Source organism: Dipodomys merriami, unplaced genomic scaffold (assembly GCF_024711535.1).
Source record: "Dipodomys merriami isolate MVZ:Mamm:240054 unplaced genomic scaffold, mDipMer1.0.p SCAF_505, whole genome shotgun sequence".
Lineage (NCBI taxonomy): Eukaryota > Metazoa > Chordata > Mammalia > Rodentia > Heteromyidae > Dipodomys > Dipodomys merriami.
In genome coordinates this window covers 151,090-220,708 of record NW_027206075.1, presented here as the reverse complement: position 1 = coordinate 220,708, position 69,619 = coordinate 151,090, and the positions used below count along the sequence as shown (strand labels likewise).

Here is a 69,619-nt window from a genome sequence, read left to right as displayed (position 1 = left end):
AAGAAACCCAAGTGCCCTCCTTGGCTCTAGGATCTCACTGGGATCTCCAATGTTATACCAAAATTCAGGGACCCCCAGAAGACCACCAGAGACCACGATCAATGTAAGCAACAAAGAGCCGGTTTATTGCAAGCTCGAGCTTGGTCCTCCGCGCACATGGTAACTGGTGACGCTAAGAGGCCCTGAGCATAGAATCAGGGCCGTTTTTATAGTATTGAACCAACAACTTTAAGGAACTTTTACATAAGAAATTACATGATTGGTTAAATTTACATTTAAAGCAAGCTAAACTGGGCAAATAATGATTGGTTGACCTTTACAGAAAAAATGTCCTTGGTCCATAGCTTGACCGAAAAAGGTTATGTCACACCCGGACCAACAGAATGCATGGCATGTCTCGCCCCTGGCTCTGAAGAATGGGTTGGTTAACAACTCTTAGTCCTAGGTGGGTGGGGGGCAACACCACTTGGGGGCTAACACCTGCCTTAAGCAAACGCCATCTATGGCTCCAAGAATTGTGCATGGCTTTTTGTCATAAATTCCTAGCATTGGGGCTAAAATGGATCACGAGTCAAGTCGCAGAACTGAGATAGAGTGTTAAACAAAAATGGAGTTGCTTAGGTTTCTTAAAACATTATATTTCTTCCCTAGGGCCTTACTGCCTCGGCCTCCAGGAGGGGCGTTGCAGCTGTGGGGATAATTCTGAGGACTTTGCCCCCTTGGTCAGGGCTGTAAACCCTTTGAAGTCTTTTACTAAGCAACTCTAGGCTCCCAGGCTGACATTCCACTACTAAGTAACTAAAACCAGTCACAGTTAAAATCATACAAAAACCATACAATCATCCAATACAAAGCAATTCATACAGAAGCAAAAATGGCTGTTAGATGCTGTCATTATGTATATATATATATATATATATATATATATATATATATATATATGATTTTTTGCATTCTTCACCAAATGTCATATGGGATTTGTGTGTGTGTGTGTGTGTGTGTGTGTGTGAGAGAGAGAGAGAGAGAGAGAGAGAGAGAGATACAGAAAAGCCACATTTTTAGAGGCCGAATAGGTAGAGAGTCTTTATTAGAAAGTTGTGACTATAGGTGGACTCCTGTCCCAAAGGCCTGCAGCCCTGAATGCAACCAGCACAAAACTTATAAGGGCAAAAACCACATGATTGGGGTGTTATACATAAGCAAGGCAAACTATCTAGGGGAACAATCAAGGAGCAGAACTTTCCTGGGCTAAACAACATGACACATCTGTATATTCTCTTAAGCAGGACTTTCCTGGGGCTAAACAACATGGCACATCTGCAATTCAAAGAATGATCTATTTCACATCTCTAGGCTTTTGGAAGTGGGTGAACCGTTCCCACCACCCATTAAGGTACCAGGATGGTGGTGAGGACAAGGCGATATTACTTAGGTCCAGTATCCATATTTCAGATCCTATGTCCAATACTGGATTCAATATTGGGAGGGGAGTAGGAGAAGCCACAGTCTAGAAGCAATGGGACTTTTAAGCTAGACAGGGAGAGAGGATGATCTTAGGAAAGGAATCAGGCACACCAGAGCTCATAGATTTCCTAAGAATAGAGAAATAAAAAGGCAAAGACACATAGAGGCAAGTTCAGAGCAATTTGGGCCAGTGGAAGGGGGTAGGCCTGGCTCTGGAGGACAGTCTGGTTTGGAATCTATTTAGCATGTCAGTGAAGTGGACTCTGAGCTGGGGCCCAAGCTGGTATGATTCCATTTTGAGCTTTGCCTTTGTTTTAGGGATTTTAGACTCCATTTTTGAAGGGTGGTTACTAAAAACCTTTAAACAATGTTCAAACTAGAAAGACAACCTTAATCACAGGGCCACATCTTAGCTCCAACGGGCTCAGTTCCCAGAATGAAAAAAATGCATCTGGTCCCCTTCCCCTTAACAACCTAACCCACCCTTGATTGTTCAGTTAAATCTTGCTCAATTGGCAACACCACCTGCTTGCAGTAAACCCCGTCTTTTGCCCCACTAAATTTGCATGCCATTTTAAATCAAAGTGATAGGCTGGTTTAAACAGCCATTACAAACAAACTGTAACCTCATTGGCCACCTGCGTGTGGTCTGGTATGACTGTACAATCCTTTGTGTGTGTTACAATCCCATTGGTCACCTACACATGACCAGGCTCGACCTCATGGATTTTTGCCTTTAAAAACCAAAGTATTGGGCCGCTCGGGGTTGCAGTGTCAGCTCCTGAGCCTGTGCTGCAACCTTGGCGGGTCAGTGTAGGAACTCTCTAAAGTTGCTTTTTTGTTAAACAACTTCGTTGCGGTGGGCTCTGTCACTCCGGATGACTAGGTGGGCTTGCCTGCCTGAGTAGGGGTTCTTCCTACTGCAGTCAGGGCATTAGTTTAAGTTAAACTAGAGCCTAGTGGGAGAGTAGGAGCCTGTCTACCTATCTATAGATTGGGTGGAGATGGACTAGATGGTTCCAGGACTCTCCTGGCTTTGATGTTCTTTGGACAGGATACTTGGTTGGATTGCATTCTGGCAGATCTGTCTTGGCAGATCCCTGCCCTTCTCTGAGACTCAGGATGTCAGCAGTAGAGTGGGAATTCAGCATTTATGCGAAATCTCCTTTGTGAATCTGAGTAGGTATTCATTATGGGAGGAAAAGCTTCTGTGATAAAACAGGAAACGAATTAGTATTGTTTTATGCAGGAATCTACCAGAACCTTTCAATGGCAAATGTGCATTGAGAGTCCTGAGAGGCAGAGAGAGCATTCAGTGTTTCCCAAACTTACTTTACTTCAGCCCCCTTTTACCCAGGGCCTCTCAGAGGCCTGATAGCTGAGGATCACGTTGAGGTCACTCTCGATTAGCTTATAGAGAAAACTTTCTGCTTTGATAATGGTACAGTTTTAGGCACCTCCTTTCACCTCTACCAGGCCTGAATTCCTGCCCCATTTATGCTCTTTTCCCTAGCCTTAATCTTTCCTGGACATAGTTTACTTCTGGTCTTCTTACTCTATTCTCTGTAGGGTGCTTTTCCTTGTTCCTGGCTTCCTGTTGCCTCTTGGATCAGACCACTGGAGAACTCAGACTACAGCCCAAATTCTCTTTCTCTGTTCCTTACTGGTTTCTAGAGGATGGGAGGGCCCTGCCTAGGATCTTGGGGCGGGGGTTGGTGTGCTGGACCATTAACTCCAAGATATTTTTTGGTACCCTATCCCAGGTCCTACCCCCACTAGGGAATAGTCAACAGACTTTGCCTCTCAGCTGCATATGTAAGAGTCTCTTGGCTCTCAGCTGTGTGTGTGTGTGTGTGTGTGTGTGTGTGTGTTCATGCAGGTATGTGTGTGTGCTGGTAATAGGATTTGAACTCAGAGTCTTGTGTTCTTACTTGTCTTTTTGCCCAAAGTTGGTACTCTACTGCTCAAGCTACTCTTCCACTCTCAACTTTTTTTGCTGGTTAATTGGAGACAAAGTGTTTCATGGACTTTGAACTATTATCCTCAGACCTCAACCTCCTTAGTAGCTAAGTCTTGTGTCTTAACAACCTGCAGCCCTGGCCCTACTTTCCCTCCCATAGCTTCCATGCTTCCTCTCCAAAGCAGTTTTTGAAATTCTAGGTTCTCAAGGGTTAAGAGGCAGCCCCTTTCTTCTCTCCAGCTGCAGCTGCAACCTACTTGAGTTTTGGGCCTGAGCCAGGGGTTTGGACCAGAGGAGAGCAATGGAGCTGTTGGCAGGATGAAAGGTGAACCCCAGGAGATGAGGACAAGTATTTACAGTACTATTGCCCCACTCCCCATGCTGGTTCCAGGTGAGGGATCCCCTTAGAGATAAAAGTACAGATTATAAGCAGGAATGTTCTAGGGAGGTAAGTGGTAGTATAGTAGTAGGAGGCCTTTTAGTCTATTTTCTGGTGTCAGTAATATGATACCACAGACTGGATGAATTATAAAGGAAAGCGGTTTATTTTGGCTCATGTTTCTAGAGATTCAAGATGTAGGGGCCACATCTGGTATTGACCTTTCTTCCTTTGCCCCTTCCTTTCTGTTAGGTTTTTAAAAAGAGGTGACCGAGTAAGAACTGAAACTGCACCACGCACGTGGTATTCAGGTAAGGGGTTTATTCAGTAGGCCTGCTGGGACCAGGCAAGGTTGGCACTCCACGCGGCTGGCAAAGGAAAAAAAGAGAGCGGTCTGGCGGCGGTTTAGGCCTTATATAGGGTAGGGGGCGGGGAAGGGTGTGTCCAGGTAAAGGGAAGTGGGATCAGGTGGGAGAAAGGTGTGGCCACATCAAATTCAGATGTGACCTCTTCCAGGTGTCCCAGTTGCCTAGGTAACGCAGGTACTGGGTGGAGACTTTGCTGCGAGGAGGGTGGAGTCTGCTCGCCATCCAGGAGTGGACCTTACATTCCAGCCTTTTAATAATCATGAAATAGGGCGAGGATTCTCTCTGGCTACTTCCTGCTGACAAGGGGCGTCGACAATAGGGGTAAAAGGCTGGAATTTGGTCTCCTCCCAGAGAAGGCAGTGAGCAGCAGCTGTCCCTTGGTGGCGTGAGTCCTTAGATGAAATCTGGAGAAGTCTCATGAGCATTGAGGGGCTGGAAAAAAATACTAGAGAGCAAATAAATGGCAAGAGGAAGGACTTGGGGCTGAAAATGTTGGTAGAAATGTCCCTAGTTACTTCTGACATCTGGCGACTAGGTAGAGAAGTCAGGTGACAAAGGCAAGAATATAAATTCCTGTTCAGTTAATAGGTAGACAGGTATAGACATTGGATGGGCAGGCTTCTTACTTCTACTGACCTCCCGGCTCAGGTTAATTTTGAAAGGGCAGGCACAAAGTAGCTGATGTGACATCATCTCCTCTTACTCCTTTCCACGTTCCCTTGTTCCCTAGACTGGCTGAGTCTAGGTGCTCGTTGCTGGGATGGCTTGTCCCAGTTGGTATTCAAGATTTGAACTCAAGGCCTGGGCACTGTTCCTGAGCGCTTCCGCTCAAGGCTAGCACTGAACCACTTTGAGTTATAGTACCACTAGTATTCAAGGAGGTTTGAACTCAAGGCCTGGGCACTGTCCCTGAGCACTTCTGCTCAAGGCTAGCACTCTGCCACACTGAGTTATAGTACCACTTGCAGAGTTTAGCTGGGAGACGGAGTCTTAGGGATTTTTTAGCCCGAGATGGCTTTGAACTGAAATCTTTGCCACAAAAGCCCTTTATTATTTTCAATTAAAGCAACAAGGAGATCAAGTAGAATAAGTAGAGCTTACCTGGTTCTTATCAAGAATTGCCAACAAATATTCTGAAATGACAAAACTCATTAGATGTGATGAAAATTTTAGCATAGATATGCCCAGTATTTTAGAACCATGTAGTCAGTAGTAGAATACACAACACAAAACAAAAAAGGCAAAACTCAAAACCTAAAATTTTGACAACATTTAGACATCTTTGCTAACAAAGCACATCAGATGGTTGGGCCTCAGTTACTAGGGCCTGTGAAAACAGCAACTTGTTAGCAAGGCACCTTAGAATAGATGTAGTAAACTTAGTGGAAGGTTAAGGGTCAGATGGGGCCAAACCCTTAACGCACCACGTGGCCAAAATGGCGGATTCAAGATGGAGAATTTCTGAAAGAATGCAAAGAAAGCCTGAATAGATTTAAGCCAACATTGGCTAGCCTTTGAGAGGGAACCTAGAGGGGGGTCCCTGGGACCCAGCCTGCGTCGCACTCTTCAAGGCACAAGCCAAAAAGTTGTAGAAAAGAGAAAGGGAGAGATAGGGAAAGTTGGACATGAATGGCAGAGAGAGAAGCAAAGAGAGCCCGAAAGTAAACAGACTTCTGATCATTTACCATTGCAGTAGCAAAAACTGTGTACTTCTGAGAATGGCATAAAAATGAGGCTCTCTGGCTTTCCAGGGAGCGCGGGAGGCATTTCAAAGGGGTTTCACGGCTCAGGCGTGATTCACAGCACCCCATTAAATGAGTAGAGTCAGTCTGGTGAGTGAAGGAGAGCTGACCAGGCAGAAGCGGCGTCCCGAATTCCCCCAGAGCCCTCTAGAGAGAAATGGCCAAGCCCCCAAAGCCAAGCGTCCTCGGCTTCAGAGGTGACCGCCTTTCAGCTAAAGGCCGTAGGAGCTCTCTGGCGTAGCGCCACGTCTGGACAGAGACTGAGTAACAGAGAGCCGTAGAGTAGTTTCACTCACCAGAGTAGAGAAGTGTGGACGTGGATGTGAAGGCAGCAATGGTATCGATGCGTTGATTCCACCGCAGACAGATGGGTTCGCAAAAGGCCGTCAGAACTGCGGGTATTCCTCAGAGCAAAAGGGAAGAACAAAAAAAAAAAGAAAAACGAGGGAAAAAAAAAACAGAGAAATCCCAGCTATCCTGACTTTAAGCCTTTATCCGAGTCACGGCACCATTTATGTTAGGTTTTTAAAAAGAGGAAGCCGAGTAAGAACAGCACCAGCACGCACGTGGTATTCAGATAAGTGGTAGGTTTATTCAGTAGACCTGCTTGGACCAGGCAAGGGTGGCACTCCACGTGGCTGGGAAAGGCCTGGGAATGAGAGAGAGCTGGGAAGAGAGGAAAGAGAGAGAAAAGAGCAGAGAGAGGGGTAAGAACAGTAGCACTCACGTGGTATTCAGGTAAGGGGTAGACCTGCTGGGACCAGGCAAGGTTGGCACTCCACGTGGCTGGGAAAGAGAGAGCAAGAGAGCAAGAAAAGAGCAGCAAGAGCTAGAAACGAACAGAGAGAGAAAAAAGGGGGCAGCAAGCGAGCAAGAGAAGAGCAGCAAGAGCTAGAAACGAACAGAGAGAGAAAAAAGGGGGCAGCAAGAGAGCAAGAGAAGAGCAGCAAGAGCTAGAAACGAACAGAGAGAGAAAAAAGGGGGCAGCAAGAGAGCAAGAGAAGAGCAGCAAGAGCTAGAAACGAACAGAGAGAGAAAAAAGGGGGCAGCAAGAGAGCAAGAGAAGAGCAGCAAGAGCTAGAAACGAACAGAGAGAGAAAAAAGGGGGCAGCAAGAGAGCAAGAGAGCGTCTGGGCCTGGGCTAGGCCTTATGTAGGGTATGGGCGGGGAAAGGTGTGGCCACATCAAATTCAGATGTGACCTCTTCCAGGTGTCCCAGTTGCCTAGGTAACGCAGGTACTGGGTGGAGACTTTGCTGCGAGGAGGGTGGAGTCTGCTCGCCATCCAGGAGTGGACCTTACACTTTCTCCTCTCCTCTCCTCTTTTCTCTTCTCCCCCTCCTCTCCTCTCCTCTCCTCTCCTCTCCTCTCCTCTCCTCTCCTCTCCTCTCCTCTCCCCCTCCCTCCCTCCCTCCCTCCCTCCCTCCCTCCCTCCCTCCCTCCCTCCCTTCCTCCCTTCCTTCCTTCCTTCCTCCCTTCCTTCCTTCCTTCCTTCCTTCCTTCCTTCCTTCCTTCCTTCCTTCCTTCCTTTCTTCCTTCTTTCCTTCATTTGGGCTAGATTTCATTCCTGGTATAAATTGAAACTGTTTTTTTTGTTTGTTTTGCCAGTTGTGGGGCTTGAACTCTGGGCCTAGGTGCTGTCCCTCAGCTCTTTAGCTCAAAGCTCTACCACTGGAGCCACAGTACCACTTCTGGTTTTCTGATGGTTCATTGGAGATAAAAGTCTCCCAGACTTTCCTTCCTGGGCTGGCTTTGAACCGTGATCCTCAGCCTCCTGAATAGCTAGGATTACAGGGGTGAGCCACCAGCGTCTGCCTAAACTGTTTCTTAATAATCAAAAATAGCTTTAATTTAGGAATGAAGCCAAGTTCCTTGTGAGTCCTTTCCTTATTTTTGTAGTACAGAGCATAGATTACATGATGGAGTAGGGAAGACAGACTAGACAAGGAGTTTTGGGGTCAAGGAAGGATGCTGTGGAAATCAAGATGCCCCGAGTGACTAGACTCCACTTTGAGTATAAACATTACAACTAAATGACTCCATCTTATTTGTGCAAATAAACCCATCTGTCCATCACAAGGCTATGAGGCACATACTCTTTATGCAAATAAAAAATAATATCATGCATTTATCAAATTAAGTCATGGCCCCATAGGAGGGCTGAAGCTGAAGGAGATACAACTCCTGCCTAGCAAACAAGAAAACAGCTTAATAATAATAATAGGGCTGGGAAGTGGCTCAGTGGTAGAGCGCTTGCCTTGCATGCATGAGGCCCTGGGTTCGATCCCTCAGCACCACATAAGCAGAAAAAATAAAAAAGCCGGAAGTGGCGCTGTGGCTCAAGTGGTAGAGCACTAGCCTTGAGCTGAAGAGCTGAGGGACAGCGCCCAGGCCCAGAGTTCAGGCCCCATGACTGGACCCCCTCCCAAAAATAATAAAACTAATCATCATAATAAATAAGCTATATAAGAAAAAAACTAGGCAAATGAGCTTACCCATAATATAACAGACCAACTACCAAAAAGCTGGAAGTAGAGCTGTGGCTCAAGTGGTAGAGCACTAGCCTTGAGCACAAAAACTCAAGTGGGAGCAAGTAGCACCCAGCTCATCAACAGCTTCTTTACAGCATCGAGTGTCTCCTCATTGTCTCCAGGCATTCCTCACTGTCACCCCACTGGAGTACAAGCTCCTTGAGGACAGCCCTGTGCCTTAACTTGTTCCAACAGCACTTCAGGAGCCCAGAGTTCAAGGTCCTATCAGAGACTCAAGGCAAGCATTTTTCAGTTCTTGAGACTGTAAATCAAACCATGGAGGGAGGCAGATAAGGGAGAGGGATGGGAGAGGACTGGAAGGCATTGTATACATGTGTGGAATGTCATCATGAAATATCACCCACTGTAGCTAATTATGTTAATACAAATAATCAAAGTTATTGGAAGTGGCGCTGTAGCTCAAGTGGTAGAGTGCTCGCCTAGAGCTGAAGAGCTGAGGGACAACGCCCAGGCCCAGAGTTCAAGCCCCACGACCAACAACAACAACAAAAAAAACTATAGAGAACACTCAAAGTTATCTACCTCCAGTAGTTAATGGTAGAACAGGCCCAAGGCATATATTCCCATCCCAAAAGAGAAGAATAAAAAGATAAGTAGAAGAGAGTAATTAATCATCCCAGAGTCAGACTGACATCTAGCTGGGCAGATGTTCCAAGTGTGGTTTCTTGTCTACTCTGTGGTAAAGAGTAGATCCCTAAATTGCTGGACTGCCCCAGCCCTGTAGCTTTGTTGGTTGTTGCCCACATGGCTGCTTATCATCTGGGGCTGCATGCTGATGTCAGGTGTGCCATGTTGTAAGCCCTACTTTTCTGGGATTCCCCATTGGGGCTCCATTCTTACTGTATCAGTAGTCACCCCCCATTGACAGCTCTCTACACCAACATTGTGGCAAACTTTTTGTTTTTTGTCAGTTATGGTGCTTGAACTCAGGGCCTGGGCACTATTGCTGACTTCTTTTTGCTTAAGACTAGTGCGCTACCACTTTGAGCCACAGCTCCACTTCCCGGTGGCAAACTTTGGTTGGCCTTCCTGTGAGATCTAGGTGGAAGCTGCCACAACCCCATGGCTCTTGTACTCTGTGAGCCGGCAAGATCATCTCCACCTAGAAACCAAGGTCTGTGGCCTGCACGCACTCACCTGGGACTGCTTGAATCATGGCTGCAGAAGCAACAGGGCACTGTGCTGGAAAACTGTGATCAGGAGGCAGGCCTTGCTAGTGAGGCCACCGGAAACACCAGCGCTCAGCCAATCCTCCATAGGAAAGTGTATTTCTATGTCTCTGGGGTCTGTGATGGGCGGGGCAGAAAGCTTTGAAAATTTCTGAGACAACTTTGAGGTCTTTACTTAATTGTCTTTTCATTTAGCATGTGGGCATTCTCCCATTCAGAATATGCTTTCTAAAATTTTTTATTTGTGTATGTGTATGTGTGTGCGCATGCATGCTGGTACTGGAACTTGAATTCAAGGCCTGGCCACTGTGCTTTAGTTTTTGTTTTTGTTTTTCCTCAAGGCTATTCTTCTACCACTTGAGCCACAGCTCTACTTCTGGCTTTTTGGTTTTAATTAAAGATAGACATTTCAGGGACTTTCCTGCCCAGGCTGGCTTTGAATCATGATTCTTAGATCTCAGCCTTTTGAAGATGCTTCCTTGCACTCCCCCCACCCCCTGCCCCCCACAGCTTCTTTTCCTTTGGCCAAGGTGTGAGTTTTCTAAAGATTTTTTCCCTGCTTTTCATCTCATTGTTAACTCCAACTACAAGCAGCCAGCAATACCCCTGCTATAGCCTGACTGTTGGTTGGAAATTCTTGCTAAATAAATTAATGTATTGTTAAGTACGGCCTTCCATGAATTCTTAGGGCATAGATGCGATGCATCCAAGGAATCTGCTATGTGTAACAAGAATATTCCCTCTAGTGCAACTTCCAGTGGAATCCTCATTTGCATAGAGACTAGGTCTCCAGTGTTCAGTCTTCTGAGCTCTCATTGAAATCACCCATAATGCTCTACTCACAGCATTCTAGGTTTTTTAATTTTTTTTTTTTTTATTTCTAGGCTTCTGCTCCAAACCTTCTCTTCCAACCTCTGCTTGTAACACAGTTCAAAGATACTTCTAATGTTCAAGCATTTATTATTAGCAACAGCCTTATTTCTGGTACTGATTTTCTATATTTGGTCTGGTTTTTCTTATTATCATGGAATACCAGAGGCAGGCTAATATAAAGAAAAAGAGTCTTTTTCAGGCATTGGTGGCTCACGCTTGTAAGCCTAGCTACTCAGGAAGCTGAGCTCTAAGGACTGTGGTTCAAGCTAGCCCTGGCAGAAAACTCTGAGACTCTTCTCTCCAATTAACCATCAGAAACCTGGAAGTGGTGCTGTGATTCAAAGTGGTAGAACATTGGCCTTGAACAAAGGAGCTCAGGACAGTGCCCAGACCTTGAGTTCAAGCCCCACAACTATCCAACCACAAAAAAGAGATTTTTTTTGGAGGGGGTACTGTGATTTGAACTTAGGGCCTTATATTTACTAATCACACTCTCCCCGCCCCCATCCCAGAAAGAGGCTTTAGTTCTTAAAACTAAACAGTTTTAGATGCTGAAGGTCCAAGCAAGGTAACAGAGGCTCTGGCATAGCTCCTCTCCCCCACCCAGCATCTTTTCTTAGTGAGTGGCAACAACAGGAGGGTTGGGGGGAGAGAGGTTACATTGTCAGATGAGAAGCCAGGGAGAGACTGGTTGAGACTGAGCTGAAGCTTAGTCAGCAGCCATCTTACCCGGGTCCATCTCTTTTGTGGGCAGTTTCTTCAGTACCCTAAGAACTTCCCACTAAACTCCATCTCTCAAAGGTTGCAACATCTCCATGTTCCCAGTGTGGGGACTCGACCTCCAATACACAAGTCTTTTTTTTTTTTTTGTGCTGGTCCTGGGGCTTGAATTCATGTCCTAGCCACTGTTCTTGAACTTTTTTTTTTTTTTGCTTATGTGGTGCTAGGGAATCGAACCCAGGGCCTCACGCATGCAAGGCAAGCGCTCTACCACTGAGCCACCTTCTCAGCCCATCTTGAACTTTTTTTTGCTCAAGACTAGTGCTGTATCACTTGAGCCACATACAACTGCTTCCATCTGTGTGTGTGTGTGTGTGTGTGTGTGTGTGTGTGTGTGTGTGTGTGTGTGTGTGTGTGTGTGTGTGTGTGAATTGGAGATGAGTCTCATGGACTTTTCTGCTGAGGCTGCCTTTGAACGGCCATCCTCAGGTCTCAGCCTCCTGAGTAGCTAGGATTACAGGTGAGAGCCACTGGCACTGGGGTTAATGCTTTCTTTTTCCTTTTTCTCTTTGTTCCTTTTCTTCCTTTCCCTCCCTCCCTCCCTTCTTCCCTCCCTTCCTCCCTCCCTCCCTTCCTTCCTTCCTTCCTTCCTTCCTTCCTTCCTTCCTTCCTTCCTTCCTTCCTTCCTTCCTTCCTTCCCCTCTCTCTTTCTTATCATTTTCTCCTTCTACAAACTCCTCGTTCCTTGGCTGCACACAGCTCATCTTCTCTCTCTTTAAACTCCCCAGTGTCCGACTTTAGCCTTTAACCATCACACCAACTTCCAGATGAGCTAGATGAACTTATGCCATCTACAGGCTCTCATATTTATATCTCTAGCCTGGGCTTTCCCTGAAAACCAGACTTCTAGACTGCTTTATCTGTTAAATGGGGATAATAATAGATCTATGACATAAGACTGTTATAAAGATCAATGAAGTCAGCCATGTCAAGTGTTGGAAAAGTGCTTGGTTCACAGTGAACATTCTTTCTTTTTTCTTTTTGGATGTTTGCAGTGCTGGGGATGAAACCCCAGGCTTCACGCATGCTCTGCAAGTGTTCGACTCTGAGCTACGCAGTCTTCCTCCACTCCCTCAGCCCGAGGGAGCCAGTCTGTGGCTCAGCTGTGATCACCGTTGTCATTTTCAGCTCACCAGCATCACTTGGATGTGTAGAGTCATCTCAGCCATGACTCATCCCCAACCCTTTTGCTTACTTGTTCTATCTGCAGTTAGCATTGTCTGTCTCACTAGAGGGAAATTCTGTCTTTCCAGCAGCTCAGGCCTAGTATGTTGGAGTCATCCTGAATCCATGCCTTCTCTCCCATCCCAAAGCTACTTCATTAAGAAATCCTGTTGCCTCTTCCTTAATACATGCAGAGTGTGGTCTCTAATCTTTGTCCCATTGTCTGTCTGTCTGTCTGTCTGTCTCTCTTTGGGATTACTGAATCCACTTCTTGTCTCCCTACAGCTGCCCACACCCATCAACACATCTGTTCTCAAGGCAGCATCCAGAAGGTTCTTTGCTGAGAAATAAGTCATGGCCCTCCTCTGCTCCAAAAGCTCTGATTTCCAATCTTTCTCAGGGGAATCTAAGTCCTTAGGACATCGCCGATTCTAGGAGCAGCCTCTGCTTCCTCCTCACCTTATTTCAGCCACTGCATCTCACTCTGTACCAGCCACGCTGGCCTTGCTCTTTCTAGAACATGCCAAGCACTTTCTGGCTTCTAGGATGATGCACTACTGATACTCTTGTCCAGATAAGAGGAAGTAAACCACTAGGTTTCCACAGACAAAGTGATTGAGATTTGTGGCTCAGCTGGGAGAGCACCAGCCAATGAGCAGAGCATCAGATACAGAGTCTGAGTCCCAGTTTTGCAACAAAAAAACAAAAAAAAAGGAAGAAAGAAAGAAAAAGAAAAATAGAAATAAAATGATTGAGATTGTGCAAAGGGCTGAAAGTTGAGGCAATGGCATTTATAGAGTCCAGAGACCCTGGTGAAGGCCGATTACGTAATTACCCGAATGTCTTGAGTAGGAGGATCTGAAGGAAGTTATGTGTGTGCAGGAGTGCTGAGACTCAGTACGATTAGGAGCAGAATTTAAAGGAGTACAAAAAGCCAGGTGCCAGTGGCTCACGCCTGTAATCCTAACTACTCAGGGGGCTGAGATCTGAAGATCATAGTTTGAAGCCAGCCTGCTCAAGGCTAGCACTCTACCACTTGAGCCACAGTGCTACTTCTGGCCCTTTTTGTTTATGTGGTACCGAGAAATCGAACTCAGGCTTCATGCATGCAAGGTAAGCACTCTACCACTAAACCATAATCCCAGCCTGAGGTGTTTAATGTTCTAAAGTTTCCTGTTTGATGTTTGCTTGATGTTTAGTTAGCAAAGATTTTCTCCTATTCTGTAGGATGTCTTCTCAGCCTAATGACATATTGCTGTGCAGAAGCTTTATAGCTTGATGACAATCCTAATGGGTGCTAAGTTGGTTGTTTTTTTTTTGCCAGGCCTGAACTCTGAGCCTGGGCACTGTCCCTGAGCTCTTCAGCTCAAGGCTAGCGCTCTACCAATTGAGCCACAGTGCTACTTTCGGCTTTTTCTGCTTATGTGGTACTGAGGAATCGAACCCAGGGCCTCATGCATGCAAGGCAAGCACTCTACCACTGAGTCACCTTCCCAGTCCAGGTTTTTTTGTTTTTGTTTTTTGTTTTGGTCATGGGTCTTGAATTCAGGGCCTGGGTGCTGTCTCTGAGGCTTTTCATTCAAGGCTAGTGCTCGACCACAGAGTCACTTCTGGTTTTCTGGTGATTAATTGGAGATAAAAGTCTCATGGACTTTCCTGCCCAAGTTGGCTTTGTACCATGATCCTCAGATCTCAGTCTCCTAGTAGCTAGGATTATAGGCATGAGCCACTGGTGCCCCACTTGGGTGCTAATTTTTGTTAAATATTTTTCTGCTTCTATTGGGATGATAATCTATTACTATATTCTCTCTTTCTTTCCTCTCCCCCTTTCCCTGTTCCTCTTATGCTGGTACTGGGGCTTGAACTCAGGGCTATGGCCGTCCCCTTAGGTTTTTTGCTCAAGATTAGCACTCTCCTACTTGAGCCACACAGCTCCACTTCTGGAATTTTTCTGGTTAATTGGAGATAGGAGTCTCACGGACTTTTCTGCTTTGACTGCCTTTGAATTGTGGTTATCAGATCTCAGACTCTTGAATAGGTAGGATGATAGATGTGAGCCACCAGCATGTAGATAGTATTTTTACTTTCTTGAACATTCTTCCTCCTCAAGCCCTAGCGACCACTAGTCATTGTACTGTCTTCATTGTTTTGTCTTACCAGAGTGTCATGTAGTTGGAATCCTATAGTATGTGGCCTTTTCTGATTGGTTTCTTGGGCTGGGCTGTAGCTCAGTGGCAAAGTGCATGCCTAGCAAATCCAAAGTACTGGGTTTGATTTCCAGTACCAAAAAACAAAAGACACACACATACACAAATGAAGATAAACCAAACCTTTTGGGTGTTGTAGCTCATGTCTAGCAATTCAGGGACTTGAGATGAAGAGGCTCACAGTTTGAAGCCAGCCCTGGCAAAATGTTCATGAGACCAATAAAACTGTTCATCTTAACAAATAACTAAAAAAAATCCAAATGAGATTGGTTTTTTCCCTTTGGCAATAAGCATTTAAGTTTCCTTTATGACTTTTTATGGCTTCATAGCTCTTTTCTTTTTATCTCTGGATAATTCTGTTGTTCTTTTAAATTAAGATAAGAAAAGAATTCTCATCTTCAAAGCATTTCCTATCAAGGTAGAATAAAGCAATTCTATAGTCTACAGAAAATTATACTACCTAGGGTGTTCCATTAAATTAAATTGAAATGATTAAGAATGTGGCATTTCCTTTATAATTAAGAACTCATTTAAAAATGCTTTTGAGTGGGTTGCAAAACTGTCATTACTTTTGTTAACAGAAAAAGGAAAAGGGGCTACAATGACCAGAGTGATTGGGAATTCCCTGAGATGTGTTAATATATATGTATGTGTGTGTGTACCAATTAAATTTCTCCTTCAAGTATAGTTACATGATAACCTTAATTTGGTTGGAAAGAAATCCTTGTTTGTAAATTTCATTTTTACTGTGGATTTTTAGTATCCTATGGTTACAATCACTACATGATATGAAATTTGGAATATTGCTGGGTGCCAGTGCGTCATGCCTGTAATCCTAGTTACTCAGGATCAAGGTTAAAAGCCAGTTCAGGCAGGAAAGTCCATGAGACTATAGTCTCCAATTAACACCCAGAAAACTGGAAGTGGTGCTGTGGCTCAAAGCAGTAGAGTACTAGTCTTGAGCGAAAAGCTCAGGGACAGGACAATAAGGAAAAACAGAACAAAAAAACAGAAGGAAAAAGAAAATAAATGGGCCTGGGAAGGTGGCTCCATGGTAGTGCTTGTCACACATGCATGAGGCCCTGGGTTCAATTCCTCAGCACCACATAAACAGAAAAAGCCAGAAGTGGTGCTGTGGTTCTAGTGGTAGGTGCTAGCCTTGAACTGAAGAGCTGAAGGACAGCACCCAGGCCCAGAATTTGGGCCCTGTGACTGACAAAAAAAAAAGAAAAGAAATGGAAGAAAAGAATCTCATTCTTTGAATAAAGTCTTCAAAAAACAATATTTGAAAAGTTTCTTTTTTCTTGTTTTGATTGTGGGGCTTGAACTCAGGGCCAGAGTTCACTCAAGGCTAGTGCTCTACTACTTTGAGACACAGCTTCACTTCCGGTTTTCTGGTGTTTAATTGAAGATAAGAGCCTCATGGTCTTTCCTGCCCAGGCTGGCTTTGAACTGTGATCCTCAGATCTCAGCTTCCTGAGAGTAGCTAGGATTACAGGCATAAGCCACCAGTGCCCAGCTTTCCTTCTTTCTTTCAAGACAGAGTTTTACTATCTAGTCCAAGCTGACTTCAAATTTATGATCCTCCTGCCTTAGCCTCCCAAGTACTAGGATCACAGACATGCAGCATCCTACCAAGCTCAGTGGAATTTTTTTTTTCTGTTTTATTAACTGTGGTGGTACTTGTAGCCTTATATAAGTTTTATTTGAAACATGTTATGGGGCTATGTCTAGAACAGTTTGGAAATGAATGATAATGATACTTTAGTGAAAATACATGAATGGAATGGACTATAACTATGAGATATGTGTAGGGCACACCAGAGTGCCTGGGTTAGGATATTTTGAACAGGGACTAAGGAACAGAAGATTAAGAAGCAGGGGCTGAGAAGGTGGCTCAGTGGTAGAGTGCTTGCCTTGCATGCCTGAGGCCCTGGGTTCAATTCCTTAGCACCACATAAGCCAAAAGAAAAAAGCCGGAAGTGGCGCTGTGGCTCAAGTGGTAGAGTGCTAGCCTTGAGCTGAAGAGCTGAGGGACAGCGCCCAGGCCCAGAGTTTAGGCCCCACAACCGGACCCCCCCAAAAAAAAGAAGATTAAGAAGCAAGAAGATATAAGACAGAGGCAAGACAGCAGAAGAATGGGAGGAGAACAAAATCCATATGCAGTGCAGCAGTGAAACCCACATGTAGTCTAGAGTAGAAATAACGAATGCATATAGAAAACTCAAAAAGAGTCTTTAAGATTCTGTTCTGTTCTAAAGGGTCAGTTGCCAAAGCAAAAATTTTTATGGGGCGGTGGCTATCTGTTGTCTCTTTTGTACACCTGAACTACCTAGAGATCCAGTGTTCCTGTACGTTCTTCTATGCCTCAGGTAAAGAGAATTACATTATAATACCAAAGTCCAGAAATAGACCGCGTTGGATTTGAGAGACTAAGAGAAATGCAGCCTAAGAGAGCCCTGCACTTCTAACTTGATAAAGGCTGTGATAGAAGACAGATGCTGTAAGACTAGCCTTAGGGGAAAGAGAAAGAGAAAGGTAACAAATGGCAGCAACTCCAGTAAGAAAAGAGGTGAAGCTGAGAACCAGTGGCTCATGCCTGTAATCCTAGCTACTCAGGAGATTGAGATTTGAAGACTGCAGTTCAAAGCTAGCCTGGGCAGGAAAGTGCATGATACTTTATCTCCAATTAATTAATCACCAGAAACCTGGAAGTGGCTCTGTGGCTCAAAACAGTAGAGTGCTAGCCTTGAGGGAAAAATCTCAGGGGCAGCGCTCAGACCTTGAGTTCAAGCCCCATGATTGACTCACAGAGAGAGAGAGAGACAGAGAGAGACAGAGAGAGACAGAGAGAGACAGAGAGAGACAGAGAGAGAGATGAAATGGTGGCTGTGGTTCATCTAGAGTGGAGGAGTGGACAGGAGATGCAGGAAAGTTCATTCATAACCACCCATGGCCCCTGCCTGGTCATGGGACCAGTGTAAGTAAACACATGATCCAATTCAGCCAATCAATCTTTCATAAAATGTTTTCGAAACTGGAGCTGGAAAATAGAAGCCTTTTTTCACATTGGCCATTAAGTTAAAAAGGATTGCGCCAAGAATGACAAGTGGCCACTATGCAAAAGATTCTGGGTACGGTAGACAGGCCTAGCATGCGAAACAAGCAGAGATGAGAGCATCAGAGATCCTGGTGATGTCACAGCCCTGGACCCCCCTGTCTCTAGGGCCTTCCACCTCGGCCCATTTTATATTTTGGTTGAGACTCTTCATACACCTTTTTTTTTTTTTTTAATGTTTAAACTAGTTAGACTTGATTTACAGACACTTGTAAACAAGAATCCCAACTAACATAGATTCAGATAGAAGCTGCTATTTACTGCCCAGGATATTTAATTCAGTAGAAAATAACAAGAGAGTACTGAGAAGTTGGTTCAGTGGTAGAGTGCTTGCCTCACATGCATGAGGCCCTGGGTTCGATTCCTCAGCACTATATAAGCAGAAAAAAGCCCGAAGTGGTGATGTGGCTCAAGTGGTAGAGTGCTAGCCTTGAGCTGAAGAGCTGAGGGACAGTGCCCAGGCCCAGAGTTCAGCCCCACAACCGACAAAAAAAAAAGAAAGGAAAAAAAAAAAAAGAAAATGAGAAGTTAGGCTGGATTTTTTTTATTATAATCTATGACTAGCATATTTTTCTGGAGCTATGGACAAAGCTATACATTACTTTGTATTCAGACTGTTGAGGTATCTCTTTGAGCTATTGGTAATTTGGGTCATGCCTTTCTCAGATAGACCAACTATGCTCTTATGCTTGTAGATATAGTCATTTGGCCTGCGTGAAGAGTCTTCATTGTGATTAAGCTTCTTGCTTAAGTCCCTGTTGGTTTGTGAGCCATTTCATTTACTTAACTTACCAGAAGGTCCAGCTACATATTGGGTTATGTTAGCTGCCTATGATCTTAAGGAGATAGCTATAGGCTTTGACATTATCTTGGCTGTGCTCACAAAATACGCCTGTCAGGGTGCTAGTAGCCCATGCCTATAATCCTAACTACTCAGGAGGATGAGGTCTGAGGACTAGGGTTTGAAGCCAGCCTGCAAAGAAAGTCCCTGAGACTCTTATCTCCAGTTAATCAGCAATAAGCCAGAAGTGGAGCTGTGGCTCAAGTGGTAGAACACGAGCCTTGAGAGACAAAGCTAACGGACAGCATCCACGCTCTGAGTTCAAGCCTCAGCCACCAGCACAACAAAATAGGTCTGTTAGTGCGCCTTGCTCATGTGTAGTGGTGGTAGATAATCAATCAGTGAACAGTGCCCATGAGAAGAGAACTAGATTAATCCTGGCATCTTGGTGCAGACACATTTAGAATTGTCCCAGAGAAGGAGAGAACTACATCTGGTTTTGTCAGTTGTTGATATTAAATAAATAAATATGAGAGAAATTACTAAGGAGTGCTTTTTATAGAAGGAGATCTAAGATGCTCATTCATTTCGATTCTTTCTCTGGATGTCTAGATAAGCTTTTGGATCACACTGCTTCCTTTTTTTTTTTTTCTTTTCCCTCCAAGATGGAGAATCAAACTATATTTGTAATGCTTTCACTCATTGGCTAGTGCTCTACCAACTGAGCCACGCCTCCAACCCCAACACACTGCTTGCTTTTTTTTTTTTTTTTTGTCGGTTGTGGGGCCTGAACTCTGGCCCTGGTCCTGTCCCTCAGCTCTTTAACTCAAGGCTAGTGCTCTACCACTTGAGCCACAGCACCACTTCCGGTTTTCTGGAGATAAGAGGCTCATGGACTTTTCCTGCCTGGGCTGGCTTTGAACCTCAGTCCTCAGATCTCAGCCTCCTGAGTAGCTAGGATTATAGGCGTGAGCCACTAGCACCCAGCCCAGGGCTGGCTTTCAACTGCAGTCCTCAGATCTCAGTCTCCTGGACAGATATGAGTCACTGGCTCTTACTTTACTTTTTAGTCAGCATTACCAGTTTCAGACAGATGCTGTGTTAGGAAGTGGGGGTTATGGCTGACTTCAGCATGCCCTTTCTCAGGGACCACTATCCTGACTAATGGATAGTGGTTCATATCATTCCACTATACTCACCTTTGATATGCACTTACTGGATGAAGTATATACTGTATACTTGATCCAAGAGGGGCACTAAGCCAATCAGAACCTCTCCTGAGAATGTGTATTGAGCTGAGGGCGAGGCTCTAGTGTAGAGTGCCTGCCTAGCAAATCAAGGCTCTGAGTTCAAACCTCAGTAGTAAGCCCCTAAAAAATGGAATTAAGTTGGGGCTGGGAAGGTGGCTCAGTGGTAGAGTGCTTGCCTCACATGCATGAGGCCCTGGGTTCCATTCCTTAGCACCACATAAACAGAAAAAGCCAGAAGTGGAGCTGTGGCTCAAGTAGTAGAGCGCTAGCCTTGAGCCTTGACCTGAAGAGCTGACAGCACCCAGGCCCAGAGTTCAAGCCCCAAGACCGACAAAACAAATCCCTCCTCCCCAATGGAGTTAAGACATTCAGAAATGTTCTAATTGATTTTTTTTTTTTTGGGTCCGGTTGTGGGGCCTGAACTCTGGGCCTGGGTGCTCTCCCTCAGCTCTTCAGCTCAAGGCTAGCGCTCTACTGCTTGAGCCACAGCGCTACTTCTGGCTTTTTTCTTTGTTCTTATATGGTGCTGAGGAATCGAACCCAGGGCCTCATGCATGCAAGGCAAGCACTCTACCACTGAGCCACCTTCCCAGCCCCAATGTTCTAATTGATAATCACCTCTAATTCTGAGGACCTGGGACTGGTGATCATCTTGCAAAAAATAAATGCATAGACAAAATGGGTCGAGAAAGAGAAATGGAATAAGTATGCATTGATGTCTCCATTGTGGCAATTTCTGGTTCTAGTTTTTACTTTTCATGAAGCCTGAACGCACCTTGCTTCTTGTCCTTGAATTCCTTGAAATCTTTCTAACCTAGAAGCCCTGACCTGGTTTCTCAAAAGGTGACAGGAGAGGTCTTTTTTCTTTTTTGCAGCCGAGAGATCATTGACTAGAACGGATGTTAAACATGTGATCAATGGTGACAGCTACAAAGGGCAGGGAACAGCCTGATGAACTACAAAGCGGGCCGGGGGTGGGGACCAGAATTGGATGCAGCTGTGCATGTGTGCATGTGTGTTTGGGAGTTGAGGAAACAAATCACTAGAATGAAAGCCCTCCCCCCATTACCCAATCCTGTTATCTTTTCCACCTTAGTTCCTGAGCTTCTGTCCATCCCCTAACCCCTACGACTGGTAGCTATTTCTAGATGAGATCTAGAGATGGGTTCTGTCTTTAAGACAGAATTTCTTGTGCAGGAATGTTCCCAGTGCTTCTACTTTCCTCCTTTCTCCCTACCCTTCTTTTACCTGTCTACCTTGGGGTAGTGTCCAATTTCCCAGAATCCTTTGGCATTCTGAGAATCCAAGGTGGAATATAAACTCTTGTGTTGTGTCTTTCTCTGGTGGAAACAGGGAAGGAATCTCTCTGTAGTCATTTCCGTGTCTTCTGCCAAGAACCTCCTAACCCCCCTTGATTCTAAGCATAATCCTTTCTTCTGTACTTTGGGCAAGCCCCCTGTAACTTCAGGCTCTTGCCACAGTCACACACGTTGAAGTCAGGGTCACACACTCTATGTTTGTCTGTGGGGCTACAGCACATAGGATGGAAGAGGGCAGAGTCCAGTTTTCTCCCCCCAGTCACACGGTGGACAGGAAGGTACAGCTGGAGATCCAACCATGTGTGCAGCTCTGAGACCTCTGTATTATCCACCTCTGTGCCACTGGGGGAGTAAAGTGAACATAAGGCCCCTTTCTCCTGTCCTGGCCTCCAGTGCTACCCCCCTCTTCCCAAGGTTGGTGTTGGCAATGATGGGTAGAGATGGTGGCAAAATGATGTGAGAGACCAGAGGGGAGTGGGGTGGGGGCCACCAGGGTGTCCTGGATCATATGCTTTCCTTCCCAGGGCTGGCTTTTTTCTTGGTCAGTCATGGGGCTTGAACTCTAGGCCTGGATGCTGTCCTTCAGCTCTTCAGCTCAAGGCAAGTGCTCTACCACTTGAGCCACAGAGCCACTTCCGATTTTCTGGTGGTTTATTGGAGATAAAAGTCTCACGGACTTTCCTGCCTGGGCTGGCTTTGAACCTCGATCCTTAGATCTCAGCCTCCTGAGTACCTAGGATTACAGGTGTGAGCCACCAGTGCCTGGCCCAGGGCTGGCTTTGAACTACAGTCCTCAGATCTCAGTCTCCTGAGTAGCTAGGAGTACAGATTTGAGTCACTGGCTCTTACTTTACTTTTTAGTCAGCAGTGGTATTCATGATAGTCTATTGGGAAATTGGGAGAACTGGAGAAGACAGGAAACCTGGGTTTGAGCAGTGTGGCCAGAGAACTAGCCTGGCAAGGAAACCGTTGTTGGCAGGTTGGGGCTTTTTGTGTTGTACCCTATGTGTGCATTACTGACTCCTGTATCAAAGTCCAGGGTGAGTCTAACTCACCGGCTGGGCCACAGCCATGCTGCTGTATCGTGATCGAGTACACCGCTGGAGGCTAGAAGTCCAAAGTCAAAGAGTTGCATGTGGTGCGGGCTGTCTTGCAGGTGAGGACTCTGTAGCATCTCAAGGTGACACAGCACTTCATGGCAAGAAGACCTAGTCTCATTTATTTATTTATTTATTTTGCTGGTCCTGGGGCTTGAACTCAGGGCCTGGGCGCTGTCCCTGAGCCTCTTTGTGCTCAGAGCTAGTGCTCTACCACTGGAGCCACAGTGCTACTTTCAGCTTTTTTGAGTAGTCTATTGGAGAAAAGAGTCTCATGGGAGCTTTTCTGCCTGGGCTGGCTTTGAACCCTGATCCTCAGATCTCAGCCTCCTGAGTAGCTAGGATTACAGGTATGAGCCACTGACACCTGCTTAAGACCCAATCATTTAAATTTTAGGTGTTTTTTTTTTTTTTTTTATATTGGTACTGGGGCTTGAATTCAGAGCCTGGGCACTACCCGTTAGCTTTTTCACTTAAGGCTGGTACTCTTAACACTTGAGCCATAGTTCCTCTTCTGACTTTTTGCTGATTAATTGGAGATCAGAGTCTCAAAGATTTTTCTGCTTGAGATTGCTTCAAGCCATCATCCTCAGATGTCAGCCTCCTGAGTAGCTAGGATTACAGGTGTTAGCCACTGGTGTTGCAAGGTTTTGAGCAGAGAGATGTGGTCTGATTTTGATTTGAACAAACCGACTAGGCTGATTAGGGAGGAAGGGGGAGGCCAGCACAGGTGGTTTGCTGCTGTAATCAGAGTGACCTAGCCTCTTATGAGAAACTGAGGGCGCCCACAAAGGCTCCACTGGCTGAGGGTAGGATCCTGGTTCTAACTGGAGATGGCATTTGAGGCCACTGGGCTGGGGCATGACAATGTCAGAACTCAGGCTCAGGGCCAAGGGCAGAGCATGAGATCAGGGCCAATATTGGAGTGAGTCTTTGCAGAGGTAGAGTCAGAAGTCGCCTATTGGTGACTTAGAAGCGGGGGTGGGGGTGGGGGGGTAGGGGGGGTGGGGGAGGGGGAGGAGGAGAGGGCCAGAGGAGTAACTCAGTGCTCGCATGCAAGTGTGAGGCTCTGACTTCAAACTCCAACAGAAAAAAAGTCTTGGAGGTGGGAAAGTAGTTCAGGTGGTAGAGCTCCTGCTTAGCAAGCGTGAGGCCCTGAGTTTAAAATCCTAGTACCCCTCGCCCCACACAAACAGAAAATCCAAACTATCCCACAAAACCGTATTTGGTAGAGGGGGAGACAAGGGACAGTGATGGGAGTGGTGAGTCTGATCACGATACGTTGTATGCATACATGGGTATGTCAAAAGGAAACCTACTTGTGGGCTGGGAAGGTGGCTCAGTGGTAGAGTGCCTGCCTTGCACACATAAGGCCCTGAGTTCTATTCTTTAGCACCACATAAGCAGAAAAAACTGGAAGTGGCGCTGTGGCTCAAGTGGTAGAGTGCTCACCTTGAGCTAAAGAGCTGAGGGACAGCGCCCAGGCCCAGAGTTCAAGCCCCACAACCAACAACAACAAAAAAGGAAACCTACTTGTACAAGTAATTGATGCTAACAACAACAACAAAACAAAGCTGGGTGCTGGTGGCTCACTTTGTAATCTTAGTAACCCAGGAGGCTGAGATCTGAGAATCACAGTTAAAACAGCCAGACAGGAAAGTCGGAGAGACTTTTATCTCCAATTAACCACCAAAAGTCCAGAGTAGAGCTGTGGCTCAAGTGGTAAAGTGCTAACTTTGAGCAAAATGCTCAGGGACAGCACTCAGGCCCTGAGTTCAAGCCCTAGGACTGGGACAAGAAAGAAAGAGAGAGAGAAAGAAAGAAAGAGAGAAAGAAAGAGAGAGAGAAAGGGAGAGAGAAAGAGAGAAAGAGAGAGAGAAAGAGAGAGGAAGAGAGAAAGAAGGAAAGAAAGAAAGAGAGAGAGAGAGAAAGAAAGAAGGAAGGAAGGAAAGAAAGAAAGGAAGAAAGAAAGAAAGGAAGAAAGAAAGAAAGGAAGAAAGAAAAGAAGTGGGTAGAAGCCAGGATTGTGTTAAGGCTTGAATATAGTTTGAGTATATTGTTTGAGAGTTTATGAGTTGAAACTTATTCCTCATTGTGAGGTATTAAGAGGATAGAGACTTAATCTGTCCTTTGGTGAGAATTCTGGGAAATGTGTAAGTTTTGGTAAGGCTATCGGGAGACAGATTTTAAGATTTAAGACTTTTTTTTTTTTTGGTCATCTTGAACTCAGGGCTTGGGAACTGTCCCTGAGCCTCTTTGTGCTCAAGGCTAGCACTTTACCACTTGAGTCACAGTGCCACTTCAGGCTTTTTCTGAGTAGTTTATTGGAAATAAGAGTCGCTTGGACTTTCCTGCTTGGGCTGGCTTCTAACAATGATCCTCAGATCTCAGCCTCCTGAGTCTCTAGGATTACAGAACGTGAGCCATCAGTACCTGGCAAGATTTAATACTTCATGAGAAAAGACTGAAGGAGACACACAGATGTGCCCTGCCACTTGCTATACAACATCCACATTGCTTGGAGACTCTGCCAGCAAGAAGGCCATCACTAGATGTGAGCTTTCAACCTTGGAATGAACCAGGAACCAAAATAAACCTCTTTTCTTTATAAAGTCAGCCTGCCTCAGGTATGACATCATAGTAATGGAAACAGACTAACGCAAGTTCTATTTGCTGAAGGTCACAGGATGTGTATAGGCCAGGAGCTACATTGGTTCTATATTGATGTATGAACTGTGCAAGGCAGTACTCAGGACTAGTACCGGTGGGAAGCAGCTAGCTCTGGGAAACCTTTATTGCGGTCAATGCGGTATCAGGTGATCCAGGAATGCAGAGATGAGAGAGCCCCATGAAGAGTCAGAGCATGTCAGAGTTGCTGGCAGGATTGTGAGGCAGGATTGTTGCCTGGTCTCCAGGTGTTCAAGATCTGCAGAAATAGGATGAGATTCAGGTGTCCCATCTCCCAACCTCAGTCCTGTCTCCTTGGCCAGGTTCTTTGGGAAGCGTGAGGGAAAAGACCAAACTTCTAGAGAGTTTGGGAAAGGGAGCAGGTGATGCTCTTTTCAGCTCTGCCGTATTTGTCCTGAGTCCTGATGCTGAGTTATTGGGAAATCTCCCACCTCCCACAGCCTTGTGAGGTTTTTTTGTTTTTGTTAGTCGTGGGGCTTGAACTCTGGGCCTGGGTGCTGTCCCTCAGCTCTTCAGCTGAAGACTAGTGCTCTACCACTTGAGCCACAGCACCACTTCCAATTTTCTGAGCGGTTTATTGGAGATAAGAGTCTCATGGACTTTCTTGCCCGGGCTGGCTTTGAACTGTGATCTTCAGATCTCAGCTTCCTGAGTAGCTAGGATTATAGGCCTGAGCCACAGGCGCTGGACTAGAAGCTGGTATCTTTTATCTCCCCCTTGGTTGCCAAGTTCCCTCCTGCTCTCCTAGAGGGGGAGGAGCCTGAGACAAAGTCTCAGATTGGCTGTTTTCCTTCCTGTGTCCTTGTCCGGTTTTTCAGAAGGGGCAGAGCCTAAACTAGTTAGCTAGAACTCTCAGGGGGTACTTAATAGGTTACCGGTGAGAGAGAGGAGGAAAGAGAGGCGGGAAAGAGGGGCTAAGGTAAGAGAAGAAGAGTCTTTTCTAGGTGTCTATGGTTTGTCAAGTTGTGGGGGTTGGCAGAGGGAAGAAGTGGGGGAGCGCTGGCACTCGGTGGGCTCTGGGTCTCCAAGCTGGCTGATCTGAGTGGTTATCCCATTTTAGACGCTGCACATGGTCCAACTTTTAATGGTGTGTTCTTGATAGGGGTCAGTTTGGGGAGGGGAACTCTGGCTTCCCCTGTCCTTGGCTGGCACCCTCTCTCCGCCCCTTGTGTGGGGCGCCAGAGGACCTGTGTGACCTTACTCCCTTTGGAGTTCTGGCAGGCCCTCCGTGCTCAGAGTCCATTCTTCTCTCCTGATGAGGACTGGAGTGGGACCATCTGCTTCTGCTGCTCTCGCTGCTGTTGCCTCAGTTTCCTTTTCCTCCTGGGGGAAGGAAAGCAGGAAAAGCAGATCCCTGGATATGCAGTCTTAGGGAAGTGGGGATAGGGTCTCCTCTGGGCTGTGCAACGACTCCCACATACCCCACCCATCTGCCTTACCCACCTACCCCCCCCTCCCCAGCTGGATATTCCTGGAAGAATTGGGAAGAGGGCATGGAAGAGCCCTGATCTGGAAGCCTGGGTAGGAGTCTCAATGCCACCCCAGCCTGGCTGTGTAGATAAGTTTCTTCTCCTCTCCCAGTGACAGCCCACCTGTTTTCCAGGTCCTGCACGGTATCTGGCAGCGGCTGGCCCAGGGTCTCTGGCAGGAGGGCGGTGACGGCGCTGGCGGCCACGGGGACAGCCCCGTAGATAAAGAGAGGCAAGGCCGGGTAGAGCTCAGAAGTCATGCTCACCAGTGGGCTCACGATGCTGCCCACTCGGGCCATGGTACTGCCCATTCCTAAGCCTGTTTGCCTGTGGGGTTGGGGTGGGGTGTTGATTAGGGCACTAGTGGGGCACACTGGCCACCTTGGCAAGGGTTCCGACCAGAGAATTGGAAAACTGAAGACTGAATTTTTGCCTCTGTCCTTAACTTTCTGCATGGTCTTGGACACGTCCCTTTCATGGTCTGGGCCTCAGTTTCCTGTGCTGTTGGGTTGGACCAATGATCCTCAGATCCTCCGGAAATTTTTTTTATGAACTCAAAACCTTACACTCATGCTTAGCTTTTTCACTCAAGGCTGGTGCTCTCCCACTTGAGCCACAGCTTCATTGCTGGCTTTTTGGTGGTTAATTGGAGCTAAAAGTCTCTTTGGCTTTTCCAGGCTGGCTTTGAACCTTGATCCTCAGATCTCAGTCTCCTGAGTAGCTAAGGATGATAGACATGAGCCATCAGTACCTGGCTGTTGGTTTTGTTTCTTAATGAAATAAGACCCACCCCCTATCTTGGCCTGAGCAAAGTAGTGGTATGTTTATTCGTGCTGCTGGCACATTATCAGGTGTGGTTCCTGTGGTGGGAATTAATGATCATGTCTGTGTCTTTGGTTTTAGATGTACCATTTAGTTTAAGATCCAGTTTAGATTTGGTGGTAGCTTCTAACTTGTGTTTTGGAAATCTTCAGTTCATGACTTAAGACATGTCTCTTGGTTTCCTGCCTAGCCCCAGTTGGTGATTCCTTTTTTTTTTTTTTTTTTTTGCAGTTGTGGGGCTTGAACTCTGGAGCTGGATGCCATCCCTCAGCTCTACCACTTGAGCCATTATGCCACTTCCAGTTTTCTGAATGGTTTATTGGAGATAAGAGTCTCATGGACTTTCCTACTTGGGCTGGCTTTGAATGGATCCTCAGATCTCAGCCTCCTGAGTAGCTAGAATTACAGGCGTGAGCCACAAGTGCCCAGCTTGAGGTTTTTTGTTTTTGTTTTTGTTTTTTGTGGCAGTTCTGGGATTTAAACTCAGGCTAAGATTGCTTCCCTTAGCTTTTTTTTTCACTCAAGGCTGATGCTCTGCCATTTGAGCTACAGTTCCACTTCCAGCATTTTCCTAGTTAATGGAAGATAAAGGTTATCACAGTCTTTTCTTGTCTGGTCTGGCTTTGAACCACAATCTTCCGATCTCAGAATTACTGTGTCTGGCCAAAAAGAAAAAAAATCTTTCTATAAGCTGTCCCCTGATTAGTCTCCCACTCACCGGATCATGGTGGGGTACAGCTCCCCGGTATACAGAAAGATGCAGTTAAAAGAGGAAGCCAAGCAGCCCTTCCCCAACACAGCAAGGGAGGTGCGGACAATTGTCTGCTCTGGAGAGAAAGGAGAGAGGAGACAATGAGAACTTGGTCTCCTTTTTCTTCCAGGAAGTTGGATTAGATCTGGGGGTAGGGCTAAGGATGAGGGGTGAAGGTGCTCCTGGGGTGCTCACCCTTGGGTATCACCCCATTCACCAGGATGCAGATGCCTGCCAGCAGCAGTGAGATCATCTGTGCCGGCCGGCGACCTAGGGAGTTGATGACGAGGAAGCACACGAGCTTGGCAGGCAGGTCCACAGCACCAAAGATCACCTGGATTAGGTAGATGCTGACTCCAAAGCCCTGCAGGTCCATGACCAGCCCATAGTAGGCAAAGCTAGTGGCAAACCTGGGTGCAGAGAGGAGGAGGGGGAGGGTGGAGAGAAGGAGGGATCCGGAGTTTGTTAGAGAGGTTTAAAGGAAGGTGCTTTTTCAGAAGAGCCTGCTTAAGGACCTGGAGTCTACCTTGGCTAGTATTTCTTCAGACATTTCATTGCATGCCTAAGCTACAGTTTAAGGCTCAAGGAAGTCCTCTACTATTAGACAACACATTTCCTGACTTTCTTTTTTCTTTGTCATGAGGCTTGAACTCAGAGCCTGGGTGTTGTCTCTGAGCTCTTTTTGTGGGGGATCAAGACTAGCATTCCACCACTTTGAGTCACAACACCACTTCTAGTTTTCTGGTGGTTAATTGGAGATAGAGTCTCATGGACTTTCCTGCCCAGAGTGACTTTGAACTGAGATCCTCAGATCTCAGACTCCTGAGTAGCTAGGATTACAAGTGTGAGCCACCAGTGCCCAGCACTGTGTAGGATTTATATGTAAAAAAAATCTACATGTGTATAAGATCTGTTAATGCTCGGCTGAAGGACAGCTGGATATTCAAGCCACATCTTTAGAGGCAAAAACAAAAATCATCAATAACAACAAAACATAAAAAAACCCCAAAACAAAACAAAACAAAACAAAACCCATCAAGATCTGTCCGTGGTCCTGGAATGGATGTTAGTCTTAAGATTTGAGAACACCCTCAAAAGGAAGCTCAGGTTTTTTGGTTAGAACCCACAATGGAGAGTAAATTCAAAATTGGAATCAAATAATTCCTGGACAGAATTGTTTCTTCCTCCTCCTCCTCCCCCCCCTCTTCTTCTTCCTCTTCCTCCTCTTCCTTCTCCTCCTCCTCTTCCTCCCCCCCCCCACCCCCTCCTGCTCCTTCTTCTCTGGTCCTGGGGTTTGAAATCTGGGCTTGGGCACTGTCCTTGAGCTTTGGTGCTCAAGGATAGTACTCTACCACTTGAGCTACAGTTCCACTTCCAGCCTTTTGTAGTTAATTGGAGATAAGAGTCCCATGGACTTTCCTGCTTAGGCTGGCTTTGAACTGTGATCTTCAGATCTCAGCCTCTCTGAGTAGTTAGGATTACAGGTGTGAGCCACCAGTAATTGGTTTAGGATTGTTTCTTCTGACCACACTCCTCTTGGTGGTGGGAAGCAGGGTGGTAAAAGAAAAAAGAAGGTTTTAGGCTTATATCATCCTTAGCCAAAGTGTACTTACAGAGCTAAGTGTCTATTCTGTTATGGTCTATGCTTGTATTCCTGGCAGACACCAGGCTGGTGAAGTTTCTTAGTGTGTTGTACCATGCCGGTATGTAATTCTGTCAACTCTGGCTGCCACTGGTCCTGGTGAGATGTTTTCATATGGGAGCAGAATTGGGGAGAGAAGCTAGGGAGATTGATGTCCAGTTTGGGGACTGGAACTGAGAGTTGGAGTGGAAGGGCTCTGGTTCTTCAGTATTCCTACTGCTGCTCTGAGCAGATGGGTGGTCCTTTGCTCCAGCTCTTAGGTCTCTTCCATCCATGGCATTCATTCCCTCCCTAGTCTGCCTTTTATCTTTGTCAGTCTACCTGTGTGTCAGACTGTGTCTGTCTTGGGGCTTACCATAGCATGGAGAGGCAGAGGAAGAGGTGCCGGAGGGTGGGACAACGCAGAAGCTCCATGGCTGAGGCCTGGCTTGTGTTGGTGGTCAGCTCCTTCTGCAGACTGGACCGGAGCACCTGAGAGGAAGGGCAGGGTCCAGGGCCTGAACTTCTAAAAAATCCTCTCAACCTAACCCTTACTCAGAGATGCCCCCTCCCTCTGCTCCAGGTCCTGGGTGTTGAGATTGAGATTGAACCCTAATGGAGTACCCTAGGGAGTCTGGGGGATGACTCACCTCTATACTTAGCTTGGTCCCTTCTTCCTGCTTTCCATTGATCCGGGCCACTTTCTGCAAGGCCTTCAGTGTGAGATCCAGCCTCCCGGAGGAGGAGTACCAGCGGGCAGACTCAATGAAGAACCTGGGAGTGGGGATGAGGGATGGGGTCAGCATGACCCCAGTTCCTTTCATCTGGACTGGGTGAAGGCTATTTCCAGGGACTGGTGGTGGGGTTTAATTTAAGTGCTCAGCTTGGTAATACTTCTGCCCTGGCCTAGAAGGTCAGCTCTTGGGTGCTGGGTGGTGAGGGGTATGTGTGTGTAGTGGGGGTGCGGGGGGAAGGCAGGCAGCCCAGAGAGCTGGGAAATGCTTGAGGACAGGATGCCCTCACACCGAACCCTCTCTTCAAAGCCTTGGGTTCAAATCCTGGGGAAGCACTGGATTAGGTTTGGCCTTCTGGCTTTGACCGATGCTGTGTACCCAGCTCTGGGAGATGTCCTGTGCCCAGAGGAGCTCCTGTGGTACTGCCCCCCACCCCAGGGCCCACGCACCACGAGTAGATGAAGAAGGCAAAAAAAGGCACAGAGACCAGCAGCTGCAGGTGGCGCCAGTGGGGCACAGCGTAGGCGAACCCGGCCAGGAGGAACTGGCCCACGCTGTAGACATAGCCAACCAGGGCGCCCACATGGGCACGTGTGTGGATGGGCATCCACTCCACATCTGGAGAGAGGATTAGAGCAGGACGGAGTGATTAACTAGGCTGCTAGGTGGGAGGGAGTCCCTTTCCTCTTCCTCCCTTTCCTTCCCTTCCTTCCAGTCCTCCTTCCCTCCCCCATGAAAGATGCTTCACAGGAGATTGAGTGCAGGGACAGGGAGACTGAGGGACTTATGGAACGGGTAGGGAGGTGGGTTCAGGATCCTCAGGAACTTCCCCTCTCCACCCCTGCTGCTCTCCTACTCCACTGTCCTGGTTAGAACCTCCTTTAGAGCAGCGCTGACTGCTCAGTCTATCCTCAACAGCAGTGGCTCTTTGGCTATTCGGTGACCAGAGCAGTGGCTTTTCTCCATCTTAGAGGGCCAGTCAAGGTGGGGTTAAGGCTTCCTCTTGGCTGTGGTCTGAAGAGGCCCAGCTGGCTTCCCAGTGTGTGCGGAAGCAGATATTGAATGCTTAACATTGGACTTTGGAACTCGATCCTCAGATGTCCTGTCCTAGCTACTTCCTTTAGTGCAGAGAAGCCCCAAGCCTTTCTGGGCTTGGAAGATGATGTGTAAATCCTTTTTTTTCTCCCTAGCCTCAAGTTCCTCATCTGAGAGACTCTGTGTGTGCATGTGTGTGTGCGTGTGCATGTGCATGTGTGTGTGTGTTTGCATGTGTGATCTATCAGAGAAGGCACATTGACAGCCCATCAATATACCGTTCTCAGTCCATAACTATGGTCTGTGTAATGCTGGCTTGTCCTAATTTAGGAATATTAGAGCTGCCAGGCAAGGTGGTTTATATCTGTAGTCCCAGCTACTTGGGAAGCATGAAAGGAGGATAAGGGTTTGAGACCAACCTGGACAAAAAGTAATTGAGACTCTATCATTAAAACAAACTGGGCATGGTAGTACATAGCTATAATCCCAGCAGGAGGCAGAGGTAGGAGGATTGCAGTCTGGAGCTTGCGAGGCCTGGCTGGACAAAAGCATGAAACGCTAACTAGAGTGAAGCTGGGCACTGGTGGCTCATGCCTGTAATTCTAGCTACTCAGGAGGCTGAGATCTGAGGATCATGGTTCAAAGCCAGCCCAGGCAGGAAAAGCCGTGAAACTCTTATCTCAATAAGCCACCAGAAAACCAGAAGTGGCATGCGGCTCAGGTGGTAGAGCACTAGCCTTGAGCTGAAGAGCTGAGGGACAGCGCCCAGGCCCAGAGTTCAAGCCCCATGACTGACAAAAACAAACAAACAAAACAAAACAAAACTAAAACTAAAGTGAATAAAAGGGGGAGGGAGGCTGGGCATCGTTTAAGTAGTGAGGTCCTGAGTTCAAACCCTTAATACTGCCAAAAACAAGAAGAAAAAAGGGGAAATATTAGAGCTAATTGAAGTATTTTAAAATAACCTAGAGTTTTGTTTTTGTTTTGTTTTGTTGGTGGTGGGGCTTCAACTCTGGGCCTGGCCACTGTCCCTGAGCTCTTCAGCTCAAGGCTAGCGCTCTACCACTGGAGCCACTGTGCTACTTCCAGTTTTCTAGTGGTTGATTAGAGATAAGAGTCTCACAGACTTTTTCTGCCTGGGCTGGCTTTGAACCGTGATCCTCAGATCTCAGCCTCCTGAGTAGCTAGGATTACAGATGTGAGCCACCAGTGCCTGGCTGGATGTTTTACATTAATATTTTTGAAAAGGAGGTGGAAAGGCAAGCATGGTGGTGCAGGCCTGTACTCCCTAGTACTTGGGAGGCTGAGGAAGGAGGATTGAGAGTTCAGGGTCAGACTAGGCTACATATCTCAGAACAAAAGCAGGAAGGGCAGGGGAAATCTGACTGCCCTTAGACTGTGGGACTGGTTGGAACAGCTGAGTGTCTTTGTCCTGTCTGGATGGGATGTATTTTTCCTTTGGCTATGGTTCTTACCAATCCGTGGTGCCTCTTGGTTCTGGCCTGCCTGAGTCACTTCATGACAAATGGCCTGAGAGCCCTCAGGGCTCAGAGAGAGGCTGGGCGTTGGGAGACAGGGCTGGGAAGGGGGCTAGGTGGTCAGAGGGGGCTGGGCTGGTAGCAATCCTCACTCAGTGTCATGCAGTTGATGGAAATGCTAGCCAGAGACATGCCGGACAGGAGGCGGAAGGCACAGTAGACAGAGAAATTGGGTGCGTAGGCTGCGCAGATCCCAGACACGGCCGTCTGCAGGTAGTTCAAGATCAGCACCTTCCGACGGCCTAGCCTGTGGTGGGGGCAGGGAAGCCTGTGACAGGGGCCTGTGGACTTCTTGGGGGCCAGAGGAGCCCAGGGCAGGAGCACCTGTCCCGGGCAAGGCCTGGGGTCTTTTGAAGATCTATGAAGTGCTAATTAATAAGGCTGGCACAGTTAGCCCTTAAACCAATCAGGTCCCATTGGGGACCCAGATCACCCACCCTGAGTCCAGTCCCCTGCTTCCCAGCCCAGCCCTTCGGCTTACCCAGGACTGACCTGTCTGCCAGGTAGCCGAACACCATGGCTCCCAGCAGCACCCCTGCCATGAACAAGGATTGGGCCAGCTGGCGGAAGGCCCTGTGGGTGCACACAAGGTCCCACTGTGGGTGGGGGGGGGAGAAGGGGAGAAGTGGGGGGCGAGAATCAGGCAGAGCTGAGCCTGAATGCAAGGAAGACCCCTCTACTTGCCTCCAGGCTGGACCTTTGGGGTTCATGTCACCCTCTCTCCCCACCTCCCTGGCCTGGGTAGCTGAGAACATTTTGGAATATCAACATCAACAAAAAACCTTAGCAGCTCCCACATCTGTCTGAAGTCTGCATAGCCCCGGGGCCCCGCGTCCTCACCTCGGTCACGATGGTGGAGGGGAAGGTGCTGTTGTCATAGATCCAGCCATCAGTACACGGCTCCGTGGCACCCGTGGTGTTGTCCTCTGTGCCATTGGAGAGAGGCAGTCCCTTGGGGGAGGTGAAGCGGAGGCAGGACACAAGCTGCCCGTCCTTGTCCCGGGGCAGCCAGGCCTCCAGCCCTCCGTCGCGGCTGAGGTTGGCAGTGGCAGGTGGGCGGCAGTGGTGGGCAGGGATGGCGGCAGTGAAGTTCTGCAGGGTATTGTGGGATGCCATCAGGAGCAGGGGCACGGCCACCAGGGTGACCTGGATCAGTTGGAAGCGGCCGACGCCCCCCACCTGCTTCAGGAGGTCATTAAAGGCCATGGGGCTGGACCAGACCAGGCCAAATGGTTGGGGGGGTGGGGGTGGGCGCTGAGGATTTCCAGTCCCAGGACCTCTGTCTGTCTCTATCTGTCTGTCTGTTTGTCTGTCTGTCTGTCTGTCCTTCTGAGGAGCTGGGCTGCTGCTGTCTCTGCAGCTGAGTAGCTTCAGGAGCTGAAACCGAGCCGGCTCTGTGGGGGGACCACAGCCTGGTGGGCCGCCCCTCCTTCCCTCCTCTTGTCTGGCTCTGGCCCTCCCTTTCCCTTGAAGCTTCTCCTGACTTTGGGGGTCGGGGATCACTCAGCTCTCAGGGTGTGCTGGAGCCCTGACCCCTCTCCCGGCAGGTTTTAATCTTTGGCCTGGAGAGAATGAGTTAAAGTGTGACTTGGTATCAGAAGGATTAACCCTTGTGTCAGTGGAAATTCTCCAAGTGGGCATAAAGGGCAGGGGAGGGTGGATGGAGATGGGAATGGGGAGAGGGGCTGTCCCAAGAGGGCCAGAGGGACACCTGGGAGGCAGAACTAGGGGATGGGGGGGTGACTTTTTGTCTTCCTTCTATTGAGGAAACTGGGCTGTGGGAATAGTGATGGACTCTTGAGAGGCTTCTGTCCTTTTTAGTGGATGGGGTCCAAACCATCTGTCTTTGGGGACGGTTGCCAGAGAAAATACAGGAGGTCCAGCTGAATCTGGACTTTAGATCAATTCATATGTATTTTTTTGAAATATGGATAGATCCCTAATATCACATAGGACATACTTTTGCTAAAAATTATTCATGGATTTGAAATTCATCGTTGACTAGGCATCTCGTGTTCTTTTTTCACTTGGGAGGTGTTAGGGTTTGAATTCAGGGTTCCATGCTCGCTAGGGAGGTGCTCTACTGGTGAGCTGGTGGCTCCAGCCCTCTTTTGTAGTGGTTATCGCTGTCATAAGTTACTCTTTGATTTTTGCCTAAGCATGGGCCTAGACTGCAATCCACCTATTTCAGCTTCCCATTAGGGACGGTAGATGTATACCATGATGCCCAATTTCTTCCGCTGAGATGGAGTTTTGCAGAATTTTCTGACCAAGCTCACCTGGACTTACAAATCTCTTGATCTCAACTTCCTATGTAGCTAGGATGACAGTTCAGCTATGGGTTGAGAAGGACTTTCATGAACTTTTCTGGGTGGGCTAGCCTCGAACCCTTATCTTTACATTGTCAACCTCCCAAGTAGCTAGGGTTATAGGCATGACCCACTGGTTCTTGGTGCATCCTGTGTTCTTTTTTTTTTTTTTTTTGGTTGTCAGTTTTGGGGTTTGAACTCAGCACTGGACACTGTCTCTGAGCTTTTTTTTTTTTTTCAGGGGTGGGGGCAGTACTGGGGCTTGAACTCCAGGTCTGGATATTGTCCCTGACTCTTTTACTCAAGGTTAATGCTCTACCATTTGAGCTATGGCTCCACTTCTGCCCTTTTTTGGTGGTTAATTGAGGATAAGAATTTCACAGATTTTTTTTTCCTGCCTAGGCTGGCTTTGAACTGTGATCTTCAGATCTCAGCCTCCTGAGTAGCTAGGATGACAGGCATGAGCCACTGGTGCCAGGCCCCCTGAACTTTTTTTGCTCAAGGCTCTACCACTTGAGCCACCATTGCAATTCTGGATTTTGGGTGGTTAATTGAAGATAAGAGTCTTATGGACTTTCCTACCCAGGCTAGCTTTGAACTATGATCCTCAGATCTCAGTCTCCTGAGTAGCTAGGATTACAGGCATGAGCCATTGGTGCCTAGTGTATCCCATATTCTTATTTGCTAAATTGGTAAACTATGTTTAGTCTTCTGGGGACAAGTAACATCTTACAGTATTATAACTTTGTTCAATTGGAAGGAACAATAGAAGTTGCTCTGGAGAATGAGACCCAACATCATGAGTATTCTCTCTTCCAAGGTCCCTTCCCTACCCTTCCCCTTCCCCTTCTCCTTTTTTTCCCCTTCCCCATCCCCATCCCCATCCCCTTCCCCTTCCCCTTCCCCTTTCCCTTCCCTGTCAGTATTGGCCCTTGAACTCAGACCTTGGGTGCTCTCCCTTAGCTATTTTACTCAAGGCTGGTGCTCTGCCACTTGAGCCACACCTCTACTTCTTGCTTTTCTTTGTCTGGCAATTGGAGATTCTTTTTTTTTTTTTTTTTTGGTCTGGTCGTGGGGCCTGAACTCTGGGTCTGGGTGCTGTCCCTCAGCCCTTCAGCTCAAGGCTAGTGCTCTACCACTTGAGCTACAGCGCCACTCCGGATTTTTTCTTTTTGCTTATGTGGTGCTGAGGAATTGAACCCAGGGCCTCATGCATGCAAGGCAAGCGCTCTACCACTGAGCCACCTTCCCAGCCCCTTGTCTGGCAATTGGAGATAAGAGTCCTATAGAATTTTCTGCTAGGTCTGGCTTTGAACTGTGATCCTCAGATCTCAACTTCTTGAGTAGCTAGGACCCAATTCATCTTCTTGGATTTATCTTGATTCAAAATTTTCCATCTTGCTGGGTGCCGGTGGCTCATGCCTGTCATGCTAGCTACTCAAGAGGCTAAGATCTGAGGATCACAGTTCAAAGCCAGCCCAGGCAGAAAAATCTGTGAAACTCTTATCCCTAATAAACCACCAGAAAACCCGAAATGGCACTGTGGCTCAAGTGGTAGAGCACTAGCCTTGAGCTGAAGAGCTGAGGGACAGCGCCCAGGGCCAGAGTTCAAGCCCCACAACTGACCAAAAAACAACAACAAAAAAACAACCCACAAAATTTTCTGTCTCTCTGTCTCTCAGTCTGTGTGTGTCTCTGTTTCTGTCTCTGCTCTGCTCTGCTCTGTCTGTCTGTCTGTCTCTCTCTCTGTCTCTCTCTGTCTCTCTCTCTCTCTCACACACACACATACATACACCCAGAGCAGGGACTTATTTTTAGATACTTAGAATCACTTGAATTCCTCACTTTTACTCAGGATCAGGGCAGCTTTGAGCTCTGATTGGATAAGTATCAGTGGGATCTGAATGATTGGCTCACATAGATTAAGGATATTGAGAACAGGTTGCTAAGTTTCACTTATGTGCATTATGCATATTATGTAAAATATGGACTCTGGAATCCATCTGCTTGAATTCAATCCTTTCCACCTTCTCTTGGCTCTGTAACCAAGGAGTGTCTGGCGAGGTGTTTGCTTGTCCCAGCTGGGGAAGTGGATTCTACTGGTTTGTAGTGGGCAGAAACCAGAGGTACTATTAAGCATCCTACAATGCCTAGGGCATCTTGGTTGTGAGGCCCAACCAAGAGTTAACTTGACCCAAATGCCAGGGGTGCAGGGGTTGGAGATCTTACCTTGCTTGCCTTTTAATGGTTAATTGGAGATAAGAGTCTCACAGCCATTCCTGCCTGAACTGACTTTGAACTGAAATCGTTCAATCTCAGCCTCTTGAGTAGCTAGGATTACAGGCATGAGCCACTGGCACTTGGTTTTCTTATCAACACATTTCTAAAAATGCCTGCACTCTTATTTGAGAGTGGAAATGAAATTGGACTTCCTTGAGTCTAACAGAGGAGCCTAGCTTCTCAAGTGCTGCTATTCTTGGCCTGTCCAGGCCACCAGCTACTTTACTCACTTGGGTGAACTTTATTATTATTATTTTTGTACTGATTCTGGGTCTTGAACTTAGGGTCTGGGCTTCACTGCTCAAGGCTAGTGCCCTATCACTTGAGCCACAGCTCCACTTCCAGCTTTTTTTCTGGTTAAGGCTGGAGATAAGAGTCTCATAGAGCCAGGTGCCCATAGCTCATACCTGTAATTCTAGCTACACAGGAGGCTGAGATCTGAGGATCAGGGTTCAAGGCCAGCCTAGGCAGGAAAGTCCATGAGACTTTTTTTTTTGTACAGTGGTGGGGCTTGAATTTGGGGCCTGGGTGCTGTCTCTGAGCTCTTTTGCTCAAGGCTAGCTGGTGCTCTACCATTTTGAGTCACAGAGCCACTTCTGGTTTTTTTTTTGAGTAGTTAATTGGAGAGGGACTTTTCTGCTCAGGCTGGTTTCAAACCGTGATCCTCAGGTCTCAGCCTCTTGTGTAGGTAGGATTACAGGCATGAGCGTTGTCCATCTCATGAGACTCTTATCTCCAGAAAACCAGAAAACCAGAAATGACACTGTGGTTTAAAGTGGTAGAGTGCTAGCCTTCAGCAAAAGAGCCCAGGGACAGCACCCAGGCCCTGAGTTCAAGCCCCATGACCTCCCCTCCCCTCACCCCCCTCCCCCCAAAAAAGTCTCACAAACTTTCCTGCCCAGACTGGCTTTGAGCTACAATCCTCAGATCTCAACCTCCTGAGTATCTAGGATTGTAGGCATGAGACTCTGGTGCCTGGCTTAAAAGGTGGGATTGTTTTAATAGCAGCTTGATGTATGGATGGTCTAGCCAAAGAGCTCTGGGCAACAATCTGATTTCATATGTGTTGAGGGAAGGGGGGAGGCCAGAACAGCGCAGTGCCTCAGCCCAGCCTCCTCCTCCCACCCAGTGTTGGTTTTGGCTGGGGCCTAAGGGCAGTCCAGATGCCTGATAACATTCTCCAGGCCAAGGTATATAAGAGCTGGTGGCATGGGGAGGCAGGACAGCTGGACAAACAGCTTGGGGGGACTACAGGGCCAGTTTCCTGCTAGGACTTGGTGCCCTCCTAGGGGAGTGGGTGGAATTCTGAGGGCGGCAGGGGTGATGGTGGGCTCCTGCAAGCGCCTCCCTCCCTAGCCTGTGTCTCAGCTGCCTTGGAGAAGAATGCCTTCCTTAGCATCTGACCAGCTCCCAGCCTGGCTGGTCCCCGCGAAGTCTCAACTGGAGACTCTGGGGGCTGAACTGCGGTTGGCTTCTGGGATTATCTGTGTGGATAAGGGATTCCCCAGCCCTCTCCCCGTTCATGGAGAATTTCCAGATGCAAATGCTCTCCTGGAAAATGAACTGTGGAGCCAGGAACACTCCTTTAAGGAACATATAGACACCAAGAACTTGAGTGTGCTAACTGGAATGTGATTTATAGTCTGGCCATGCTTAGTAGGAAGATGTCAAATCCAGGAATTTGAGCTATGGGGTAGGAACTTCTTCAGAGCCATAGAGCTCCACAACATCATCTGAGGAAGGCGTCTCCCTGTGCAGAGGCTCAGAGAGGCAAATGAATGATCCATTCTCATATAGCAGTCAAATCTAGAATTCAGCATTTGACTTTTCTTCTGATTGTTTTAGAAACAGTCACACTCCAGATCTCTTCTCCTCATTACCCCTCTCCTCTTCCTCTTCTCTCCTCTCTTCTTTTCCCTCCCTTCCTTCCTTTTCTCCTTCCCTCCCTTCCTTTTTTTCCTTCCTTCCTTCCTTCCTTCCTTCCTTCCTTCTTTCCTCCCTCCTTCTCTCCCTCCCTTCCTTACTCTCTTTCTTTTAGTGTCAGTAGTGAGGTTTAAACTCAGGGTATCATGTTTTTTTTTTTTAATTTAATTTTATTTTATTTGTGAACATACTGTACAGAGGAGTTACAATTACATGGGCAGGAAGGGTATCATGTTTTTGCTTGTCTTTTTTTTTTCTTTCTCAAAGCTGGCCCTCTACCATTTGAGTTATACTGCTATCCTTCTACTTCTAGCTTTTTTGCCAGTTAATTGGAGATAAGAGTCTCCCAGACTTTTCTGCCTGGGCTGGCTCTGAACCATGATCTTCAGATCTCAGCCTTCTGAATAGCTGGGATTGCAGGTGTGAGACACCAGCTCATCCCAGAAAATTGAGGATAAGTGCTGACTTTGTATAACTTTATTCTGTTACATACATACTGTTTCTCTGCATCCTGGGGTGTACGGGGGCCAGAGAAGTAAGAACAGACAGGGAATGAGTTAAGCAAGCGGGGAACCAGTGCTCACCGGCTTCTGCACACCAGATTCCCATAAGCAAGCTATTATTTCATGTAGTACAGGGAAGGTTATCATAGGTATGTGCAGAAAACAGGACATCATTGACATCAATCTGTTTTGTTATTACAGTCATTGGCATGAGACAGAGTTTGTGTATGTATTGAATAACTGGCTCCCTTATTGTTTGGGGTGAAGCCTGCAACCTAGGCATAATTCAAATGTCTATTCTGCTGTATCTGTCTGGTTCTCAGCCCTTCCAGCCCAAAGGAGGTCATTCCAGCCTCTTAACCCTCTCCAGAGCTGTCTGCTTCAATCTTTGCAGGGCCCAGTTATTAGCCATTGGAGGACTGATGAGGCAGCCTTCCAACCTCTTTCAGGTTCAGAGTTCCCTACACGTGGGATTCAAATGATAGGGCTACAGGTGAGTTTTATTATTTGTTTTATTATTGTTATATATTATTTGTGATTGTTTTCATGTCAATAACATGAGTTCACAGGCCTTCAGCATGGGTTTGTAATGACTCAGTGGTTTAAGCAGACTCCACATTCTCGCTGGCTTCCCAGCACCATTCTGAGGAGGGAGAGTCTCAGCCAAACCAAACTCAGCACCTTGTGCGCTGGCTCTCCTGATTGGTAGAGATTCTGAATTCCCTCAGGCTTGACATGTATATCAGGAGCATGACACGAGTGACCAATGAGGTGACCCATTATGAGGACTATTCCCAAGAGAGGTGGTCTATATTGGGTGGTCTTTCACCAAGCCATTTGGAGTCCTGACTCAGGGATAGCTGAGGATATAGAGGAATAGCAGCAGTGGGGAGGAGAAATGGGGATTTGGTGGCCCATCCTGACCATCAGCCCAGTTACCCATGAGTCCGGATATATGAGTGGGAGGAGCTTTCTTGGTATCTTCCCTTCTCTCACTGTGTGTCTTCAATAAGTACTCTGAAACAGTGTAGGGATTAATCATAGCCAGAAAATTGTAATAGTAATCTTGAATCTAAGACTGCTGAGGGATGGGGAGACAAAGGGGAGACAGTATGGAGACAATTCTCCCTCGATGGAAACCCAGTCAGGGGAGGTATTACTGGTCTTCTAAGCTGACCATAGGCTCCAAGGTAGGAACTTCATAGGTAGAAATCACAGTCCGAGGTGGAAACCAGATGAAGCTCGGTAATCCCAGAGCAGAGGTCAGACGGCAGTGGGTAGTGTGGCCCAAAGCTGGTCTTGGGTGTCAGCCCCAGATTATCTCAAGGTTGCTAAGGGAATCCTGTATTTAAAATGATTAAATGGTGAATCCCATGAATTTCCCATGAGACTGGGTGCCAGGCTGGCAAGGTGGAATCCTGCCCTGTGCACTCTTCCTCTTCTCCTTTCTGATCGGTTTCCTACTTTCCCACTTTCTTGGATCTTCCACCAAATAGACTTCTTGCATTCAAATCCTTGTCTTGGGATCTGCCTCTGGAGAAACACACCCAAAGACACAATCGCAGGCACCAGTCACTACGTGATGAATAGGCCCTCAACCAAACTCTGGGGAGCCACAGAGGATATTTTTTCTGTGGAGGGGGGGAGGGAGGGGAGCAGTGACCCAAGTTGAGGCCATCAGGGTGAGCCAAGTGTACAGTTGGATGGGGAGAAGTCAAATGCTGGTCATGTGTGAGGGGCTGGGGCAGTTTATGAACTGGGTAAATAGGAGAGAGAACTGTTCATCGGGCATGCAGTTTTGGGACATGGATCAAGATAGAAGAGCCATAGCTTCTATCTGCAGCCACGCTGAGCTGGTTCTCTGGCATGTCGGGATGTGTAGGTGACATCCGTGACAGTTCTGAGCACACGTGTGAAAGACACATACAACAAAGCACTCATACAGGCAGACTGTTGAAGTCTGAATATTGGTGTTGAAATTTAATCCTTATTGGGACGATATTGAGAGATCAGATCTCTTGCTGGGGTGGGGGGAATGATGAAGTCACAAGTGCTCTTGCTACAATTTGGATCTTAAATATCTCCCAAGGGGTCCTTTGTCAAAGGCTTGATCCCAGAGAGTAGAGCTACTGAGAGGGGTTGGGCCCTAAGGAGGTGGGGCCTAGAGGAAGGAAGTTAGGTCATTGGGGACAGGTCCTTGAGTGTGATATTGGGACCACAATGGTGTGAGATATAATTCACCAGACATTTCCTGTCATACTGTTTTTTGTTTGTTTGTTTGTTTTTGTCAATTGTGGGGCTTGAACTCAGGGTGTGGGTGCTGTCCCTGAGATTTTTTTGCTCAAGGTTAGTATTCTACTGCTTTGAGCCACCATATTACTTCTGATTTTCAAGAGCCTCAACAACTTTCCTGCTCAGGCTGGCTTTTCAATCCTCAGATCTCAGCCTCCTGAGTAGCTGGGATTACAGGCGTGAGCCACTGGCACCCAGCTAACTGTTCTATCTTGTCCCCAAAGCAATATACCAAGTGACCGTGGCTTGAAATCCAGAACTGTAAGTCAAAGTGACACATTCCTCCTTTGAAGTTGTTTATCTCAGGTACAGTATTTGTTACAGCAACAGAAAGCTGACTAACACAGATCAGTTTTCATGACTGGATTAATGCCTCATGAGAAGGCTGGAGGGAATCAGCTTTGGTCTTTCCCTCTTCTCCTAGTCTGCTACATGGGGACACAGAAAAAAAGGTCCTCATTGAATACTCAAAGATGATGCTTTGATCCCAAGTCTTTCCAGTTTCCAGAACTGTGAGCGATAGCTTGTCTTTGTCTAGAAATGGTAAGTGACTCTTGGAATGAATGAGGATTTCTTCCATAGAAGAAAACCCACAGATAGCAAGATGCATAGAGTTCAATACTCTAAAATTACTCCAGTGTGCCTATTCTGTCATACAGTATGCCCAAGCACCCATAACTTGAAATTGCATTGAGTAGGTTGCGTTGCTATTACAAAATTACCCTTGTACATATTAATACTGATCACCAAAACTACATGTTGTTTCATGCTTTATTGTGGCTGCTTGATTCACTTTTTTCCCTATACCTGTTCTGTTTCTACTAAACACATACTACTTTTTGATAAATCAAAAATTTCCATTTTGACACTTAAATTAAGCCCCTTATGTGCCCTTTTTTTTGACTTGAGGGGATTATCATAACTTTTACCTTGCGGGGCTGGGAAGGTGGCTCAGTGGTAGAGCTCTTGCCTTGCATGCCTGAGGCCCTGGGTTCCATTCCTCAGCACCATATAAGCAAAAAGAAAAAAAGCCGGAAGTGGCACTGTGGCTCAAGTGGTAGAACGCTAGCCTTGAGCTGAAGAGCTGAGGGACAGCGCCCAGGCCCAGAGTTCAGGCCCCACGACCGGACCCAAACAAAACAAAACAAAACAAAACTTTTACCTTGCCTTTTGGCGGGGGGCACTATTTGCTTTTAGGGAAGCAGATTTTTTTCTTTCCTTGCTGGTCCCTGGGACCTTAACTCAGGGCCTGGGTGTTGTCTTGGCATTTTTGTGCTCAAGGCTAACACTCTACCACTTGAGCCACAGCTCCACTTCCAGATTTTCTGGTGCTTAATTGGAGATAAGAGTCTCACAAACTTTCTTGGTCCTGCTGGGTTTGAACCATGATCCTCAGATCTTTGCTTACTGAGTAGCTAGGATAGTAGGCATTAGCCCCTGGCATCTGGCTTGAGGAGGCAGATTTTTCACAGAATTAAGGGCTGGGAAACACTCATCAGACCAGACAACAATTTAAACACAACTGATGTTTACCCTGGAGCTGAAAGCTTTTCTGCATCAACTAAGCTGGGTAGTGTGTGTGTGTGTGTGTGTGTGTGTGTGTGTGTGTGTGTGTGTGTGTGTGTGTGTGTTTGTGTGTGTATGTGTGAATTAACAAATACTGTTTTGAAATTTCTTTTGATCTTTATTAGTTTTCTGAATGTACTTGGTCAAAACAGTGTATAAGGAATCTGGCAATAAGGCAGAACTCCTGTACCTAGCCTATGGTCATTGGTAATAGCACCACAGAGTAGGGAAGATTGCACATGTCCGCATGAGCCCAGCTTGCATGTGGCTGTGTGTCCAATCTGTATGCCCTTGAAGTGCAGATGGACAGGTGTGTGCGGGCACTGGTCTCTATGGTAACCAGTGTTCTTTCCTATCCCCATCCCTGAGCAATATGGGTGGAGTTCTTTATCACTGTTTATTGAAATTTCCCACCAAAGGAAAGGTTTGGGGAAAAGAGAGGAAAGTATCTCTGTTGGACTGAATGGAGGGGCCTCAGGAGAAGAGGGAAAAGTGGCTGGAAGAGAAGGAATAGACAGAAGAATGTCCGGGCCTGGGTTGCAGGGAGGATGTAGGGATTAGGGAAAGAGACCCAGGGCTAAAAGTTCAAACATGCCAGGGCTGGACTGAAGGCTCTGGTTGAGGGGGTGGTGGCGAAGCCTCAGAAAGCTTCATTCCTAGGCCCTGGATCCATCCACGGCCTCCCCCACCCCTGAGGTACCCGAGGAGCTCAGAGGCAGGTAGGATCCTGGTTAGGATCTGTCTCTGGAGGGAAGAGAAGAAGGCTTCTGTTGTCCTCAGCTGGGATCCGGGCTTGATCCACCAAGCTTCAGAGGAATCTTCTGGGATGCCTTTTCTGCTTCTGACTCCTGCTTTGTCTCTTTTCCTTGCTGGACCCTAGGGACAGACAGCTTAGGAAAAGCCCTGCACCCTGACCCGTGCGTCCCCCATCTGGTACATGTAGCCAAAGGCAGAGAGCTCACCAGTTTTCCAAGTCTTCAATCGTCTCTGGCAAGGGCCGATTGAGAGTCTCAAGCAGGAAGAAGGCAGCAATGCCTCCCAGGAGAGCCATGGTCCCATAGATGACATTGGGAATGAAAGGCTGCACCTCACCGGTGATTTTCACCAGCGGGGCTATCATGCTGCCCACTCGGGCCCACAGGTTACTGGCACCCATACCTGTTTGTCTGGGAGAGTTCAGAGCAGGAATTGGTAGCCTGTGTGTGTGGTCCTTAGAGGATGGCCCTGGGGCAGGAGGATGCCACAGTCCCACATGGCTCTGTCTCCTTTGCCCGTGCCTCGCCCCTGGTCCAGTACGTACCGGATGACTGTGGGGTAGAGTTCACTTGTATAGAGGAAGAGGCAGCTGAAGGAGCTGGACATGCATCCCTTCCCAAACACGGCCACTGCTGTCCTCACCATCTGCATGTCTTCAAAGGGGAGAAAAGTAGGGTGCCGTGGAGTTCTGGACCCTCCTTATCAACCCTTTCTCCCTTTTTGCTTCCACTGCCAGGAAGCTCAAACCCAAACGTAAGACTGGATAACAGCCTCTCGGCTATTCCGAAATCGATGCCTGTTGTGTTCTGCTTTGTTTCTGATCCCACCCCACCCCCCTCTTCTGATTCCCTAATCTAATTTATATTTCGCTATGTATGTTGTTCTTCAACACTTCAAGATCTGTCGGAAGCTTATGGATGTTCTCAACAAACATTTATATAAAATCAAAAGTAGCTTCTTGCCGGGCGCTGGTGGCTCACACCTGTAATTCTAGCTACTCAGGAGATGGAGATCTGAGGATCAGGTTTCAAAGCTAGCCCAGGGCAGGAAACTTTGTGAGACTCTTATCTCCAATCAATGACAGAAAAAGCTGGTAGTGGCTCAGTGGCTCGACTGGTAGAGCGCTAGCCTTGAGCATAAAGGAGCTCAGTGCCTAGGCCCAGAGTTCAAGCCCCAGAACCGGCCAAAAAGAAAGAAAGGTAGCTCTTTTCAAGATCATGGTGGAGTAGGGTGTGTGTGTGTGTGTGTGTGTGTGTGTGTGTGTGTGTGTGTGTGTGTGTGTGTGTGTGTGTGTGTGTGTGTGTGTGTGTGTGTGTGTGTGTGTGTGTGTGTGTGTGTGTGTGTGTGTGTGTGTGTGTGTGTGTGTGTGTGTGTGTGTGTGTGCTTCCTTGAGCATTGGACTCTATTATAGTTCCTCCACATCAGCTCATCCCCTCAGCGAGTAACCTCAGGCAGGACACAGCCACGCCTCAAACATTCCTTCATACGCCATGCTGTTCCAAGTCCAAGTAAGGTCTGGAAAGGAGCTTTGAGAGAATAACCTAAGCTCTGGAGAGATTACAGGGACTCGTTCAAGGCAGCGCAGTGGATTAGACGCAGGACTAACAGAGCTGGAATCCTAGATCACCCCCCCTTTCCGGCCCGCGGCAGCATCTTCCACGAGACTTTTGGAGGACATATCTATCCCCAGCTTCTCACCTAAAGGCACAAAGATGAGACTCAAGATGGCTACTCCCGCCAGGAGCAGGACAGCAGCCAGAGTGATGCGCCGGCCCAGATAGGATATAGAGAGGATGGTGACGAACTTGGCTGGGATGTCCACTCCGCCAAAGATGATCTGGAGAATGTAGAGGTTGACTCCAAATTCTTCTACCCCCATAGCCAAACTGTAGTAGGCAAAACCAGTGGAGAACCTGAAGGACAGAGATGGATTGGCTGGCACCTTCATGTCTCAACCAGGCTGAGGCCTCTTCCCGTACTGGTCATTGGTTCCCCAGAGAGGACGGATGAATAGCTTCATTTCTTGTACCATCTACAATGGATTGCATTCTGTTTACATGTGACTTTGTGGCTTGGGGGATTGTGTTTGGATTTAGTGGGAGAGTTCTGGGATTGATTGGCCATGTCTGACACAGGTATGGTCTAGAGGGTCATGGCAAGGATGCTCACAATTGACCCCTCCTACCCACCCAGAGAATAACAGGACTGGAGGGACTCCGGGTTCATCATCCTGGCCTTGGCAGGTATGGATAGAGATGGTGACTTACCAGGCAATGGCAAGGCAGAAGGTCATGCGGCGCAGGGTGGGTATCCGGACCAAGTCAGCTAAGCCATACTTCACCTTGGCCAAGGAGATGTCCTTCTGTAGGTTGTGTTTCAGCTCCTTGGAACACAGGAGAAGGAAAGGTGCGGCAGAGGAAGGGAGGGGAATGCAGGCCTGCTGCCTTGAGAGGGCCCATTTGGAGAACCAGATGGAATGTGGACTGGGGGCCAAGGAAACAGAGGCAAGTGGAGACACTGGCCCCCAAGCACTGGGCCTAACCTCCAACTGTAAGCCTCCGCCACACCAACCTCCAAGCTGAGCTTTTCCCCTTCCTCCTTCTTGCCATTGTAGGCAGCCACTCGCCGGAGCGTCTTCAGGGCCTTGGAAGACTTTCCATTCAGGACCATCCAGCGGATAGACTCTGGGGTCCACCTGGAGAAGGAGAGAGTCAAATCCTAATGGTTCCCCCATTCCAGAGGACCCCCCCCCCCCACACACACCTTGAGAGACTGAAGGAATATCAGTCACCAGATAGGGGAACTAGGAAATCTGATCGGTCTGGCTGTGGAGTCTATGGAATTTAGACTTGGCCCAGCTTTGCACCTGGGCTGCCTGTAGCCAGGATAAATTCCAGCATCGTCTCTCTTTCTCTCTCTCTCTTTCCCAGTCTAGAAGAGCCTCTCCTCTGCCCCCTACATGGGTTGCTTGTTGTTGTTGGGTATCTTCCTCTGCCAGGAAGCCCCAGGCCATAGGCGTAGGAGAGGGGACAACATGTTCCAGGCTGTGCCTCTGGGGGGTCCTGTTCCTCTACCTCCCCAGCCTTGTGTGGGGCTCAGTTTCTCATTCCTTTGGGGGACAAAGGGCAGGATCATAGTCCCTGCACTCTCAGGGGTGTGTGTGGATATCTGTGGCCTTCTATTGTCTGTTTTCTGAGCCCGCTGTCCCCAAGATTACCAAAGGCTTCCTCCCACACATCGTGGCCAGGGCCTGGGCTTCAGCCTCCTCAAGTTGAGACTGGCACTGTGGCTTCCAATTAGTGAGCAGTAGGGGATCGAATCCCCAGCTGACCTAGGAAAACTTTGAGGCTCAGAGTGGGTGAGACTTGCCCAAGTTATAGTTTTTTTTTTCTTTTGCAAATATTGGGGCTTGAATAATTCCTCCTCCTCTTCCCCCCCTCCTCTCCCTCCTCCTCCTTTCCCTCCTCTTCCTCCTGTTCCTCCTCCTCCTCTTCTTCCTCCTCCATCTCTTCTTCTTCTTCCTCCTCCTCCTTCTCAAAGCTGGAAAAGCTGGCATTTTACCACTTGAGCCATACCTCCACTGGAGTTTTGCCAGTTAATTAGAGATAGGATTCTCATGGACTCTTCTGCCTAGACCAGCTTTGGAACTTGATCCTCAGATCTCAGTCTTCAGAGTAGTGAGGATTACAGGTGTGTGAACCACTAGTAGCCAGCCCAATTATACAATTAAGAGACTAAGCTCTCAGTTGTACTCTGCTGAACCCGGTGCTCCTGTTTTGCCTCCTATTCCTTCTCTGCTCCCAGCTTAGCCTGTTGACAGGCCTCTGGTTCTACCCCAGGCCCACTCACCATCTCCCTCCCTCTCCCCTCCCTCCCCCTCCCTCCCCCTCCCTCTCTCCCTCCCTCCCTTCCTCCTTTCCCCCTTCTCTCCCCTTCTCCCTCTCCTTCCTCTCTTCCTCTCTCCTTCTCATTGCCCTCTCTAGGAACTGCTCTTTTCATTTCATTTCCATGTAACCTTGCAGAATTGGTTTCTTCTCTGAGCCTCAGTTTTCTTATCTACTAAATGGGGACATTGATTCCCCCATCCCACAGTGATGCCATAAAGGTCAGAGACGACCGAGGCTGATGTCTGGAATGGGGCCTGTGCTTAATAAGAAATGCTCAACCAAGGTTGCTCTAAGATTTCAGACTCTCCAGGGCCCACTTGTCAGTTCCAGGACTGGGGCTCCAACAATGCTTTCCCGAGGCCCAGCTCCTCCTTGGAGCTTGGCTTTGGGTTGGACATGTCGGTAATGTTCATGCCAGTGTCGCTCAGGCACTTCAATTGGCCCAGGTTCCCAAGCTGAGACTCCCGCTTGAGTTTTCCTTTCTTTCCTATTTCAAATTCTGAAGTCTCCCTCATTGTGAAGATTCTTCCTCCACATTTATCTTTCAGATTTGTTCCCCGAAATCTCTCTTCTGTTGTTTGTCTCCCTCCCATGTGGGTCTATTCTGGGCTATTCTTTCACCAGCAGAACCTTGTCCAGGCCTGGTAGAACCCTCTGGAAGCTTTCCACATGAATATGATACCTCGCTTTCCCCGTCCCATCTACCTTGACTCATCTCCCCCCCTTCTTCAGCTGCAGGGAGTTTCCAAGTGTCCCCCACACATCTGTTTCCTCCTGCAACATGCGTTTTCTTTTTCATTCTTTTAAAAAATTTTAGTGCTAGTCCCGGGGCTTGAACTCAGGGCTTGGGTGTCACCCCTGAGCCTCTTTTTCTTAAGGCTAGCACTCTACCACTTGAGCCCCAGAGCCACTTCCAGCTTTTCCTGAGTAGTTTTTTGGAGATAAGAGTCTCACAGACTTTCCTGCCCGGGCTGGCATTGAACCACAATCCTTAAATCTCAGCCTCCCAAGCAGCTAGGATGATAGGCGTGAGCCATCAGCACCCAGCCCTGCAACTTGCTTTTATGTATGTAGCTCCTTCTCCCTGGAGTGACCTTTCTTGACTCTGGGAACAGGGTGTTGGGGACAGAGTTGGCCACCTAGGTTATGAATGAGATCCTCTCATTTGGTTCTGGGGGCAGTGTCCTGGTGGGAGGGTGCCTATGATAGGAGATGGGGGAGAAAGGGAGGATCACATACCATGATGACAGGGCGAAGATGAAGTAGGGAGCAGACACAGTGAACTGTAGCCAGCGCCACTTGGGGACAGCATAGGCCAGGCCAGACAGAATGAACTGGCCAAAGGTGTAGAAGTACCCGATTGCTGTAGACGAGATGGCCCTCATCCAAGTGGGGACCCACTCCACATCTGTGAGAAGAGATCAAGGACCAGGCTAGATAGAGTCCCGATAGCCCCCCACCCCACTTCCCCCGCCCCGCCCCAACAAGAAGGGGCACCAGCTTCTGCTTCCCGTTAGCTATGTGACTCTGTCCTGATCCCAATGGTGCATTTTGTAGGTGCTATAGCTGCAGCTTAATTATACAGGACTCAAGCCTGGGTTCAACTTCTTCCCAGCCTGTTCTCCTTTATTTGTGTGTATGTGCCAGTACTGGGACTTGGACTCAGGGCCTTGTGTTCTTGCTGGGTTTTTACATTCAAAGCTGGTACTCAGCCAGGCTCTAGTAGCTCACGCCTATAATCCTAGCTACTCAGGAGGCTAAGATCTGAGGATTGGGGTTTGAAGCCAGCCCAGGCAGGAGAGTCCGTAAGACTCTTATCTCCAATTAATCACAGAAAAAGCTGGGAGTGGAGCTGTGGCTCAAGTGGTAGAATACTAGCTTTGAGCAAAAGGAGCTCAGGGACAGTACCCAAGCCCAGAGTTCAAGCCCCAGGACTGGCAAAAAAAAAAAAAAAAAAAAAAAAGGAGTCTCACAGGCTTTCCTGCCCAGGTTGGCTTTGAAATGCAACCCTCTGATCTCAGCCTCCTAAGTAGGTAGGATTTCAGGTGTGAGCCACTAGCGCCCGGCTTTCAGTTTATCCACTTGACCACGGCTTCTCCACTGGCAAGTGGCTTCCTTTGTTTTGCTTTGATTTCCTCATCCGTATATTAGATATAATAGTTTTACACCCCCCCCCCCTTGTCCCTTTGTGAATAGGTTGAATGAAACTGTGTGTGCCTAGCAGAGTGCTAGGCCCAGGGTACATTCTCAATATTGAGCTGCCATTATTCTGTTTGTGGTTATGTCCAGTTAGGGCCTCTGCAGTTCTGAGTGGGGTGATACATTGACCATAGGAGCTCTCTGATGGAAGCAGACTTAGGCCCAATCTCTCAGCTTCTGCCTAGAGCTATCCAAGGCCCCCGTTCCTCGGCCCCTCCCACCGGTGTGGCTCACTCAAGATGACAGTGCTGAGGGTAATGCCGGAGATGCTACAGCCACACAGGAAGCGTAACAGCATGTAGACTAGGAGGGTGGGGCTGAAGGCAGCTCCCGAGCCGCTGGCCGCCAGCAGTAGGTAGCTGCATGTCAGGATGGGCTTCCGACCAAACCTGCAGCTCAAAGGAAAGGAAGGGCCAGGGCCAGTGACTCTGCAGGCTGTGGGACAAAGGGCTGCCTCCCCTCCTCCTCCACCAGGACCCAGTAGAGCATATGACTCCCTCCCTCCCCTAGACAGACCCTTGCTAGTAATTGCTGTTTTCATTAACAAGTTGGTGGAGTGCCGAGTTAATGAGTTATTTTTTTCCACCTCTAGTTTAGCTGACTGAGCAGAGGTCAAAGGACCACTTATCTCTAAGCAGCCTTTCGCAGCTCCCCGGTTTGTCTCAGCAGCTTTTAGGCCACAGAGCCACCGATGGTTTTCTGTTGGGTCTGGGGAGACCAGAGACTTCAAGGAGAAATGAGATGTGATCAGGGCCCACCCCTCCCCCGGCCCAAGTCTCACCTGTCAGAGAGTTCTCCAAACACGGGACCTCCAATCAGGATGCCCGCCATGAAGATAGACTGGGCCATCTCTTTCAGTTTGCCAGAGCTGCACACTAAATCCCACTGCACAAGAATAAGGAAGGGCCAACCCGGCTTAGCACAGACCCTCCCTCACACATGGGCCCTTCTGCCACTACCCTGCCCTGCACCCCTGCTTCCCTGCCCTGCCTCCTGGCACCAATTCCTCTTTCCACTTGATCCAGGCTCCTTAGGCTTGCCTGTGGCTCTAAGGTCCCTAACCCATATCTATATCTATATCTATCTATATCTATAGATATAGATAGTCTGTGTGAGTGTGTGCGTGCACCATTACTCAGGGTCTAGGTGATGTCCTTTAGCTTTTTCACGCAAGGTTAGTGCTCTATCACTTTGAGCCATAGCACTGATTTTCTGGTGGTGAATCGGAGATAAGAATCTCATGGAGGGCTGGGAAGGTGGCTTAGTGGTAGAGTGCTTGCCTAGCTTACATGAAGCCCTGGGTTTGATTCCTCAGTACCACATAAGCAGAAAAAGTCAGAAGTGGTGCTGTGGCTCAAATGGTAGAGCACTAGCCTTTAGTTTAGCACAGAGAGGTTCAGGGACAGAGCCCAGGCCTGGAGTTCAAGCCCCAGGACTGGCAAAAAATAAAAAAAGAATCTCATGGACTTTTCTATCTGGGGTAGCTTTGAACTGCAATCCTTAGATCTTAGTCTGCTGAGTTGCTAGGATTACAGACATGAGCCACTGGCACCCGGCAACTTCTGACTTTTTGGTAGTTAATTGGAGATAAGATTCTCACAGACTTTCCTGCCTGGGCTGGCTTCCAACCTCAACCCTCAGATGTCAGCCTCTTGCACAGCTAGGATTATAGACGTGAGCCACTGATTCCCTGCCCTGACACACAGATGTTTGAATACTACATCTTTCAAGTATATGTGGTCTGTCATGTAGATTTCCAAGTCTGCTCAGCTGTCCCATTCACATCTGTCCATAACCTCCTCCCTTCAGTCCTGCCTATGTCCCTATGGCTCCTCGATATCTCTTCTCTTCCCTTGTAAATACAAGGCCGGTCAGCCTGTACCCTTGACCGCATCCTCTGTCCCCACAGGGACATTGCTCTATTATTGCCACCACCTTCCAGCCTACACCTTCAGTCTTTCTCTCTCCTGACTTGTATGTGTTCAGGTTTCTTCATCTTGCCAGGCACTGTTGGCTCATGCTTATAATCCTGGCTACTCAGAAGGCTGAGCTCTAAGGATCAAGGTTCAAAGGCAGCCCAGGGAGACAAATCTTTGAGTTTCTTATTTCTCACCAACCACTTAGCAAAGTGATAGTTTTATAGGTGTTTCTATTAATTATTCACATGTTACTTTATAAATTAGATAGCTGTTAAAATAGACAGTTTGAATTGTTCTATTTAGAATTGCACCTTGGAAATCATTTTGCTGATAGTAGTACTTAAGTTATGCTTTTTCTTTCTTTCTTTTTTTTTTTTTTTTCTGGTCGTGGGGCCTGAACTCTGGGCCTGGGCGCTGTCCCTCAGCTTTTCAGCTCATGGCAAGTGCTCTACCACTTGAGCCACAGTACCACTTCTGGCTTTTTTTTCCTGCTTATGTGGTGCTGAGGAATCAAACCCAGGACCTCATGCATGCAAGGCAAACATTCTATCACTGGGCCACCTGTCTGGGGCTTTTTTTCTTTTTAAATCAATACAGTTGGGGCTTCTGTATCCTAACCTGCTAATCTTGGCAGTTGTAGACATTACTAGCTTCTACTGCTACTTTGTTTCTTCTTGCTTCTACTCTTTCTTTTCCTTCCTGGGCTCTATCTACTTACGAAGCCCCTAAACTTCCCCAGGACTCCTTCTAGATCCTCCTCTTTATTGACTTTCCTCAGGCCCTGCCACTTGCTCCTACAGCTGAAACTGCTATTTGTGCTAAAGATCCCAAATCCACATCTCCAACCCAACCTCTCTTTTGGCCCCCAGACCAGGAGATTTCTGCTTGAAAATGCAACTTGCTGGGTGCTAATACTAATCCTAGCTACTTAAAAAGCTGGGATCTGGAAGATCACAGTTTGAAGCCAGCCTAGGCAGAAAAGACAACAAGATTCCATCTCCAGAATAACTAGCAAAAAAACCAGGCTGGAGGCATGGCTCAAGTGGTAGAGCAAGCTCAGCAAGCACGAGGCCCTGTGTAACTAATAAATAAAGCCATTTAGATGCTATCACAGGGACATCATAGACTCTCTTGTCACTTCTCAATGACTGGCAGCCTTCTCATGTAAAAATAGTTATTTAAAAACTTAGCCAGGTGCCAGTGGCTCATGCATGTAATCCTAGCTACTCTGGAGGCTGAGATCTGAGGATCACAGTTTAAAGCTAGCCTGGGCAGGAAGGTCTGTGAGACTCTTATCTTCACTTAACAAGTAAAGAGCCAGAAGTAGAGCTGTGGCTCAATTGGTAGAACACTTACCTTGAACTGAAAACCTCAGGGACAGCACCCAGGCCCTGAGTTCAAGTCCCAGGACTGGCACAGACAAAAAATATTGCTTGAATCTGGATTCTTATATTTTCACTACTGTCCTAGTCTAGGTTTTAGCATTTGTCCTTGGCTTGTAGTGACAGCTGATATTTACTTACTAAGTACCAGGCTCTGTTCTAAACAAGCTCTTTCTGTATTTTACCTTTATTTTTCCTGTCCTGGCATTTGAACTGAGGGCACCAGGCTGGCTAGGCAGACCCTCTGTTGCTAGAACCATGTCTCTAGGTCTTTTTTGCTTTAATTATTTTTCTGGTAGTGATATGAGATTTTGTCCGGGGCTTGCCTTGGACTATGAACCTCTTACTGATGCTGTAGCTGGGATTATAGTTGTGAATCACCCAGCTTGTTTGTTGAGATAGAGTCTCATTTAGTTTGTATGCCAGCTCTGGGGCTTGAACCTGGGCACTGTCTCTATTTTTTTCCACTTAAGGCTAGTACTCTACCACTTGCACCACAGCTCCATTTCTGGCTTTTTGATGGTTAAATGGAGATGAGTCTCACAGACTTTCCTATCCTGAGTGGCTGCAAACTGTGACTCTCAGTGTTCAGCCTCCTGAATAGCTAGGATTATAGGTGTGAGTCACGGGTGCCTGGCTGGAATCTCACTTTTTGCCTTCACTGGCCTCAAACCTCCTGAGTAGAAGTGTGAGCCTCCATTCGCAGCCCTAACTGCTTTAATCTTCACAACAGTCTTCTTGTGTTTCCCATTTTATAGATGAGGAAACTGAGACATATAGGGGTGACTGTGACAGATTGAGTGTGTGTGTGTGTGTGTGTGTGTGTGTGTGTGTGTGTGTGTGTGTGTGTGTGTGTGTGTGTGTGTGTATACTAGGTCTTCAACTCAGGACTTTTTCCACTCAAGGCTAGATCTCTTCTACTTGAGCCACACCTCCATTTCTGGCTTTTTGGTGGTGGCTAATTTTAGATAAGAGCCTCATGGACTTTCCTGCCCAAGTTGATTTTGAACAGCAATCTTCAGATCAGCCTTGTCAGTAGCTACGACTATGGGCATGAGCCACTAGTGCCTGGCTATGACAAACTTCATTCTTATTTCTTCTTTCCTCTTCTCTCCCTGATGATCAGAATTGCTTTCGACACTTCTGTCTCCAATCAAGTTTCTGTTTTACCAAAAGTTCTCACTGGCTTCCTCTTGCCTTTTGTGTAAAGCTCTGTGGACAAGTTTACAAAGCTTTCTGTGCTCTGATCTTGGCCTGGCTGTCTGTGCTAATCTCCTGTTAATACCAGCATTCACCCTTTGCTCCAGCCATCACAAACGACTTGTGTAATGAGGGCTTAGAAATGCCTCCTAAGAATGTTTTGGACATAAAACAGGATAGGGGCAGAGCCACACAGCCCAGGGAACTCTTCTACTTTCTTCTTCTGAAATCAAGAGAGGGTGAGGGTCGATAAAGACTCCAGGTCCCAAAGTTGTCCCAGCGTAGCCCAGAGTGGCCCAGTAAACCTGCAATCCCTTCTAGCTAGGAAGAGGCCTGCCTGGTGGGGGACAGAGGGCAGAGGAGGGAAAAGATAAGGAGGAAGTAATAGTAGGTAGCTTGAGAGACTGCCGATACTTGTGGCATGCTGTGTATTGAAGCCCTGAAGGAAAAATCTACAGGAAAAGATCTACCGTCAATCTCCCATTTCCCCGGTGACCTTGAAGGTGGGTGGCTCTTGATAAAGAAATGGTAGAAGACACGTTGGCTGCTTTTCATTTGCTTCAGAGGAAATCCCTGGCCTGGACTTGGGTTCTTTCTCCCTTCCTGTGGATAGGAATGGCGAGGGCAGGAACAAGGCTGAAAGCCAGCTATTGAAGATAGCAGAGCAGTAAGAAAGGGAAGCCTATCTATATTCTTTAAGCCATGAATTATAATCGATTCTTTTGTTACAGTGACATAGCCTATCTGGATGTATCCCACAAGAGACTGCAAATGAAAATTAGATTTACATCTTAACCTTCATGATACTAAATAGTTTTAAGAAATCAAGGATCTAGAAGTGGCTCAAAGTGGTAGAGCTCTAGCCTTAAGTGAGAGAGCTCAAGGACAGCGCCCAGGTCTTGAGTTCAAGTTGCATGACGGACCAAAAATCAAAAACTGAAAAACAAAAAAACCCCATCATGTTGGGGCTGGGAATGTGACTTAGTGATACAGTGCTTGCCTACCATGAATGAAGCCCTGGGTTCAATTCCTCAGTACCACATACACAGAAAAAGCTGGAAGTGGTCCTGTGGCTCAAGTAGAGTGCTAGCCTTGAGCAAAAGATGCTCAGGGACAATATGTAGTTCAAGCCCCAAGACTGGCAAATAAGTAAATAAATAAATAAAATCAAGAATCTAGTCAGTACAAATAACTTATACCTGTAATCCTGGTTCGAAGCCAACCCGGGCAGTAACATCCATGAGACTCATCTCCAATTAACTACCAAAAATTCTGGGAGTGAAGCTGTGGCTCAAGTGATACAGTGTTAGTTTTGAGCATAAAAGCTCAGGGACAATGTCTAGGCCCTGAGTTTAAGCCCCAGAACCAGAAAACAACAACAACAGAAAAAGAAAAAGAAAAAAAAGGTCTGTTTTGTTTACGACTCTATTTTCATCATTTGGAACAGTACCTGGCATCTAATAGGCATTTAATACTTGAATGAGTAAGCATTCCATAGAAAGAACAGAGCGATGTCAAGCCTTACAGGTTTAAAATATGTTTACATCTATATGAGAGGTCACATGGTCTACACTCTCAATACTGGGAAGAGATTGGAGAGCCTCTCCTCTTCAGAGTGAGCCTGTGTCGGGATGGATAGTATCAAGTATCAAATCACAACCACATGGCAGTGAGAAATGTTATTACTTCACAATGAGACTGGAGAAAAGACTCTGGCAGTTCGTCTACCGGGCAATTAACGTACTTCAGTGAAGTTTTAACAGTAAGAAGGAGGATTGCCTTGTGGTTAAATATTTTTAAGATATTGGACTTCAATTGCACTCTAAATTGCTCCCAGAGATTTCATGGTTAATGAAGCTCATCAGAACGGATAAGAAAAATGTGACTGTGGCTTCCCTGCAGGGCAAAACAAATCCATGGGGCTCAGACCTGACATGTGTCACAATTATGGGCTGAATTATATCCCCCTGAAAGACACAGTGAAGCTCTACTTTCTAGAGGTTCAGAATGTGACCTTTGAAAATAAGAGTTGTAGATATAATTAGCCAAGTTAAAGTGGGCGCATACAGGAGCCGAGTGAGCCCTTAAACCCCCATGTCTTGTAAGAAGAGGAGAGAGAGAGACATACAGAGATAATGCCTTGTTAGCTAGGTGTTGATAGTTCATGTCTGTATATGTGTGTGTGTGTGTGTGTGTGTGTGTGTATGATCTTGAAGAAGTATATATATATATATATATATATATATATATATATATATATATATATGTACACACACACACACATATTTAATGCCAGGAACTTCCTTTCTGTGTACCTGACCCAAGCAGGTGGGCAATGAATATTTAAGAAGTGGACCATTAGGATGCCCAGACGCCCCACTGTGGGTGAGGTGGACCTCTCTTTTCTTCCGCTCCCAGCATTCACTGACGGCAGAGGGCACACTGCCTCATGGCACTCTAGCTACTTATTTACTTGTTTACTTTCTCTTCTATGTTCTGCCACCTCACCAAAGGCAGAGAGCATCTTATTTGACTTTTTTATCCCTGGCAGTTAGCAAAATAGCTGGTAATAGTAAATGTGAACATTTGTTTAATGGATAATGACTGAGTTAAACGGCTGGGTTAGGGTATGTAGTTTGGGGATGTGGGTAGTCAAATGGAGCCAGGCATCTTGCCCCTCCATGTGGGGAAATTCTACACAGCACATGGACTCTTCATATACTAACTCCAGTACTGACTTTAATGCTCCTTTCTTGGAGTATAACTGACGCTCAAGGGAATGGAATTCTGAAAAGAAAGGGAAGAGCACCTGCTCCTTTGTGTCCTCTATAGGAATGTGGTCAGGAAGGAAGCTCAGAGGAAAGCTCTGCTAGTCACGTTGGCTGCTGTTATGATGGCCATTTCCCCCCAAAGCCTGAGCTTTGGAGGGTAGGTGACTTGTTCAACCTAGCTCTGTTCATTTCAAGGAAAATCCTTCGGCTCAGTTCTGCTGAGCCTCACCCCCCACCCCTGCCCCGGGGTCCTTGACCATGAACACCGCTCTCTGAGGTCTTGCTGTGTGCCATGCTTTGAGCCTTGGACTGCCAGATGAAAGACATCTAAATGGGAGCTCTTATTCTGAGCCATGGTAAAGCAGTGTAGCTCAGGGCAGAAGTGCAGTTTGAGGAGGGAGGCAAGGTTAGAGCTTGGTGAACTGATTAAGTCCAAAGGGTGACGTGAGGACAGATGGGAAGTAGAGTAGCAACAAGCAGAGGGACTAAGTGGGGGTAGATACAAGGTGCATCATAGAGGGCCTACCAACCCTGCCAGTCCTTCCAGGATGGAAGCCCTGCTGAGTGGGAGGAAATCTGACTTCACACAAATCCCACTGAGGGCAAGGAAACAAACTACTTTAGCTCGGGATCCCTTTGGAGCCAGCTCGGACCTCATGGGACATCACTGCTGCCCTTGTGTGTTCTCCAGCCTTGTTAGCTCCCTGTGTACCAAGCGTCTAGGGTGGGTGGGGGGACTTCCAAAGGATGTGGATTCCCAGCTCAGCCACTTAAGAGCTGTGTGTTTTTTCTGTGGTTCAGACTCTTTAGCTGTGCCTGTAGGTCCATGGCACCTGCTTTGCAGGATTGTAAGCAATGACCTAGAGAGTACCAAGCCCCCAGTACTACACCTGCAAAAGAGTGGGTCCTTCATTCACACTGGCCATTAGGTAATGAGGGTCACATGTGGTTGTGAGGCTCACTAGGTCATGTGATGTGATAACTGGGGCATGGATGCTGGGATCCGGAGTCTGATCCACCACACATGTGGTAGATGAGCTCAGTGGAGTCCTCTGTGTGGTGAGGATGGTAGCCAGCCCTGGTTCTCAGGTCCATGGCAGGAGGAATGCAGAGCACTGCTAGCTCAAGGCCTGTATACAAGGAGATGTTCACAGAGGGACTTCTTGAATCCAGAGAGCCCGCAGAAGGCCCACGTCCCTCTAGTGTCTGTGGCCAGGGTTTCTCTAGGTTAGGGCTGTCACTGGGAGCAAGGTGGGGCTCTCAAGTCAAGATCCAGGGCTAGAAAAGAATGTATAAGAGGAAATGGCCAATGCTTGGAGTCCAGCAGGGCTGAGGGCAGCCGGTAGGAGTAGGAAGCTGGAACAGAGTGGATGTGAGAGATGGATGCGTGTCCTGGAGCTGGGTGGTTGGGAATTTGGTGATAGAAGAGGGTCAGAGGTGTGACCAGTGATTCTTCAAGAGGGAGCTCTCTCTGGAGTGGAGATCTTACTGGGCAGACTCCTTGCTTTTCCAGCAAGTGTGTCTGTGTAGGAGACAGGATCGGGAGGACTGTTCAGACTATCTTCCCCCCAACATCCTTCCTCTCTCTGGTAACCCTGGCTAGTCACCTCCTCTCTCTGAGCCAGGGATGGAGCGGTGTCTCCATCCCTCTTCTGATCCCCTAAGCTTTCCTGGCTGAGGAGACTACACATTCCTTTCTCTTGGTGCAGCAAAGAAGAGGTCAGGACTTTCCCGAAGGAGCTTTGCTAAGACATCCAGAAGAATACAAAGGCCTCTCTTTTATGTCTGCGAAGTGTGAGGTCCCTGCCTGGATGCTGGGCCCTAAGTTTCCTGAAGAGGAATTATCGCTCACAGCCCCACACCACTGGCCTCAGCCCCATGATCCTCAGAGCCTGGCCTGAGCATGCCTAAGTGACATGCGCCCTTCTAACACACATGGAGTAAGTCCTCTAGTTCTGACTTAGTAGAAGTAGCTACTAGGGCTAATTAAATGCCTTGGAGGTACCCCACCCCCCGGCCCTGTGGTCAGAAAGTACTGTCCTTCCCGTGGTGCTATGTATTGGTTCCTTTACCCTTCTCACTCGCTTTCTTGTCCCCTTTCATAGATGAGGAAACAGATTTTCTGAGAGTTGTGACATGTTTTCATAGTCAGCCCGGGCAGGATGTGAACCCTGGCTGCCTGCCTCCGGGTGACTAGCCCATGCTGCTGGTCTAGGAAATGGTCCTGTGCCTCTACCTACCAGGATCACTTGGACTGAGCTTGCATGTTGCCAAATATCCCTGCCTTCATGATTACACTGCCCCCCCCCCCCATCCCAGAGCCTGCGCGTTCAGCCCTCAATCTCTGAACAAGAGACACACTCAGCCACGCTCTGTATCTACAACATAGGAGCCAGAACGCCAGCAGACACAGCTTGTATCTGCCATGGCTGAATGAACAAATAGGCAGAGGGTTCCTCCCTGGCTGTGTGCTGTTGACATTGGTGTGCTGAGTCTGCCCACTAAAGTGTCCATGGCTGGTTAGAGAATCCCCTCATCCCCCACCCTCTACCCCCCACCATGAGTTCTCCTAGCAGGGAGTCTCCAGAAAGCTAGAGCCGGAGGCAAAGCTAAATGAGATCTGACACAGCCAAGAGTTCAGCCCCACTGGGATGCTGGCTGCAGTGGCTGGAATGGTGACTGGGAATTTGGCTGGCAGAGGTAAACTGATGCTTGACTGGGCCCTAAGCCTATCACCTGTGCCAGCCACCAGGATGTGTCCCTGCCAATGCAAGAGGGAATTCCACATCCCCATGGGAGGAAATCTTGCATATCCTCCCACGGAAGGGTCCTTCGTCCAGCACTGAGTGAACACTGGGCTACGGACCTAGTCCTGAGGTGACAGGCTTGGGTGGAAAGAGACCCGCCATGCCCTGGAGAAGCTGCCATGATGGAAAAGGGCCCATCTGTGGAACAGGCCATCCACCCTTAGGGCACAGGGCGCATGGGCAGTCTGACAGATTTGGGGTCAGGAGGTATGCAGCTGTATGGAACATGTGCTCTGGGGCTTGGCTCCCTGGAGGTTGACTCTGTCTTTTGCAACTGCAGTGGTTTGGGCTAGTGACTCGTGCCTCAGTTTCCTCATCCCTGAAAACGGGATCCTTAAGGTGCTGACCTCAGAGAGCTGTTGTGACCACTAAATGTGCTCATTTTGACAGTGTGCACACTTCTCGCACATGTGTAACATCTTGTTAGTGATGGTTCTATTTAAGCACTTCCTGTAGTGTGTGTATGTGCGCACGCGCACCAATATTAGGGCCTAAACTTAGGGTCTTATTGCTGTCCCTTATCATTTTTTTGTTTTTGTTTTTGTTTGTTTGGGGCTTGAACTCGGGGCCTGGGCGCTGTCCCTCAGCTCTTCAGCTCAAGGCTAGCGCTCTACCACTTGAGCCACAGCACCACTTCCGGCTTTTTTCTTTTGCTTATATGGTGCTGAGGAATCAAACCCAGGGCCTCATGAATGCAAGGCAAGCGCTCTACCACTGAGCCACCTTCCCAGCCCCTCTTGTCATGGATTCTTGTGCAAAACTTGCTGATGGGTCAACAGACTGCTACACTAAAACTCTACCAGCCGCTCTAACCTTGTAGATGGCCTGAAAATCAAGAAATATTTTGAATACTTGATACATTTCACATACTATATTTGAAGCAGGGGGGGAGGTGGGAATTTTCATCTGGGGGCAAAGTCAGAGCCACAAATAGAACAGTTAGAAGCACAGCACTGCAGCCAGGCCTGAGTTCAGATCCTGATTCTGCCACTTAATAGGTCTGTGACCTTCTGCAAATGACTCAGCCTCTCTGTGCTCTAGTTTCCCTAGGGGAAACTTGTTCAGAAAAATCTAGACTGTTTCTATGTGTGAAGTGATGAGAATAGTATCTGGCACATAACAAATGCTATGCATATAAGTAAATATTTGTTTTCAAAGAAGGAAAATTACATAGACCAAGTATAATTCCTTTGGGATTGAACACCAACCTCTATCTATAGAGGAAATAAAGTCTGTAAGCCAGGCTGGGCCTTAGTTTCTTTCTTTCTTTCTTTTTTTGGGGGGGGGAGGCGGTCCAGTCATGGGCCTGAACTCTGGGCCTGGGCGCTGTCCCTCAGCTCTTCAGCTCAAGGCTAGCGCTCTACCACTTGAGCCACAGCGCCACTTCTGGCTTTTTTTTTTCTTCTGCTTATGTGGTGCTGAGGAATCCAACCCAGGGCCTCATGCATGCAAGGCAAGCACTCTACCACTGAGCCACCTTCCCAGCCCTGGGCCTTAGTTTCTTCATCTGTTAGAGATCGTAATACTGCCCTAGAAGAGGCCACATGCCCTGGGATTACGGGACACTGTCCCCATAGGGTGGCATGAATCCCTGGCTTAGCAATGTAGTTCCTCCCATGAGACAAAATCTGCATCTTGCATTCCAGGGGCTCATGGTTTCCAGCGGGGAATGAAAATTTCCTCTCTCCTCACATGCTGCCTCCACCCTGAAGCCAACTTGCCTTCCTTCATTTGGTTTTCGTTTCAACACCCACAAACATTGCTCTGTACTGATGAACTTCACCTTTCAATTCCAACTATGAAACTGACCGGCTATGGGATGATGAAGAACTGTTTCCCTTCTCTGAGTTTTAGTATTTTTTATTTATTCTCCCTCTCCCTCTCTTCCTCCTCCACCCCCTCTCTGTAAGTCCTGGGACTTGAACTCAAGCCCTGGGTGCTGACTCTTAGCTTTTTGCTTAAGGCTGGCACTCTACCACTTGAGCCACAGCTCTCCGTCCAGCTTTTTGGTGTTTAACTGGAGATAGAGCCTCATGGATTTTTCTGCCCTAGTTGGCTTTGGACTTGAATCCTTTGATCCCAGCTTTCTGAGTAGCTAGGGTCACAGGCATGAGCTACCACTTCCCAGCTATTTATTGTTCATCTATTAAGGAGATAGACAGTACTCTCAGCAAATCATTGTTGCTGGAATCAAATGAAAACTGCCTACAGTGCACTGAAATGGACCTGGCAGGTCAGCAGATGAAGAAATGACAACCCCTTTTCTTCCTTTTCTTCCTGCTATGTCCTTCTGCCTAGCCTGTCATTGAAGACCTCTGGTTTCCAGACAGCCAGCAAATCCATGAAGGGCTGCGTTAGAATGGGAGGTGCACACTGCCTGCCAGTCTGTTCAGCTCCCTGAACTCTCTCTTACCTTGCTACCTTTTGCACAAGATGTTTTCTTCCTTCCCCCCATGGCCTGGCTAAACCTCTGCCTACCATTCACATCTCAGCTCCAGAGAGTATTTCTTTAATGCTTATCAGTTCCTGTCTCCCACGCAGCCCAGGCATAGGTCAGAGTCTAAGGTCACTGCACAAAGTTCTTTGAAAGATGGAATTTCTAAACTTCTGTGTGGCGCTTTCATTCATTGGTGTCTCCCCACTAGGCTGAAGACCCAGCAGGAACAGAGATGTGTGTGTGTGTGTGCGCGTGGGTGCGTGCGTTCGCGTGCGCATGCACACTCATTGGTCTTAGAGCTTAAACTCAGGGCCTGGGCACTGTGCCTCAGCCTTTTCATTCAAGGTTGCAGCTCTATGACGTGAGCCACAGCTCCACTCCCTACATTTTGGTGATTCATTGGAGGTAAGAGTCTCTTGGGTTTGTCTATCTGCCTGAGCTACCTTTGAACCATGATCCTTTGATCTCAGCTAGGATTTATGAGCCATCAATGCCTGGACAGTTTTGCAAATCTGCAGAGCTCAGAACTGAGCCACCCGGACCTCTATAGTTGTTGATGGAAGCGATCAATGTTTTGACTTGGATTGTAAAGGAACCCTCTTTGCCATTGATGTACTTGGACCTGGAGCCTTCCTCTGCCAGCCTAGCATCTTGTCCTGGAATCCTGGAAGTTCAGCTGCAAGGTATGTGGGGGGACCGGAAATAACTGGGGGAGGGGTGGGGCAGACATACCTCCGTCACAATGGTGTCCATGGTGTTATTGTAGACCCAGCCATCCAGACAGGGCTCCGTGGCTCCGTGGGTCTCATTGGGCAGGCTGGCGTTGGGCAGGTGAATGAAACGGAGGCATTTCTCAGGCTTTCCATCCAGGCCCCTGGGGAGCACCCAGAGCTCTGCTGAGGCATTGGGGGATGGGCGGCAGTGGTGGGCAGGGGTGGTGGCCGTGAAGATCTGTAGCAGGTTGTGGTTGGCCATGCCAAGGATTGGGAGTGCGAGCAGGGTCACGTGCAGGTACTGGAAAGGGCCCATGCTGCCCACACGGTCCAGAATCTCTGAGAAGGTCATGGTGCTGGGGGAGATGAACCAGAACTGTAGACCAGGCCTGAGGTGCAGAGGGGAGGGTGGGTGTGAGTGTGTGTGTGTATGTGACACATAGACCTATGGAGCAGTATGGGAGCACACATTTGAGGATGTGTCCAGGTATGTGTGTAAACACGGGTGGGATTATGTGTACATACAGGGTAAAGATGCAAGGACAAAGCTGGGCATAAGTGGCTCACACCTGTAATCCTAGCCATTCAAGAGGCTGAGATGTGAGGATCATGGTTTGAAAGCCAGCCCCGGGCAGACTAAGCCTGGAGATTCTTATCTCCAGTGAACCACCGAAAAGCCAGAAGTGGAGTTGTGGTTCAAGTGGTAGAGTGCCAGTCTTGAGCAAACAAGCTTAAGGACAGAGCCTCAGCACTTGAGTTCAAGCTCTGTGTGCATACACACACACACACACACACACACACTGATGTGAGGACACACGGATTCACGTGTGCATGCACAGGGATGATATAGACGTACCTAGCTGCATGGAGCTGTGTAGGGATATCGGTTGTGGCTGTCTGTCCAGGTGTAGGGTGAGGGGCCCTCAACTGTGTAGACATTTAGTCTGGTTCATAGAGCCCCAGTTGTGAGTGTGTACCTGTGCACATGCACCCCCCCAGGCTAGTCACACATGCAACATGTATGTATATATGTATATGTGGATGTATGTGTGCAGACATGTGCATGTGAGTATGTATGTGTGTGTGCTGTATACGTGTGTGCCTGAGCACACATGCACTCCCTTAGGCTAGCACACATGCTGCATGTATGTGTGTGGCATGTGTGCATGTTTGGATGCATATGTGTGCACAACACACTCCTGTTGGCTAGTCACATGTTGCACACATGCACAGGTATATATGTATGTCTATGTATATGCACACACTTCCCCAAGCTAGTCATACTTGCTGCATGAGTGTATGTGCATGCACGTGTGTATGTGCATGCATGGACACACATGCTTCCCTAGGCTAGTATATGTACTGTGTGTGTATGTGTGTGCATCTGTGTACGTGTGCCTGTGTGTATGTATGCATGGATGGGTGTGCATGTGTGTGTATGTGTGTGCACACTCACATGCTCCCCTAGGCTGGTCACACATGCTGCATTCACACATCCACACAATGCAGTCCACACAATGCAGGCCGCATAGCAGGGAGTACATGGCCAAGTCTTAGATGTTGGCTCTACAGGATGTGCAGCGGAAGTGGGTGGGGGACAACCCCCGTTGCTGCTGGCAGACCCACCAGGGCTAACTACGCGCAAGGGCCTCCCCCAGCCCAGAGCCTCCATTCCTGGCTTCGTTCCCCGTAGATAGAATATCCGAAAGAGCCCAGGTAGGTCCTGGAGGGCATCTGGGCCTCCACGGGCCACACTGAGGAAGCGGGGCCTGGCGTGGGGGGAGGGGGCAGTGAGCCCTGGGTTCTGGGCTGAGAGACCCTCCTTCCATTCTTACCTGCTGGCTCGGGCTGGCTCCGGCGGGGCTGGGCGCAGAGGTAGCTGAGTCCGTGCTCTTTCCTTCTTGGGGTCTGGCCGCTGTTGGACAATAGCTCAGCTCCAACAAGCTGTGTTTGTACCTCCCCCAGGGGGGCCTTATATAAGGCATAAGCTGTTTCCTGGGCTAATGTTTGACTTTCTTTAGAGGATTAATATCACTGGCAGGGAGAATTTTTGTGAACCCACCAAGCCCAGCCTGAAAGGGCTGCCTCAGCGAAGGCTGGCAGGGCCGGGGGTTGGGGGGGTGAGGGAACGGCATGGCTCAGCCTACAGGGCTGCTGCCTGGACAGACGGCTTAGCAGGCAGGCTCTCCCAGGGAACAGTCTGGGAAGGGGTCTGTCTGGCGTGAGGGTCCTGTGGCCTTCAAAGCTCATGTCCTGAGACCAGTCATTGGGAATTCTCCATTATATCACCGTCTCCTGCCCACGGCTAGATATATGGGGATCGCTTTCCAGGAGGTGTCCTTGCTGCCTCAGGACCGCCATGTCTGGGGCCCATGGAGCAGACAGAGCCTCTGGTCTGCGTCTTCCCCAACTCAGTTGGCCAGCCTTCCATCCTACCGGTACTCCACGACCTTGCTCTTCTTCTGCTAGGTGCTTGCAGTGCGGGGGGACCCACTGCATTTCCTTTTCTTTCCCCTGAGTATGATTTAAATGATCTAATATACTGTGGGAAGGGTCGACTCCCACCCTGTTTTCCCAGGTGCATACAGATACCAGGCAAGCCACCAAACATAGGTGCAGATGGCCTGACGCCGGCAGTGTAATCTACCTAAGCCTGGCTGTAAACATTCCATCATGGGCCCAACCGAAAAGCACCCCCCCCACCTCCCTTGACCTAGTGGCTTTTTCATTAACCTCTGCCTCCTTGCTCAGACCTCATAAAACCCAGCTCCTGTCCTAGCCGTACACACAGTCTCCAAGCCGGCAGGAAGGCTGTGTCCCTCGCTGCTCTATCTCAATAAACAGTCCTTGCCTGTGGAAGATCCAGTCCAGCCTGTTTCCATCCTTTTCCCTTTATTTTCCCAACACTGTGTGTTTGAAGCCAGGTGCTGGTGGCTCCCATGTGTAAATTCTAGCTACCCAGGAGGTTGAAATCAAATCAGGAGGCTTGAAGCTGGCCTGGGCAAGGAAGTCCATGAGACGCTTCTCTGTAATTAACCAGCAAAAAGCCAGAAGTGGAGCTGTGCTCCAACTAGTAGAGCACCAGCCTGGAACCAGAAAGCCAAAGTCCAAGCTCGCACACACGTGTGTGTGCACACAGTGTATTATTTTCTTGCACAAAATGTAGGACGCTTTGACAAACTAAACCAACTGAAGCAAACCAAACATCCAGCCCAGGAGAGTCCCTCAGTTTCGAGTCCTTTCTGGTAGAGACTTACATCTCAAACCCCATCTTCAAGCAGCCCCCTTGGGGGCAGTTACCCCTCATAGCCTCCCTGTTACTGTTCTGCATTACCAATGGGAAAAGCATCTCCCAGCCAGAAAATGGCAGGAAAGGTGAGCCCAAGTTTTCTATGAAGTCTAATGATCCATATCTACTTTTAGAACCCCCTGGAAACTGCTTCCCCGAAAATCCCATCTGCTCTTGGGAGGGCCAGGAGCAATGCTAGGGAGGGACCCACTGAGTGCTCCCTTTTTTTTGGCTGGGGTGAGCTTTTTTTCCATTCTCTTCTGGGTCTCCTTCCTCCATGAAAATGGCATCCAGCCTCCCATGGCTCCTCCCTCTGGGGTGCCAGCCAGTGCTTTACCCCCCCCCCCCCGGCCCTGTGTGGGGTCAGCTGGTTAACTCGGGTTTCACCCCTCCTCTCTCCTTACCACCTGGGCTGAGCAGTTATTGACGTTCTTCATCCAAGTGGCCGGAGCCAGGGCAAGATCATCCCGCAGTCATCAAAGGAAGATTAAATTATGCCCCCAAGGCAGCCGTGGGCTTGTGGTAGGAAGGTATTTTTGACGGGGAGGCTTGCAGGAGAAGTTGGGCTGTGGACGTAGGTCTCCCCTCCGGTTCCGCTGTTCACTGGGCTTAGAAAATGTCAGGTTCTTAATTGGCTTGGGTCGTCGAGGCCCCCCTGGCATTGTTTAAAGAAGCCTGGTGACTTCCCTGAGGTCACTGGGGTGGAGCCACAGCCTGCACATCCCCAACTGCCCAGCGAGGGGCCGGAGAGGAGTCCTGTGTCCCCGCCTGGCCTCCAGTGCTTAATGGATGGCGCTGGACTCCTGGTACCTGAACCAGATTTAAGGTTATATTAAGGATTGTGGGATGCACTGGTCTAACCTTGGGCCAGGCAGAGGGGGGAATTGCTTTTCTCTGTTCTCTGGCTTCTCTTCATTAGGTAAATGGTGTTTTTAAGAAAAGAAAAGAAAAGCCAGGTGCTGGTGGCTCATGTCCATAATCCTAGCTACTCAGGAAGCTGAGATCTAAGGATAGTGGTTCAAAGCCAGCCTGGGCAGGAAAGTCCATGAGACTCTTATTCCAATTAAGCACCAGAAAACTGGAAGTGGCGCTGTGGCTCAAGTGATAGAGCGCTAGCCTTGAGCTGAAGAGCTGAGGACAGTGCCCAGGCCCAGAGTTCAAGTCCTACGACAACCACCACCAAAAGACATCAAAGTGCCTCCCCCACCTTTCTGTGTGCTGGTACTGGGGCTTGAACTCAAGGTCTGGGCACTGTCTCTGAGCTTTTTTGGTTAAGGTGGGCACTCTACCCCTGGAGCCACAGCTCCACTTCTTGCTTTTTGGTGGTCCATTAAGAGTCTCATGGACTTTCCTGCCCCAGCTGGCTTTGAACCGTGATCCTCAGATCTTAGCTGCCTGAGTAGCTAGGACTACAGGTGTGAGCCACTGGTGCCTGCCCCTCAAAACTTTTTATTCAAACAATATATTGGGTTCATAAGGTAGCTATATAAAGCAGAGGACTGAAGAGCTGCTTTGGCATCCAGAGCCCCCTCCTCCTCTCTTACCCCTCAGTCACCCTTCTTGTTGGCATCCTCTGTCTCGAGCTGCCCCACCCAACGCCTCTCCTCTGTTGGGAGACCCATCTTTTCTTACCTGCTGTGGTCCTAAATTTACTTCATCCAACCTGGCTTTTTTAAAAAATTAATTTAAGATATTGAAATTGTTCCCCCTTCTCCTTCCTTTTTCCTTTTTTTCATCTTTGTTTAAACACTCAGAATCTCCTTCAAGCTGATCTAGGTTCAGTTAGTTTCCCTAGTGCTCTGTTAGATCCTAGTAGGAGCGCATATTTTTCTCTGAAACCATCTAGTCTAAGGTCATCTTATCTGTGGGAATGCAAGTGGACCTCAGCTTCACCAGATGGGGAAAGACTGAGAAAGGGAAATCTTACTTCCCTTCTCAGGAGTAGTAGGATACCAGGGAACCTCACTGAATTTTCTATGCGCCTACCACTCATTCATTCATTTGTCCATCCACCATCCATCCATCCACTCATCTACCCACCCATCCATCCACCCATTCATCCATCTAACCCACCATCCATCCATCCATTCATCCATCCCATCCACTCATCCATCCATCTACCCACTCATTCACTCATTCTTTCACCCACCCACCCATCTACTCATCTACTTATCCATCCACCTAGCGTATATTATGAGCTTGTACATCTGAGGGCCCATGCTATGGTACTTCCACTTCCCTCCAGTCTGCTAGTCAGAGCAGACAGCAGTTTAGAAACAATTATAGCACAAAGGAGGCTGATTTCAGTGCTGCAGGAGATGACCAGAGTGGAGGAGAGGGTGAGCGCGCTGTGTGGAGAAGGTGGCGTTGGCACTGAGCTCTGAGGATTGGGGTGGAATGAGGTCAGCAGAATTGGGGAGAGATGAGAGTGCATAGGAGATAAAATAGAAGATAAAATTAGTTTGGTCAGCAGCTGTCATGCGGGATCATTTCGAGGGGAGATTTG

At 48.0% G+C, this 69,619-nt stretch overlaps 2 protein-coding genes across 6 annotated transcripts; both read right to left on the bottom strand.

Annotated features, from left to right (window-relative positions):
• Positions 1-24,813: 24,813 nt before the first annotated feature.
• LOC138810660 (solute carrier family 22 member 6) lies at positions 24,814-34,416 on the bottom strand. Of its 3 annotated transcripts, none has more exons than XM_069997829.1 (11): positions 33,721-34,416; positions 33,373-33,476; positions 32,973-33,127; positions 30,757-30,925; positions 30,224-30,347; positions 29,950-30,065; positions 28,148-28,362; positions 27,920-28,028; positions 26,503-26,706; positions 26,098-26,233; positions 24,814-25,148 (listed from the first exon to the last, which is right to left on the bottom strand). In XM_069997829.1, the coding sequence occupies exons 1-10, from the start codon at positions 34,084-34,086 to the stop codon at positions 26,143-26,145; spliced, it is 1,653 nt and encodes a 550-aa protein (XP_069853930.1). In that variant the 5' UTR covers positions 34,087-34,416; the 3' UTR covers positions 24,814-25,148; positions 26,098-26,142. The 3 variants fall into 3 exon arrangements, with proteins under 3 accessions (XP_069853930.1, XP_069853929.1, XP_069853928.1); XM_069997828.1 differs by having other exon boundaries at positions 26,107-26,233; XM_069997827.1 differs by having other exon boundaries at positions 26,112-26,233.
• Positions 34,417-44,131: 9,715 nt separating this feature from the next.
• On the bottom strand, positions 44,132-67,699 carry LOC138810659 (organic anion transporter 3-like). 3 transcript variants are annotated; one of them, XM_069997824.1, is made up of 12 exons: positions 67,518-67,699; positions 65,660-65,739; positions 63,844-64,213; positions 51,377-51,480; positions 50,830-50,984; positions 49,636-49,804; positions 47,081-47,204; positions 46,777-46,892; positions 46,208-46,422; positions 45,054-45,162; positions 44,716-44,919; positions 44,132-44,629 (listed from the first exon to the last, which is right to left on the bottom strand). In XM_069997824.1, exons 1-12 carry the CDS (start codon positions 67,548-67,550, stop codon positions 44,530-44,532), a joined length of 1,779 nt encoding a protein of 592 aa, XP_069853925.1. In that variant the 5' UTR covers positions 67,551-67,699; the 3' UTR covers positions 44,132-44,529. The 3 variants fall into 3 exon arrangements, with proteins under 3 accessions (XP_069853925.1, XP_069853926.1, XP_069853927.1); XM_069997825.1 differs by having other exon boundaries at positions 63,844-64,180; XM_069997826.1 differs by lacking the exon at positions 67,518-67,699 and having other exon boundaries at positions 65,660-65,811.
• Between the last annotated feature and the right edge of the window lie 1,920 nt (positions 67,700-69,619).

Bases quoted from the DNA above. Each gene is read 5' to 3' on its own strand.
- LOC138810659 (XM_069997824.1), bottom strand. From the start codon at position 67,550: ATGAAGAACGTCAATAACTGCTCAGCCCAGGTG. The intron at 64,214-65,659 runs GTAAGAATGGAA...TCTGCACCTCAG, and splicing joins GAGCCAGCCCGAGCCAGCAG to GCCTGGTCTACAGTTCTGGT. The intron at 44,630-44,715 runs GTGAGCTCTCTG...GTCTGTCCCTAG, and splicing joins ATTGAAGACTTGGAAAACTG to GGTCCAGCAAGGAAAAGAGA.
- LOC138810660 (XM_069997829.1), bottom strand. From the start codon at position 34,086: ATGGCCTTTAATGACCTCCTGAAGCAGGTGGGGGGCGTCGGCCGCTTC. The intron at 28,029-28,147 runs GTGAGCACCCCA...CTTTCTCTCCAG, and splicing joins GAATGGGGTGATACCCAAGG to AGCAGACAATTGTCCGCACC. The intron at 26,707-27,919 runs GTGAGTGGGAGA...CCAACCCCACAG, and splicing joins CTGTACCCCACCATGATCCG to GCAAACAGGCTTAGGAATGG.